The sequence below is a fragment of the Biomphalaria glabrata genome, chromosome 10 (assembly GCF_947242115.1).
Source record: "Biomphalaria glabrata chromosome 10, xgBioGlab47.1, whole genome shotgun sequence".
Classification (NCBI taxonomy): Eukaryota; Metazoa; Mollusca; class Gastropoda; family Planorbidae; genus Biomphalaria; species Biomphalaria glabrata.
The window spans coordinates 27925859-27997947 of record NC_074720.1 but is presented as its reverse complement, the minus strand read 5'-3'; the positions used below and the strand labels follow the sequence as shown (position 1 = coordinate 27997947).

The 72089-nt window shown below is 35.3% G+C and overlaps 1 protein-coding gene across 1 annotated transcript; it reads left to right on the top strand.

Annotated features, from left to right (window-relative positions):
• The first annotated feature begins 18496 nt into the window (after positions 1–18496).
• Positions 18497–68382, top strand: LOC106067125 (dynamin-binding protein-like). Its single transcript, XM_013226260.2, has 18 exons — positions 18497–18697; positions 22238–22520; positions 22839–25085; positions 25916–25992; positions 42001–42145; positions 42899–43143; positions 43596–43725; positions 44251–44492; positions 45401–45506; positions 46454–46584; positions 46797–46901; positions 53241–53366; positions 53697–53837; positions 55322–55495; positions 55760–55957; positions 62195–62396; positions 63070–63290; positions 65290–68382. Exons 2-18 carry the CDS (start codon positions 22238–22240, stop codon positions 65473–65475), a joined length of 4959 nt encoding a protein of 1652 aa, XP_013081714.2. The 5' UTR covers positions 18497–18697; the 3' UTR covers positions 65476–68382.
• The last annotated feature ends 3707 nt before the right edge of the window (positions 68383–72089 follow it).

The following is a 72089-nucleotide window of genomic DNA, read 5'->3' as shown; positions in this document are numbered from 1 at the left end:
CCAAATTAGATAGTCGACACGAGTGTTAACAAAATAAACACTTTTAAATACTGAAAAAAAAGAAGGATTCGTCCAATGTCCTTCGTTATAAGCCGTCTGTATCTTCAAAAGACGTGGTGTTTCTAATGTCGAATAGAGCGTTCTTGTTTTTTAAAGATCTGTCACGTCACTTGTCACTAAGTAAAACTTTACCCCTTTTCACGAAACAAATAACTAATTCCTAATCATGTCATAACAATCCTGTAGCCCTTCCTCCTCAATTATTGTGTGTTAATTGTCCTTTGTAAGGCAGCAACTCAGTTTGTCACTCCAAAAGGAATGCGTCAAAACTGATAAATCTTCCCGCAAGCCTCGAACGCCGTGTACTACTTTTCATCATCCCTCATAGGTATCTGGTGGTAAGCGCTTTTGAGGTTGAACGTACTGTACATTTGAATATTTCATCCAGGTATACAAGACACATATCCCAATTAGTCCCTGTAAAACAAGATCCACCAGTCTTTCAAAAAGTGGTGGGAGCGTTGCAGAGACCAAAAGACATCACAGAGACCGTTACCAACAGCGAAAGCCTTTTTCTTGTTATCCTCGGGATATATTCCAACCTGCCAGTAGCCACTCTTCATTCGAGAGTAGAAAAGATCTTTTATCCAGCAAGCGTGTCCAAGGTATCGTTAATTCCTGGGAGTGAATAGCTGTCCTTATGCGTAAGTTCGTTACATGATCTGTAGTGTACACTTAATAGCATAAATCCATCCTTTTCTTCACAAGGACGATTGGCGAACATCAAGGACTATTTGAGGGTTATATGACCCCTTGCTGTCTCATTCGTTCTATCATGTCTACAGCCTCCTGTTGCTTTGCGAGCGGAAGACGACTTGGTGGTTGCCGAATCGGTCTAGTTACTCCGGTATCGATTCTTTGTTGCACCATGTCTGTTCTTCCGCAGTCTTGAATCATCAGATTGTAAGATGTCCGCAAACTGCATGATCAACTCTTCTGTCTAAACATACTGCTCGCCTGTGCTGCTGTGGGATACGCCAGATGAGCAAGACGTTCAATGTCTTTTTCTATGTCGTTTTCTACAACATGGACTCTCTGGTTCATCTTTACCTCCATTGTGGTTATCTTCTGGTTCACCGATACTAATTCAGTTCTGATCCCTGCATCAAGTGTGCCAATCTTGTCCTAATCACTGTATAAAGTGTGCCAGTCTTGTCAATCTTGACGTGCATTGTATTCATTTTCCATTGAATTCGTTCCTCATTACGCCTATATTTTCCTGCATCTTTCCTGGGAGATCAGTGATATCAGGCCCTATTTCGAATCGATAAATGTCCGGGTCGTCTTCTTTACCGATCAGGGCTTGCTGGAGACGAGCTGTAAGCTGTAAGCTCTTGTGGTAGGAAGGTATGTGCCAAAAAACTCTAAACTCAAACTTTGGTACCGAAGCTCTTGCTTTAGCTCTTTAATTAAAAGTTGGTCTAATTGAGTCTAAATAGGTGAATCCATTACCAACCTACCTAAAACCTACCTCCTGACCGCTGAGTCGCTTATAATCCCACTTTGACACCAATGTAAAATCTGTCAGGTAACTCAACGCGAGGAGGAATAGGAACCTTGTCTCATATTCTTTTCTTCTGCCCTAGACTAGCTGACCTCTGTGTTCACAGGTTTGGGTAATCGCGAATTTCGCAAGATCATATTTGAACCTCTTAAGGTTGATGTTTCCTCAAACTAGACAACAAACGTCGGTATGAACACACACACACACAAAAAGCTGGCTAATAAGACTACTTCCCATTTCGTTGATTCAAAGATGGTGTTGAATGTAGTTAACGATTGTCAGGCTTTCATTCAGAACTTTCTAGACAGCATTAGGCATCTAACGTGTTACTAAATCCTTTCTGTCTAGGCAAAAGTGTGTGGATATGACATTTGGGGAAATACTTACAGAGAGTCCTTTCCTCATTCCAATTATACTTTTTGCTCCATCGGCCTTTATTCCAGCACAGCTTTTCCGATGTGCCTAAAATCAAAATCAAATCAAATCTATTTTTTCTCTAGCATACATTTATTCATAACATTAAAGATATATCTTCTTATTGTGTGAAGTAATGAAAGCTAACAAAATAAAAATTTCTCATGATTTTTTTTATTTTTTTTCGTAACTAACAAACGCCATCTAATAAACACATCTTTCTGGTAGTGGTACATCAAAAACTATAACTGTCCTACAATTAAGTATTCAATTAGCGGGTTTATCTTGTGCGCTTCCGAAGTGCATCTCCCAACTGTTTAAAAAAAAAGAAAAAGAAGCCTCTTTTGATTTTTAAACTGTGGAGGAGGCTTGTGTATACAGGCTCTGTTATCTTGTAGTCATAGAAATAGTGAGGCGGACCAATGTGCGGTTGTTATCAAATACACCGTTCATTATAATATACCCGCTGGAGTTCATCAATTATAAAATCATAGTCGCAGATATAGGAGCATTAGCAAATGGTTTGAGAATGACTGAGTACTGACAACACACTATCCATAAAAACTTCTGTGTGTGTATGTGTCCCAGAAATGTTGGACTTTACTAGTAAATATAGACATTGACCTTCAAAACTCCGAAGATCATGCATTTCGTGTGAGATGTAAGCCCATGTGGGATGTATGCGGATTTTCATGTGTCTAGAGCGGGAAAATAGGACATGCAAATGAACGCAAGAACTATGAACAATTTCTGAACAAAGTTTTTACATCTGTTGTTGGAATACGATGAATTTCGTTTTTGCAATGTAATCTTTTGGAAAATGAATATTAAAAAAAAAAAAAAATATTTTGATTTTTAAAAAGGTTAAATTTATTCTTAAAATGTAAAAGTAACATCGGTTTTGAGCTTGATATTTGATATGGGTCAAAATTGAAATCTGATTTAAAACTTACTACTACAGGCACATTTCCATTTATTAACTGAACATAATAAATCAGCTTTTAAAACAATCATTATAGATAGTGATATACAACGTATACCTCATACAAATTCTTCCCGTATGTATCGATGTGTTAAACAAATAAAATAATTTTAAATTTGCGTTTGTTTACATTAATATCGCTCCAAGGTCTTGGATATTTTTCATTCTAACAATAAACCTATTTTGTTCTTACCCATACCCAACGTGATGGCCCGGTCAGTTCTCCTACGTCTGACTAGCTGCCCTATGGTGTGCCGTCTAGCTGGATACTTCATAAATCTAACTGAAGAAACAAAACTTCTAAACTACTCGAATACACATTTTCTGCAATGTTTCTTTTCTCTTGGATTCTCAGGCTCCAAACTCAGGTGTACTAGTAGTAGTAGAACAAGTATTTGTTTTTAAATAGACATTGTAAACCTTGTTCGCTAATGTTGTGTGCCACTTTTGTCATGTATATGTATCACTTTCATGTCAATTTCTTTGATTTGTGTCAATTGTAGTAATAAAACCATTGTTTTTCACTCTAATTTTTACCAGTTCTATGCACATAATAAACCTACAATAGAATTTAATTTAATAACTATTTATTTGAAATAAACTGTAAAATAAGCATTGGTCAGTATTATTTTTTTTGTCTCTCTTATATTGTGTTATATTGCATGCGATTAAAAAAAACATTATATTAAACAATTGTATTTGAGATATAGATGTATAAGCCTACACTAGACCTAACACTGTTCATCTTAATGTAATTAATAAAGTTTCCTTAAGTTGTATTGAGTTTTCTTCTTATTGTCAATGAAGCTGCTATACTGTGTTGTAATATAGAGATTGAACTAACCATATTCCTGTCAATACAAACAACCTTTGGACGAATTCTAGACACTTGCTGGTTCATACTCGGAACCTATTCTCAGAAGCTATTTCAGTTTTAAATGTTTTTCTAATATATTAGCATTTTTTAGCATTTTTAAAAATTTAAAATATTAATTGTAAGTTATCTATTTTTTAAACCCTGCACTGTTCTAAGACTTTGAACATTACTATTAAAGCTTTAAAAAAAGAAAGTTAATTTTTTTACCGGTATAAAAAGGTTTTGACTCCTTAAGAAAGCCCATGTTTGCAAAACTATACCTTGAAAAGTATATTAATTATTTTTTTTATTATAAACAAAACTGGACGCTAAATGAAATTCAATGCTGCAAACTAAATGTCTACAAACGGAAGAGCTTAAAAACTTTGACCCTGCAGTGTTCAAAAGTGAAAAAGTAATCTAACCAGCGCAGCCAAGGGGGTTTTGAGTTTTGCAGTTAAATCCCCCTCTTCTATAAAACAAAAGAAAAAAAAATGCCAACGACAAGATGAATTACGCATAATAAGAGTTGCGATGACATGGAGACCTTTACGAGGAAAGCGCAAACCGGGACATCCTAGTACAACTTGGCGCCACACTTTCTTGGAGGTCCTCAGAGCAGTTGGGAAGGGGCTTCAGACATTGCCAGTGACAGATTTTTGTGGAAGCAACTTGCCGCTTATTGCGCCGAATGGCGCGGTAGGATCTAAGTAAGAAAGAAGAGCAGATTAGTTGTAGTTGTTTTTTTAACTTTTTAAAAGCAGGATAATGCACTGTAGATACCTCAGAATATGCATTTGTTGGCTTTCAATACTGGAAATGGTGCTTGACGCGGGGCTCCGACGCGAACCTCGATGGTATAGGTCATGGAACTCCCCAGACCCCCTTGTTGGCAAGGGCGGGTAGTGTACAAGTAATCTAACCAGCGCAGCCAAGGGGGTTTTGAGTTTAAAACCCCATATCAGCTGGTTTTGCAGTTAAATCCCCCTCTTCTTTAAAACAAAAGAAAAGAAATAATGCAAACAACAATCCCCAAATTCCAAGAGCATAGCAAAGGAAGATTTTGAATTTAAACCCCCTTCCGAAATTAACGATCAACCCCCTCTTCAATACAAGACTATCCATTCATCAGTCACCAGATTCTATGAGCGCAGCCAACATAAAAACCCCTCTGGCGGGGTTTGAAGCTAAAAAAAATACCCCTTCAGTATATAAAAAAAAAGCAAATAACACACTCAAAATTCTATGACCTTAGCCATAGGGTTTTTTTTAGATTAAACCCCCATTCAGTGGGGTTTGAAGCCAAAAAATACCTCTTCAATATAATTACACACTCAAAATGCTATGAGCGTAGCCAAGCCAAGAGGGATTTGGAGTTTAAACCCCCCTCCTTCAAATGGTTTTGTTTTAAAGTTTTAACCCCCCTCCCGATGGTTTTGACTTTTAAATCCCCCTTTAGAGTGTTATGAGGTTGAAAACCTCTCTCTTTAATATTATTCTAACGCAAACTACAGTCACCAAATTCTATGTGCGTAGCTAAAGGGGTTTTTGAATTTGTTAAAAAAAACCTCCTTAGATTTTTTTATTTTAAAAACCCCAACAGATGATTTTGACGATAAAACTTCCCTTTTCGATATAAAATCTAAAGCAAACTACAGTCACCTAATTCCAATAGTGTAGCCAAGAGAGATTACAAATTTCTACCAGTGGCTTGGCTCCATTAATAAAGTGCAGTGAATAGTCATCTGCCGAAATTGAAAAAGACTAAATGTGGCTCAACAAAGATGGCTAAGACGGATTTTAGGAGTCAGTCATAGAGATCTGGTCTCAATCAAGGAAATCCTATGCCGAACTGGGTGTCGACCCCTTAGTTAGGTTGTGACAGAGTGTCGCATGAGGTTTGCGGGACATGTTCTCCGACAAGATGAATTACGCATAATAAGAGTTGCGATGACATGGAGACCTTTACGAGGAAAGCGCAAACCGTGACATCCTAGTACAACTTGGCGCCACACTTTCTTGGAGGTCCTCAGAGCAGGTGGGAAGGGGCTTCAGACATTGCCAGTGACATATTTTTGTGGAAGCAACTTGCCGCTTATTGCGCCGAATGGCGCGGGAGGATTTAAGTAAGAAAGAAGAGCAGATTAGTTGTAGTTGTTTTTTTAACTTTTTAATAGCAGGATAATGCACTGTAGATACCTCAGAATATGCATTTGTTGGCTTTCAATACTGGAAATGGTGCTTGGCGCGGGGCTCCGCCCCGAACCCCGATGGTATAGGTCATGGCACTCCCCAAACCCCCTTGTTGGCAAGGGCGGGTAGTGTACATTTTTTCCACTAACTCCAGGAAGAACCTATTCTAGGGTACAATAAACGTCTTCCGAAAGAATGAAGGATCAGAATGTAATAAAGATTAATTATGTGTGTACACACACACACACACGTGTTTATTGTATATATATATATATATATATATATATATATATATATATATATATATATATATATATATATATATATATATATATATATATATATATATATATATATATTATAAAGTAGAATGTGAGGTGTATGTATGTATGTATGTGTCACGTACACTATGACCATACATGGTAACAGTTTCGGGTTGTTTGCCAACATAGCTTGACATAGCTGGGAAAAAAAAACAAGCATGTAATTAAATGAACTCCATTGGTTCCGAAAGTTAATTGTTGTACATTAGACTGAAATGATTGGTTGGTCTGGGAGGGGTAAGTTGTTGATCACGTGATTACGAGCTGAAACCCGGATGAAGCGTGTAGCTCCCGGCCAGTCTTGTCTCGGAAGTTGTAGTATTAACATCTAACTTGTATGTAACGTGAAATTGAGAATATATATTTTATTTGTATCAAGACTCAGATATACTATTGAGTAGATTCAATTCAAGTACATTTTAACCATTGTAACTATTTGTGAATAGTGTTTTTAAGTTATTAATTAAAGTAATTGTTTTTGGACGAAGAGAAGTTTCTTCATTGAATTTAGATCGTACTTACATCATATTTGTCAAGTTGTAACTCCTAGACCTAGATGATCCTCTTATCAATTGTCAACATTCTGTATGATCATATTATCAACATAGATCTGTCTACTTCTATACGATCATCTTATCGAAAGATCATTTCAAGATCCTCGGCAATCACGATCATTGATGGTGCAATATAGTTCAAGTCTGATCGTGACAGTAGCTCCATCTTAGAGTATGACATCTACACCATTGATGATCGTGACAGTATGTTACTTATAGACATCAAAACCGCTTGACCAATCTTGATAAAACTAGGCAGGAATGTTCCTTGGGTACTAACTTAGACCGTAGTGTATGTATTGTAGCCCTAAAACAAACTTAAGACCCTAAAAAAATAAAGTTGTCCGACTCAATTACAGCTATAGTATTTTATGGCTCTAGGCCATGTTTATAATGTTGACATGAGAAAAGATAGAAAGGATTTAGACCTAGATCTAATTTTAAGAAATACACTTTGTGCAAATAGTTTTTTACTTTGACACGAAAATACAAAAGAAGATCTATTGATTTCATTATATAATAAAATTAACCTTCAATTTGTGTTTCAAAAGCATTTTTTACATAAATTAGTTCCTTATATCTGTGACTACAGATTTCCTGACGAACATTCTTTCATTAGACAATACCGTAATGAATCGCGTACTAAATATTAATTCGTTTAAATGTTTATTTTAAAATCCCATCCCTAGATCTAAAACTCTAATTCAACTCTAAGATGATAAAACTTCTTTTCGCACAGATAGTTTTATACTTTAACACATAAACATATTAATTAAAGTCCAATCACTTTTTATTTTGATCAAATAAACATTCAAATTTGGTTTTCTAAAGCTACATTCGCTTACGAAAGCTGCGAAGCCGAGTTGAGATAGGCCTAGATCTATATTCATTCATGAATCGCGTACTAAAAATTATTTCGTTTAATTGATCACTTTATAATCCCATTCATTTAACAAAGCTATCGCTCTTTTCGTTTTTAATAGATAAGAATGTATCGACTGCGGGTAAACCCATTTTCGCAAAACTAATTTTATTTTCGTAGCGAAAGAGAAATAACGTGAAAGGATCATCAGCTACGTTTAACATACATCTAAATCCAAATCCACTAGATTATTCAAAAGCATTTTTTACATAAATTAGTTCCTGATATCTGTGACAACTGATTTCCTGGCGAACATTCTTTCATTAGACATTACCAAATGTTTACACATTAACACATCTCTCTACTGAGTCTATTCCTAGGCCTAGGTCTAAAACTCTTATTGAACTCTAAGACTGATAAAACTTCTTTTCGCAAAGATAGTTTTATGCTTTAACACATAAACATACTAATTATTCATTCATATTTTAATCAAATTAACATTCAAATTTGTTTTTCTAAAGCATTTTAATACATTCGTTCGCTGTTCGCTAAAGCTGCCTAGCCGTGTTGAGATAGGCCTATATTCATTAATGAAAAAAGTTCACGCATGCGCAGCACAGAATGAACTCTATAAAAGCCAATTTTTAACTCTATATTAGTATAGATTTAGATCTATGTCTACCTCAAGATCTACTTTATACTTCATACACATGAACATACAAAATTTAGTCTATTCATCTCAAATTTTAATCAAATATATGTAGGTCTACAAGCAAATGTTTTAATTTAAAAAAAAAAATGGATTTAAGCCTATTAGCTATTTTGATTTGATAGCTTCATTCACACTATTTTTACATTGACACATTCGCTTTACTTATTACATTATTATTTCGTTTAATTGTTTACAAAACACTCTCAGTGACTATATCGACAGTAATGCGCAAATAAAGACCCGCGGGTCGCGGGTAACATATGTCTAGTATATATATATTTATATATATTGCTATAACTTAGCAATTAACCTCAACGAAAGTGATATAAAACAGAACGTTTAATAATCAATTATAAACTACATCTAGAGCCAAACTTAGAATCACATCTCAGGCCTTCTTGTTTACATCGCTAATCATCGGCCATCTTCCTTCCTCTGTTCTCTATCATGTCCTCTGGTACACAATGTCGCGCCAAATGACAGTGCGCAATGTAGAATCATAACAATATATATATATATATATATATATATATATATATATATATATAAACCGGGGGGGGGGGAGAAAAATTCCCCCTAACCCCCCCCCCCCCCCGAAAAAAATCCTGGCTACGCCCATGGTACATAGAAATAAGAACAGAGCATGTGACATACTCCTTTGTACCTCAATCTAATATATAAAGTAGAATGTTAGGCGTATGTATGTATGTCCCCGTATAGAAATCAAAACCGTTTCACCGATCTTAATAAAAATTGGCAGAAATGTGCCTTAGGTACCAACTTAGACCGTAGTGTATGTATTGTACCCCTAAAACAAACTTAAGACCCTCAAAAAAAAAAGTTGACCAGCTCTATGAAAGCATTATAACTTCATCGAACTTGGCGTGACCCCTCTATGCCGAACTAGGCCCTGTTTACATGAGAAAAGATCGAAAGGATCTACATCTAATTTTAAGAACTACATTTTGCGCAGATAGTTTTATACTTTGACACATGAAAACACAAAATTTAGTCCATTTATTTCATTATTTAATAAAACTAACCTTCAAATGTGTGTTTCAAAAGCATTTTTTACATAAATTCGTTCCTTATATCTGCGAATGTAGAATTCCTGATGAGCATTCTTTCATTTCACAATACCGTAATGTTACACATGTTTCTATTCCTAGGTCTAAAACTATAATTCAACTGTAAGATGTTATAACTTCTCTTCGCAAAGATAGCTTTATACTTTAACACATGAACATACTAATTATAGTCCATTCATTTCATATTTTGATCAAATTAACATTCAAATTTGTTTTTCTAAAGCATTTTTCATGCATTCGTTCGCTAAAGCTGCGAAGCGTGACCTCCGTCGAAGGTGCCTTGCGAATCCGTGTTAAGATATATTCTAATAGTTTCATTCATTCGCGTACATCTAATTAAAAAGGTCTCGCGTGCGCACGTGCAAAATGAACTCTATCCAAGCCAATATTTAACTCTAGATTACTCTAGATCAGTGATGCCCAAAATACGGCCCGCGGGCCAGATCCGGCCCGCGACGTGGTTCCATCTAGCCCGCTAAAACGTCAGCCCAAAGAATAGAAAATCTCCCTGCCTTTCCTTTCAAACTAAAATGTTGACAAATTTATCTTACCTATGGCCCTTTGATGGATTGGCACCATGACCTTTGACATTAGTACGTTTATGAAATGGAAGAGTTGAAGAAACTACAAGTGGAATTTAGAATCTACCTGCAATAGTGAACATGTCTTTTAGAACATGATAATAAATCAACATATTTTATTTGTAAAGAAAAGTGATTTTTTTTTCTATTTTAAATTACATATAAACGGCCTTATAAAGCAAATAGGCCTATTACGCATTCTTGGTTCGAGCCGCGAATAAAATTGTTTTAGGTCTATTTCATTTCGTTTTTCTACCTCTTCGGTCATGTGGCCCGCGACACGAATGTTGGAAATTAAATTGGCCCGCAGGTTGAATTAGGTTGTGCATCACTGCTCTAGATCTATGGCTAACTCAAGATCTACTTTATTCTTTAAAACATGAACATACAAAATTAAGTCTATTCATTTCAAATTTTAATCAAATATATGTAGGCCTACAAGCAAATGTTTTTATTTGAAAAAATGAATTTAAGTCGATTAGCTATTTTGATAGTATCATTCATACTATTTTTACATTTACGCATTCGCTTTACTTATAACATTGTTATTTCATTTAATTGTTTACAAACCACTCTCAGTAACTCATTGACAGTGGTACGGAAACAAAAAACCCGCGGGCCGCGGGTAATATATGTCTAGTTCGTTTTAAAATGTTAATATTTGAAAAAAAAAAGACTGTATTAATTAATTGTTATTTCCATCTTCAAGGATGACTAATTACTAAAGCTCCATAGCTTGACACCTGAGCCGAATATCAAACACAGCCGCACATATTTCAAGCTGTCTGATTGAAGGAACTAATACATTTAATACGTTTATATAAATATGAACAAAATAATGATAACCTAAACAAAATTTGGTTGAGTTTGATGTCTAGTTCCAATGTCAATCATCCATTCCCCAGTGCACTGGCGAATCCAGAACTTTGGAGTGGGGGGGGGGGGGGGCGGGCGATTTTTTTCCAAACCCTAACGCCCAGTAAACCCTAACCCTATGCATAAACGTGCGTACAGCACACACACACACACACATATATATATATATATATATATATATATATATTCGATATATGATAATAAATTAAGACTGTTTCTCATTCTTCGGCGAAAAAAAAAAAGAAAAAAAACAACAGTCATGTTGAGGCCTTTCTCTTGCAAGCTTGGGGGTCTTGGAGAGCGCTATAAGCTTCCTCAGTGGCAAAAGCGTTTTCTTGCATTTTTCACTGTAGAAACGCATTCTCCTAACATCTACAGCTCATTATTTATCAGTGGGGTTCGGGGCGAAGCCCCGACGCCAAAAGCGTTTTCTTGCATTTTTCACTGCAGAAACGCATTTTCCTGACATCTACAGCTCAATATTTATCAGTAGTGTCACCAAAAGCGTTTTCTTGCATTTTTCACGGTTGAAACGTATTCTCCTGACATCTACAGCTCATTATTTATTAGTGGGGTTCGGGGCGAAGCCTCGACGCTAAAAGCGTTTTCTGGCATTCTTCACTGCAGTAACGCATTCTCCTGACCTACAGCTCATTATTCATTCTATTATAAAGGACCTTTTGAAAAATGTGAAAAAATATTCTAATATGAATTTATAGTCCTTTAATACATTGCAAATACAACAGATTTGTTCTTTGAAAAGATCAGATACCACACATATTTAGATTAAGGCTTTGAGGATCGCTGCCGAAAAAAAAAATTCGATTAATAATATTCAATAAAATTCAAACATAAATTGTGAGTTATAGTCCTAAATTTATTTAACTAGAAAAATATGAGATAGAGTAAAGGTTGGAAAAATGCGACTAGGAAAAGATTATCTGGCTTTTGAACTCATCTCAATCGTGACTGTTATATTGAAAAACTTCGTTTGAATTATAACTTTTCCAAAGCAAAGTCTTTCTTAAAATTTTTTTAATTTTGTAATTTCTTACTATAATACAAAAAGAACAAGATTACAAAGAGAGTTTGTGTTACACAAACTCAGAGGCGGCCCCCGTCGAAGTCGGATCCCTGTCGGATCTGCATATTCGCAAATAATATTCAAGAGGTGATTTAATTTTGATGTAAAATGTTTTACACGTTTCGGATGTTCCTTCAGAGTTGAAGATAATTACTTCCTTGTCCAAACCTCCCGCAGGACGACGGGGGATGGGAGCGGGCAGAGTTTGAACCCTGGGCCATCCATAAATCTGAACGACAGTCCAGCGCGCAAACCGCACGACCAGGCAGCCATCCGATGGTCAAAAGTAATAATGTTTCAAAGATTCATTTGCCGTAAATTTAAATTTAAATTTAATAAAAAAATAGTAGATTAGTTTTAGTATATTAAAACATTACAATATTGATCAAAACGTTTGGAAATGAAAATCTACACTTTTTTTTTACACTTTAAGTTTAGAAATTGAAATTCTACATCTTAATCTAGTCTATTTTAGTCTAAACTAGATCTAGAAATTATAGATCTAGACTCTAAAATAATTTTAATTAGAATATAAATCCAGATCTAGATATACTGTAATAAAAATCTAGATCTAGTTTTAAAAAATCTAGATTAGATCTAAATCAAGATATCATTCCTTTTTTAAACTCGAGTCACATAACGAGGCTTAATAAACATTACTATACCGAGTTCTTTTTTCATTTGAAGAATTAATTCCATATAACGTCAGAGGGAAAAAAAAACACTACGTCACACGGCCTAGCTAGACTAAAAATCGCCTTCATCTATAAGAGCCATTTATCGAGTGTTCATAGACTTTGGTGCACCGAGTGCGTTCTTTAAGCATTTCATTTAAAGAATTCATTCCATATGACGTCAAAGGAAAAAAAAACACTACGTCACACGGCCTAGTTAGAATAAAAATCGCCTTCATCATTACGAGCCTTTTATCGAGTGTTCATAGACATTGGTGCACCGAGTGCGTTCTTTTAGCATTTCATTTAAAGAATTCATTCCATATGACGTCAAAGGAAAAAAAAACACTACGTCACAAGGCCTAGCTAGACTAAAAATCACCTTTATCAACACGAGCCATTTCTCGAGTGTTCATAGACATTGGTGCACCGAGTGCGTTCTTTTAGCATTTCATTTAAAGAATTCATTCCATGTGACGTCAAAGGAAAAAAAACACTACGTCACACGGCTTAGTTAGACTAAAATATGTTTTCATTAATACAAGCAATTTTTTCGAGGGTTAATAGACATTGGTGCACCGAGTGCGTTCTTTTAACATTACATTTAAAGAGTCCATTCAAAGAAAAAAAATTCCATTACCTCACAATAGGCTAGTACCGGTACCATAAAAAAAATGTCTTTATTTACACGAGATATTTAACGAGGGTTCATAGACATTGGTGCACTGAGTTCTAATAGATATTATTTAAAAAGGATCAAAGCCACATTGTTTTTGCGTTTTGTCTGTCAGTCGGTCTGTCCGTTATCTTGATATAAAAAAAAACAACTAAAAGTTATTAAAAATTGATTAACCTTTATTTTACGTTTCAAAACATCGCAATAATTTTTAGGTATGAACACAATTGAAAAGTTTATATAATAGATTGTTCCGGATGTTTGTATAAATAGTAAAAGAAAAAGAGAATTTCAGATAAATGTAATACCGTTAATTAAATTTTTTGGATGGTCTCGTATAAAAATTAGATGTACTACAGCCACGTGGAGAGATTTTCATACCTTACTTTGGTGTTTGGATTCTGTTTTCCTTAAAAATCGGAACATAATATTAACGATAATTAGATTTTTTAATGTTTTAGGTAGAAAGTTAAATGTACTGTAAGAGAGTAGTGAGTTAAAATATTTTTCATAAAAATCCGTAAAAACATTATTTCGTAAATGAGAAGATTATTTGTTTATTAATTAGAAGAGGGAGTTCAAACAATTATTTGGCGTTAGTAGATTTTTAAATAAATTCGGAAATTTCTGGCGACGATTTGTAAGAAACAAAATCCGGAACTTTCTTTATCGATTACAAAACTTCTATGTTATGTTTTACAAGAAAATTAAATGTCTAAAAAGTAATTTTCAGTAATCAATTCTAGTAAATTACTTTTTTTAAAAGCCTTATGCGATTTCAAACAATCATTAGGCATAATTCATGTTTTATAAAACAATATCCGGAACATTTTTACACTTAATGAAATATAAGTCAGTATAGAGATTATGATTTAGCATTAATATGCTATTAACATAAAAAACGGAACAACATATTATTGATAATGTGTTTTTGCAACGTTTAAGCATGGAAATTGAATGTAATATAAGTTAGAAGAGCAAACAAACATTTGTTAGTTTTGCACAAAAAAATCCGGAAAAATCAATTTTAGATACTTAAAACTATTGAGATGTTATGGGAGGAACATTAAAGGGTAAATCAGATTTTCAATGGCTTTTAGAGTTCTAGTTTTTTAAATCTAATCGTGACGGACAAACCGACCAACAGACAAAACGCACAAAAATAAGCTTCTTTTATTCGGATGGGGGCACTAAACAAAAAATAAATAAAATCTGATTTTTAAAAAAAGTTTAAGGAATTGGTTTAGCACCTGATCATGTTGCGACGTTACGCTACTGCACGAAAATCGCTGCATAAAAAGTCCATTTAAAAAAATGTGCGTGATATTTACATACAAAGTGCATTATTAGCCTTTATAAACAAACAGAAATGTTTTCTTTTAATTTTAGCAGCTAGTTGACCAGAAAAAACGTCTTTAACTATTATTTGTATTTGTTGTAAACATTTCCTGTACATTTTAAAAATATATTTGACTTAGTGATACTGAAAATACACAAAAATTGTCCATCTTTGTTAGCATATTGTAACATTGCCTCCCTTACATTTACGTAATTGTTTTAGAATTGGTGTATTTTTATGAAAAAATCGCTTGCATAATTAATTTTATAAATTAAACGGTTTGCTTTTAGAAAACCAAAAGTAGCCGTTGCACCTAAACTTTTCAAGCCGGATTTAATGATGAAATAATATTTTTCATATCTCTTCTAGTTTTCGAGATCTGAGTGTGACAGACGGACAGACGGACATTTTGCACAAACCTAATAGCGGCTTTTTCCCCTTACGGGGGCCGCTAAAAAGTATTGGTTTGTCCGATGGGGGGTAGGTGATTGCATGTATCGCACTTCCACCTGTTTATATTATATAGATATTCGACTAATTTTGTTCACATACTATGATTTCTCCATAAAAGTAGGACCGCCCCCCCCCCCCCCCACGCATTTAAAGAGTTTAGATGGGAAGGGCAGTAGAGGTATTCGCTCCTCCCCTTCCAATCGGCCAACAGGTGAACGACATAATATAAAGACCGGTTAAAATACAAATAACAAGTTTTAATCGTAAAGATATTTAATTGATTCTGTTTGCAAGCTGTGATTTCAACAAATAAATAGGACCGCCCCCCCACTCGAAAGTTTATGGGGAGGGGGGTGGCGGATTGATGCCATCGCCCCCTCCCGACCCTTCCAAATCGGCCAACATACTAGAAGGGGGGGGGGCGAAATAATCTAAAAATAGGTTGAAATATAAATAATTAGTATATATTATTAACATAAGTAATAGATTCGTATACAAATTGTGTGAATTCTATACAAAAATTCGTCCGCTTCCTTCCTTCGGGGGTGGGGGTCCGGCCCCTACCGCCCCCCCCCCCCCTGGATCCGCCAGTGCCCCAGTGGAATCTATTTCAGCCATGTTCTCTAGAGAATGACAGTATTCTTTACAAATATTTGAGTGCACTCACACAAAACGTCCACAGAACGAAAAAACTCGCACTAGACATGACGTGAGAGAGACGGAGAAACTCGAGAAGGATCATAATGATTGCAGACGTCTCTTGTGCGAACAGCATAAAAGGTTCTACTAAAACAAGGTTACAAAGACAGTTTGTGTGATAACACAAACTCAAAATCGGTCCCCGAAGTGATCCACCCAGGCAGGTAAAATGCAGGTATCAATATTTTCAGAAAGAACATCAGAATTAAATTCTATCAAAGACAAATGACAGAGAAGAATGGAGAAAGAAGGTTGACAGATCTTGTGTGGTGCCCCAGCGGTCCAGCAGACCAAAGGATAGGTGAAAGTAGATTTGAAGTTAATGCAAACCTGGCCTAACTAATGTCTTATAATTAATATGTAATTCATCTAATTGATCTCTAAAGGGTCACTCTCTTATTCAAATCCTCGAAAAAAAAATATTCCACGAGTTAAGCCTTCAATGGCTATTGTGTATAATTATTATTTACGCGATAATTTGAAAACCTACTTATTTATTGTTTTTTTTAAATTATATCCAACTTATATGCATACTAAATACATTTTTTCTCTTTAAAAAAAAGTTAACAGTATTTTTTTGGTAAATGTAGTAGTTACCAGGACAGAACTTACATAACATAGCAATACAAAAAGTAAAAAAAAAAATATTTTTTAACAAAAAATCTAATACCATTTGCATAAATGTGTTAAAAATAAGGTACATATTTGCTTCCCCTACTAAAGAGCCTTCCGTGTTTGTTTCTATTAATAGTGAATAGTTGTAAAAGTGGTGTTTTTTTAAAAAAAAAACTGCTTGCATAAGTGATTTAAAAAATAAGATTTTTCGATTTTAGAAAAGAAAAAAGTAGCCGTTGCATCAGAACTTTGAATCGACTAAAATATTATGATTTCGGATTTTCACTATCTTTTCTAGTTTATGAGATCTAAACGGGACGGACAGACATTTCACACAAAACTAATAGCGTCTTTTCCCCTTTCGGAGGCCGCTAAAAAAAGACATTTCTTATTTGTAATAATGTCTAAAGTCCATGTCAGAGAACATAATGACACGCAGGGTAAAAAGAACAAAAAGGGGGTTTCAGAGAGAGAGAGAGAGAGAGAGAGAGAGATGATGACGAAGGAAAGAGAGGGGGACGTTTAATTTCATTGCAACATACACACTAATTCACGGGCTAAAACGTAGGTTAGTGGGATCGCTCAAATGTTGCCGTTTATTAAAATTTAAAAAAAAAAAAAAAAAAAAAAAGAAGGGGGTATTCCGGCCATATAAAACAAGAAATAGCCTTGGGAAAAAATCAACGAAGTAGCCGGTGTCTAATGCTAGTATAATCTATACTCTCAAAATTACCATTACTAAAGAGATACAAAACACCGATAGCAGACACAATAACTCTTTTGTCCCCTTGGCAATTATATCATTCAATAAAATTCAACTATCTGATGTAAACTTTTCACATGTAAATTATGAGTGAGTCTGGTATGAATGCTTATTTTGTTTTTCTATAGTTATCGTGTTTTGTTTGGTGTAATGCACAAATTGTAAGACCAATTTCGATATGGATAAAAAAGACGCAAGTTACAAAACTATAGAAGAGGATCCTAGCAATGAAATTGAGATGCTATAGAGTATAGAAGGATCCTAGATATCACTTACAGAAACCGCATCACAACTGAAGAGATGTGGAACAGAATCAAAACGGCAATTTGGCCCCACGATGGCCTGCTGACCAATGTAAAAAACAAACAAACAAACGCAAACTAAAACTTTATTGCCATATTACAAGGTCCTCGGGACTCGCGAAAACCTTCCTTCAGGGAAAGAAGCAGACAAAGAAAACGATGGTAACACACCAATGAGTGGACAGGTATGTCACTGGAAGAGATTCTACTTTAGACAAAAGACATAACAACGGAGGAAGACAGTCGACAGATCATGTGTGGTGCCCCAAGGGATAGATGAAGGTAAATAATCCACTGCTCAAAGTAGGCTTATGTGTGAGTGAGGCTTATGATGCGGACTGTTTCATTGGAAATAAATTTTAAAAAAGACCAAAAAAAAAACCCCAATAAAAGCGCTTTTAAAAAGCAAAAACAAAAGTTATATTCCCGCCCATCAACCAATTGGCTGCAGTCGGGGGCTGTTAGCCTTAGGTAGGGCGTATACTACTAAGTCTAAGTGAGTGAAGTGGGTAAATAGGCTTTAATTATTATTACATTTTTCGCTTCATCTTTTGGAAAGGCTGGAAAAATATTGTCTCATGTTTGAAGAACTGGTTTTGGGACTTTCTTTGAAATGTCCAACAAGAAAACATCGATCGACCGTGAGAAAACGGGGGGCCGGGGGGGGGGGGCACACCAACAGGCTGATCAGGTGGGTAAAGGTAGAGAAAGAGAGATATCTATATATAGATCTAGGTGAGAAAGTATGGACACAGTTTTATAAATTAAACATAATTGCGTAACAATCAAATCGGAGGAGCCCGTTGCAGGTAACGGTTCCCAAGATGTTTACAGGTTTATTATGAGGTTTAAAAAAAAACTATATAATTTCTACAGGTCAGTGAATATAAAAAAAATATGGCGTCGCAGGAAATGGGGTAGCATAACACAACAAAAGAGAAAACAATACATTTAGAATTTTAGATCTACTAGACTTAAGTTCTTGATCTTAGTAAACTGTCATGATTAGATCTAAATCTAGATATATAGATCTATGGTTTGCGCTTTTAAATGAGCTGGTTAATCGGAAAATCATTTGTAATTCAAGGTAATTTAAAAACCGAAATGAAATATTCTAGTAAATAGTCTCTAGTCACATCTCATCTTAGATTAGACGTCTTAGTTACAGTACTAGACTACAGTAACTAGAGTCTAATAGATCTAGTTACTACTAGATCACTAGATGATCTAGTAATAGTTAAAGTTGGTAATTTTATACTATAGTGTCTATAGTCATTAAAGTTAAAGAGAAATATTAAAATAAATAATAAAAATCTGGTTGATTATTTATTATTAGCGTTTCGGGTCAGTCGTAAACTAATAAATTTAGTAATTAGTCTACGACTACCTAATGTAATACCCTAACTAATACCCTGCCCTAGCCCCAGATTCTAGATTGACTAGATCTAGATCTAGTTAAAATCTAGAATAGAGTAAAACAGCGACCCAGCGTCAACACAACAGACAGTGACGTTTTGTACTCTAAGGCTATCCAGAAAAACCACTTATTATCAATATAACTCCTTTATTTTAATGTTTTTACCGGAACTGCTTTATTGCTACTTTATGTCAGTTTTGAAGTAACATCTGGATTAATCTGGAACAAAGACCTGGAGAAACACCATCACCATAATTGCCATAAAAAAAAAACATCAGGTATTTATCAATACCTGCCTCAGGAAGATTCTTATCAGCTGGCCAGACAAGATCTTAAAGGGAACTGTGGCAAAGAACAAACCAGCAACCATGGGCGTAGCCAGGGTGGGGTTCTTGGGGTTCAAACCCCCCCCCCCCAAAATGAAATCCCCCCCCCCCACCCCTGGGGGGGGGAACGGAATTAAGTGTCTAATTTTTGCTTTCATTTTGTTTATTTTAGGTGAGATTTTAATACTAAATCATCACCTACCACAGCACAGTCGAGGCAGTTTTGAGTTAAAAACCCTCTACCAGGGGGTTTTGAGTTTAAATCCCCCTACCAGGGGGTTTTGAGATTTAAAAAAACCCTATCAGGGGGTTTTGAGATACAAATCCCTCTACCAGGAGGCTTTGAGTTTAAAACCCCCTGCAGGGGGTTTTGAATTTTAAACCCCCTACCAGAGGTTTTTGCAGTTAAATCCCCCTCTTCTATAAAAAAAAAACAAAAAAACGCAAACAACAATCCTCAAATTCCAACAGCACAGTTGAGGAAGATTTTGATTTTAAAACCCCCTCCAAAATTTACGATAAACCCCATCTTCAATATAAAAAAAGCAAATTACATACTCAAAATTCTATGAGCGTAGCCAAATGGATTTTGAGTTTAACACCCCCCCCCCTCCAGCTAAAAAGTACCTCTTCAATATAAAAAAAAGCAAATTACACACTATAAAATCTATGAGCGTAGCCAAATGGGTTTTGAGTTTAAATCCCCCTCCTCCAGATGGCTTTTTCTTTAAAGTTTAAAACCCCTCCAGATGGTTTTGAGTTTAAAATTCCCTACAGAGCGTTTAGAGTTGAAAACCTCTCTCTTCAATATTATTTTAAAGCAAACTACAGTCACCAAATTCAAAGATCGTACCTAAATGGGGTTTTGAATTAAAAACAAAACAAAAAAAACTCGAGATTTCTTAGTTTAAAACCCCTCAACAGATGATTTGACGAAAAAACTTTCCTTTTCGATATAAAATCTAAAGCGAAATACAGGCATGTAATTCCAAGAGCGTAGTCAAGAAAGTTTACAAATTTCTACCAGTGGCTTGGGCTCCATTTATAAAGTTTAAAGTTTTCTGCCGAAATTGAAAATCATTAAATGTGTCTCAACAAAGATGGCTAAGACAGATTTTAGGAGTCAGTCATAGAGATCGGGTCTAAATCAAAGAAATCATATGCCAAACTGGGAGTCGAATCCTTAGTAAGGTTGTGACAGAGCGTCGCATGAGGTTTTGCGGGACATGTTCTCACACAAAATGAATTACGCAAAATAAGAGTTGCGGAAACCCTCCCCGAAAAAAAATCCTGGCTACGCCCATGCCAGCAACCCATTTGTTATGGAGTATATATGTGTGTTTCTATGGTAATGGTGGTAAGAGACAGGGTGTCCCTAACAATGGCAGGGCACTTTGTGAAACAGATTGCGCGGGTCCCAGTCTGGGTAGGGATAATGATAATAAGTGAAAATTTAAATTTTTAGTAGAAAATTAAAAAAAATGTGTCCTTACATTTTATTCATTCTTTAGAAAATCACAGTCTTCTAATTAACTTTACCAGGCTTGCGTGTACTGAAGTCACACAGTATATCATCGAAATTCTGTTTCCTACATAGTTACATGTTCAACAGCAAGAATCGGAAAATTGTTTAATGTATCTTCCTGAATAGTTGACCTCAAGTAATTCTTGAGTAGCTTGAAGCTTGAGAAGCTTCTTTCACTAGATACCACAGTCATGGATATTGTTAAAAATATTCTGAGTACAACAAAGTAGTTTGGGAATGCAGTGTATCTTTCATTAGTGGACATATTTATAAGCTAAAATTTCTACCGGGGTTTTGACAGTATTTGCTACTTCTCGCCCACATATATTTGCTGACTGGACCGTTGATGATGTCAATGCTTGCTCGAGGCTCGCTGTAAACTTTTGTATGTCATCACCCTAAAGGCTCTTGAACTGACAAGATAGCCAAATTGATTGTTTGATTTTAGCTGTTCGAATCTTGGCTAAAGGGATTGTTCACAATTTAAGAACTGTTAATAGAATAAGCACAAAACTACTATCGCTCTGTTCTTACGAACCCTAATGACAACGCAGTCAGAACTCTCTATAAAGCTTCTTGTCACACTCTGCAGACAAAGGTCAGGGAACTAAAAAGTAATTGGTGACTTCAGCTGTCCGTAAACATGCTGTAGTTTAGTTGAACATGCGGTAGCTTAGTTGTTTTTTGCAATTATCTGTTTCTTTTGTGTTGATAAGGTTACAGTCTGCTGAAATGTATTTTTCTTAGTCTAGTGTGAGATCTTCTTTAAACAAAATCTCTTTGTTTACATAATTAGCTAAAAAAAAAAAAAAAATTAATACAAAACTTATCTGTTTCTGTCCAAATGTCATGCTGATTTCGATCAAACTATTTTGTTGAAATGAATAATTCTTAATAAATTATTCATAATTTGCTTTTAAATTTTCTTTCTAAAACTGTTTTTCAAAATAATTTTGTGATCTTTGCAAAGATAGCCCTCAGAGTTATAATGATTTTCAATTTTCTTAAACTAAATGATCTTCTCATCTTAGTGAAAATGACAGTTAAAAATTCAGCAAATAATTTTTAAATTACTTTTTCTGAATGTTTTTGAAAGATGAATCAACATATTAAATTAAAAAACCAAGCTTTTTCAATTTTGTTTTAATGTATGTAGCTCACAAAAAAAGGAATTAGGTCTCGATACTGGAATTTGTGCTTTGCAAATATATTGCACATTATAAAGCCTATCATAAGGGTTATATATTTTGAGTTGTATCTATCTTCCTAGATATATAACAAAGGAACCTAACAATTCTTTATTTTTTCAGCATATATTTCAAAAGTTATAATATTAATGATTATTTGTTATACTTGCAGATGACCATATCTGTAGGTGACTATGTTAAGGTCATCTATGAATTTGAAGGGGAAGCATCCACAGACTTATCACTCAAACTAGGAGATGTAGTTTTTGTGACAGATGTTGTGGATAAAAACTGGTTCACTGGCTACCTGGTGGGGGATAAGAATCAAAATGGAAATTTCCCAGCAGCTTTTGTTGAACTTTTAGTTTTACCTTCAATACTGACTGGGCAGAAACTATTCTTGGCAATTGAAGATTTCCCTTCAGGGCAGGTTGATGATCTAGATTTTGTTAAAGGTGGGCACGTCAGTACTATTAACTTGTTTTCTTAAGCTTACAAATTTATGATCAATAAAAGATAAAATTAATGTAATTTTAATCTTTGATTTTTTTTTTTAAAGAAATGTTATAGATATAGCTTATTTTCATGTTGCAACTTGCGACAATAAAATATAAACTAAATATTATCGAGGGATTTAAAAATGTTTTTGAAAGTTGAAACAATTTTGGATGTAATTTTTCAGCTTTCTCATTTTTTTTGTGAGCAAATATTTAGATTTTATTTTTAACTTATCAACTATATTTAATATAAAAAAATGAATTTAATTTTTGCAGGTGACATTATTTTAGGTTTGAAACCTATTAATGAAACTTGGTGGAAAGGAAAGAATGGCCCTTTAAAAGGAATATTTCCACTGACATTTGTCACAGAACTTTTAGTGGAGTGTGGGCTAAGGTCCAGGTCAGTAAGTGCCCGCTCCAACAGTCTTATCTCTTCTGGGGGAGAAAGTTTTGATGGTGGCAGCGTGAGTACAGCTATCAATGACCTCCTCAGCCTGAAGAAAACAGTCTTTGCTCGAGCACTGGTGGACATCAAACCACAACTTGATGGTGAGCTGGCTTTCCAGCGAGGAGATGTCATTGAGTTGACTGACGCGATTGACAATGACTGGTTTTACGGCAGGTGCCACAATAAGGAAGGTTTAGTCTCCTCTGTTTGCATTGAGTTTTTAGATTCTGTGGGTGATGATAATTCCAACAATGAAGATAACCAATCATCTGATCCTAACCTTTATAATTCCCATGTAGATGACTACCACAAGAGAACTGATTATGTTGAATCCAGAACTTTTAGCAATGATTCCTACAACAGTGAAAACACAAGATCCCATGATGCAGAGATTACAGCTTATGGGAGAGTTCTGTACCCCTTTAGTGCGCAGCTCCCAAATGAGCTGTCAATTTGTGAGTCTCAGCTGGTCACCTTGATACAACATGTGGATGATGACTGGACAGAGGGAGAAATTGATGGAAAAAGGGGAATATTCCCTACCAACTTTATTGAGATCATTGTGGATTGTCCTTATGCTTGTAATAAAACATCTACAGACAGAAGTAATGATGTAAGCCCTTTTATTCAAGACACAAACTGTAGTAATGATACACAAAAAGAGAATGCAACATTGCAGAAACTAACAACTGGTCATGATAGAAGAACAGACCAGCCATTGGTCAATGATGTATCAGAAAGCCATGAAATTGGTCTTGTTGTGCACACCTTTATTGCAGAGGTCAGTCAGGATGTCACTGTGTCTGAAGGAGACACAGTGGAAGTACTACGACATGTTGATCAGAATTGGCTGGAGATAAAAACTGACACTGGTCTGAGGGGGATGGTACCTAGAAACCATGTGGATATCATTGGACCTTGGCCACTTTCAGTTTCTAGAAAAGAAACCTTCCCAGTTGTTCCAGTCATATCCAATAGTGCATGCAGCTCAATTCACCCTATTGAAAATGGTGTAGGTCTAGACATGTCAAATCATGAAGTTAAAACAAAATCAGAATCTAAAGCAGATTTGCCATCCAAAGTAACATTTAATGATAATCCATTGCCAGTGCAGATGAAATCATTACCTCCAGCTATTTCAATTACACCTAGAGTGAAGCCCATCCTAAAGCCAAAACCTTCCCTAATTAACAAACCATCTCTTCCCCCTAAGCCTTTGTTGAGTGTAAAAGCTCTGAAGCCTGAGTCAAATCATAGTAGTAGTTCAGTGCCAGTAAGTCCAACATCTCCATTGATTGATGTTGGTGTACAAAAAGCAGAGATCAAAAGAGCAACAACTCCAGACAATATTAAAAGCACACAGATTCAGTCAGGCCTGACAAATATATCTGAGTCAGTTTCAGAGCAGAGTTCAGCTCCTGACAGACCATCTCCACCGTCAATAAGAAACATAGAACCTTTAAAAAAAATGAAAGATATTGGATATACTTCTAATTCCCAAAGTTTTTTTGCAAGAAGTAGCCCAATAACTGCTCCAGATAACAGGAGGCGGTCAGCATCAATAGCTGAACAGGAAATATTTAACAAATCCAAGTCATCACCATCTGAGGAAAAAACTTCCTTTGTGAATAAAGGATTTCAGATAGAAATAGATGAGGGTAATTTAGTGGATGTAAAGTTGGACAAGCCCCCAGCCCCTAGAAGACCTCCTCCAAGAGCTGCTCCTCCTAGACCTCAAAGTGCAACAACAAGCTCAGATGGTTTTGACTATCCTATAAAATTTAAGGCACCACCTCCTCGTCCTACAGGGCCTAGGATAGCACCAGCTCCAGGCAAAACTCTACTTATACCTACCAAGGTGGAAATACTACCAAAAATAATACCAAAACGACCTGCTCCAAAAGCACCTTCACTTCCTGGTAGCTCTGCTAATTCAAATCAGGACATTAAACTAGAGAGTAAACCTCACATTCAGCCACCGCGCAGAGCTCCACCCCGGCCAGCTTCCTTTCCTTCCCCCCCTGCCTCACTCTGCCCTGGAGACCTGATGTCATTTAGTCCTGGGGATGTGGGTGAGTGGAATTATTTTATTACTTTGATTCTCTGGAATTTTAAAAAATGCATTATAGATTTTTGTACAATTTAACCATAATAAATAAAAAGACCATTTCTTTTGATGCTATATTTAATAAACAAATAGACCATTTTTTTAGAAAGCTTTTATATCAACTCACTGTCTAGTACAATTTTTGTACATGTTATTTCTCCAACTTCCCATTCTCAGAACAAGTTAAAACTTTACACAATTATACACTGTGCTTAAAAAAACATGAATCAATAAGAAATGAACCAATTAATTATTAACTAGTGGTATTTACTTATTTTTGATACCAAAAAGGGAAATTAAACTTACAGTATTGATAGATGGTTTAAAAAAAAGTTCTTCCCTTCAGATAACCATGTTTCTTAAAAACTTATTTTTGTTAATTTATTTTTAATGCTTTATTTGATCATGGGTTTGTGTTGGTTGAGTGGTTAAGTGTTTGGCTTCTGAGCCTTGGTTCCTGGGTTGAAATCTCAGTGAAGACTAGGATTATGAATTTTGAGATTTTTAGGGCACTCCTGAGTCAACACAGATGGGTACCTAACTTTAGTTGGTGAAAGTAAAGGCGGTTGGACATTGTGCTGACCCTGCTTGTTAACCATTAGCTAAAGAAACAGAAACATTATCTGCCCTCTAGATCACAGGGCCTGAAAAGGAAACTTTACTTTTGTTTTTCTATATTTGGATAATGCATCTTCTGAATGAACTAATTGACTTTTAAATAAGAATTTCATATGTTCTCATTCCATTTTCCTTATTTTTCTTTTCTAATTTCTATGTGCTGTTTGGATCCAACAGATTCTATAGGATCATTTAGTCCTGAACTAGTAATGGATATCAAGTCTAAGCTGGAGGAAAATCAGAAAGACATAAAGGTATCTCAATTCTCTTTCAACACACTCTGTAACCTCCTTAGGAACACTGGTCACAGAACTCATTACTGATAGTTCGGTGTCAGAAGCTTGTTCTTATCCTTGTCATTGCTCTACTTTGATAGTGTAAGAAGGTTTTTTATCATACAAAGGGAAACAGCAGAAAAAAAACCATTGTATCATTTATTTATGTCAGTCCTTTTTTCCTCCAAAGTTAGTTTAGAAATATCTTTTGTAGTACATCGCCATATTTCTCATTCATTAATGTGACAATAAAATTATGTGGACACAAAGTAATTGTCCAGTAGCTAGTTACCTTTTTGTGTTGCTACGTTCCCAATTGACTCAGTTTCAATTCCATTTTTCTGGTTTGAGTTTAAGCATTGTCCACATTCAGTTCCTATTTATTTGCTCATTATTTTTCAAGTTTCATTTATTGACCATTTGGTTCTTTTATCAAACCAAGCATGCATACAACAAAAAAAACCAAGCATATAGAAAACAATAACAAAACAAGCATATACAAAAAACATAAATAAAATAACAACAAACCAAGCATATTATAAAAAAACAACAAGCATACATATAAAATAATAACTAAACAACCATATATAAAATAACCAAGTATATATATAACAATAAACCAAACATATTTAAACAACTTTTTAGAAAAAGACATTTACACTTCAAACTGAATTACAGAATCAAACATTTTTACTGTGTTACCTACAACATACATCTATTTTTCTTTGTTGGGTAAGAGTGTGGGTTCTCCATTAACATGTTCTTATGTATAGTGTCTTTATTTTAACATAGCTAATTTTGGTTATATAATCACATGGCTTCAACCAACCATTTCCAAAAGAAAAAAAAAAGTTTTCTTTTTATAAGTATTGACAAAGTAACTACAAAAGTAAGGAAAAAAGAAATGTTTTTTTTTTCTTCTTCTTCTTCTTCTTCTTAAACTGTCAGGTAGAGTTGAGCAATCAGCTCTTGGAACTCTAGGCCAGCAAAAGTGAACAAGAGCTCCCTCTCACCGGCCTGAATGAGAACAATGTACACTGTTCTGTCTGATGGGTGGGTCAGACTCGCTGCAAGAGACCGCATACACTAAGACCCCGCCATTTTCCTTTTCTATACCAGGATAACTGTTAAAATTGTGTGCAACAAGGGACATCAACTCTGACTGTTCTATAATTTAAAGCAGTTGTCTCCCCTCTAAACTAAACACTATAACTAAACACATTAATTTAAAAAACGTTAACTGTACTCGCTGTTCAGTTTTGAGTTACCTCCAGCGTTGTTGCTGCTTTATTTTCTCCCAATATTCTATTTCTAGAGCTGGCAGCCTTTACAAAGTGGTAGATATGTTATTTTCTACAAATATTCTATTTTTAGAGCTGGCAGCCTTTACAAAGTGGTAGATATGTTATTTTCTACAAGATGGACTATTCTGACTTAAACGAAAGTCTGTAGTAGTGGTACTTCTAGAAGAACTCGACCCAAATGTTAGTATACTTTGGACTAATAGACTACACTTAGAAGTTTAAACCCAGTTTTGATGTGACTTGATTTAAGTCAAGTCTGATTGTGTGTGAGTGATGGTTTGGAGGATAGATTAAAACGAGGACAAAAACTGACATAGGGTAGAACTTGTTTGGAGACAGCGAACGGTTGGATGACAGTGAAATGATAGGGTAGAACTTGTTTGGAGACAGCGAACGGTTGGATGACAGTGAAATGATAGGGTAGAACTTGTTTGGAGACAGCGAACGGTTGGATGACAGTGAAATGATAGGGTAGAACTTGTTTGGAGACAGCGAACGGTTGGATGACAGTGAAATGATAGGGTAGAACTTGTTTGGAGACAGCGAACGGTTGGATGACAGTGAAATGATAGGGTAGAACTTGTTTGGAGACAGCGAACGGTTGGATGACAGTGAAATGATAGGGTAGAACTTGTTTGGAGACAGCGAACGGTTGGATGACAGTGAAATGATAGGGTAGAACTTGTTTGGAGACAGCGAACGGTTGGATGACAGTTGCAGCAAGGACTTAGTCGTTTATGTTTGTTCTAGTCGACCAACACAAAAAAAGTTCAAATTGAAATAGTTCATGCCTGTGAGTTTGCGTGAAACGTCTACCACGCTAACAATACTGACCTGCTAACTGCAACAGGGAGCTAGTTGCTAGTTATTGCTGGTGGTTTGTTTGGGACGATACGCGTGTTGAATAGTGTTTGTCATCGTCACATAACTAGGACTATACCTAGTCACTGCATGTCCACACACTTCTACACAGGTACACATACATTGGTTACACTTGTGATCCTAGGACTGACACTGACAGGCTTAGTATATTTTATGTTTAAAACCTTATTCTTATTTGAAAACTATTCTATGACTGACATCTAACTGTTAAGTTTCTCAACAACCAATCAGTTGGTACTTATCACATTCACGTGAAACTGTCTTTGGACTTTGATTCTCATATTCTCCTCATATATTATTGTTAAAGTGAATCACCTCCATAGATATGTCTCCGCTCCGCACTAACGTCCAAGGTGTATGCAAAGTATGGGCACCCTTTGTCAAATCCTTTGTAAAATGCGTGTACTGTTTTAAGTGTTTCTCTTGTCATATTAATGGAAATCTAGAACTGTTTCTTCAATCGTAAAATAGATTTGCTTTTTGAGTTCTTTCAATTAATCGATTTCATTTCCTTTTTTAACTTTGACCGCTTTACCAAACTTTATTTATTGAAAGAGTCTTTAAATAGTGTTGATAAAAAATACAATCTACATAACTAGGCCTAGGTCTGTTAGTTCTTCACACAATGGAATCGTCACAAGATCTAGTAAATTGCAAATCCAAAATGGATAGAATAGTCTCCCCTAGCAGTAGCAGAGGACAAGAAATGCATTGAACTCCGTTGTGCTTTGATAGGTGGAGATAAGAAACTGGAGACAATATACTTCACATTTTAGATAGAACTCTGCTCTAGGATTACGTGACAAACATTTCAATGATTCCGAGGAGTGAACGCATGGCATTCAGTGGGGAAGAACATTCGCACAACTTGTTTGGTGTAGGCCTCTCTTCTATAGGAAGACCTTTGGTAAGTTTGTTTCTGTTTGATGTTCTTACATTAGTCAGAGCGATAAGTACCATTTTTTACAAGTATTCACTTTGAATAGCAAACAAAACAGCAGGGACTATATTAATACGCGAGGTAAATATCTTTTATATTTGTATACATGTTTATGCAAACGGTTTTGTTCTTTTGTAAAATGTTATAGGGCCTACACAATGTTTGTATTAATAAATTCAATGCTTTTTTATTGTACAAGCCACTAATATTTTAAAGAAAATGTTTAATTTAAAGAGGAAGAAAACATTTAGTATGTATACAAGTCAAATATATTTGTAAACAACATTTAATACGCATTTTTCCTTATGACTTAACGTAATATGTTCCATCATACACAAATGTATGACAATTTACAAACCCATCAATTAGATAATCATTCAATAACAACTGTTAGGCCAGGCTCACATTGAACCATATCTTCATGACATTCCTTTAATTGAATACACCTGAATATTAACAATGTAATATTAACAACAGTTGTATATCTCCATATCCTGCGGTATCCTAGCGTAAGTCGGCTTTAAGAAAAATACAATAATTTCGTCAACACTTTTTGTCTCTGGACGGAGCTAGGGTTGTGTTTGTTGATAGTTTGTAGTTCATAGTTTTTTTTTGTTATTCACGCTGAAAAGGTGAGACATCACAGGCCATGAAATAACATACTCAAAGTATAGTTTATGTAATTACATCTCCCTTCCCTCTTTATTATGTTTTTTTTTTCGTTACCTTATTCGGAAATATTTACAAGAACAATATAAACAAACTATATTTTTAAAAAAAAGTTTATATCAGGGAAGAACTTCACACTTACAACTATATTTTTCAATAATGTAGATGCACTCGAGGGTTATGAAGGTTCTGTAAGCATTGGAGGAAGAAAAATGACTAACTTGCGCTTTGCGGACGACATAGTTGGTCTGGCAGGGACAGAAGAATGAGCTGACTTGACGATGCACATAGACAAGACTTTCGTAGTATATAGTATGCAAATCAATGCCGAAATAAAACAACACATGTGAAGGGTGAAGAAGTTATTTCTTTCTCTATATATATGAAACAAAATGTTTTGTTTTACCACTAGTTCATTGACTAATTGCTTCATATTCTAATGGATTCATGTTTTGTTAGGGACAATAACTAATTGTTTCAGCTTCAGAAATAACGTGTTCCAAATTTTTATCAGACGGACAGACAGACAAACTGACTTGATATAAGCTTTGTAAAAGAAAAAAAAAGGTAACAACGCATATGACAACGTAACTGTTGTGGCCCTCAGTTGTACACGCATGCACTTGTGTACAGTGTGTGTCTAGATAAGCGTGCAAACAAAACACCTAGATCTTTGTTCATTAGATACTAGAACAGGTCAGCAGTTTTTAGTCGTAGAGTGACCTACATTAAACAGATGTTTTATAGTAATAGCACATCTTGTTGATATCACAGCAGCTCAAAACAATGTCACTTTTGGCCGCTTCGAGGGTTTACTTTTATGCAATGAAGTCAGTCGGTTGACATTGTTTTGTAGGGAAGAGATTTGTTATCATTGTATGTTGGCAGGAGTTCAAATGATTAGAAACTTGAGCACGCGTAGGCCTATGGCTTGTGAATTAACCGGAACACTTTAGTCTTACTCCACAGTGCAGAGGAACTCAAAAGTTTGCTCGATATACTAGAGAATGATTGAGTTGAATTCTACCCACGTGGCCTGTCCATTTGAGCTGTTACCTTTCCCGTTTGAATCTGTCTCTGCCTTAACATAGCCTTGCTCACTCGTGATAGAGCGTTCTGGTAGTCACTAGGACATACACATAGCCTACCTTTTATAGCTAAGTCTTTCCTTCCGTCCATCCATCCCTCCACTCCTTTTTGCCCATTCGCCCACCTGTCTCTCCGCCAGTCCATCCGTCAAACCGTCTATTTGTTTGCGTCGATTTGTGTACGTAGTTTTTTCTACTAATCGTGTCCGATAACACATCAGCCTCTGTACTGTGCTTCTCTAGCATTGTATTTGCTCTAGATTACAATAGCTTCGAATTCTTTGCTATGTGTCACGTTAGAACCATTACACACTAATGGCTTTAGGAAAGAATTGACTTAACTCGAAGTCTGGCGTTTTGCTTATTCTTTAGCATCAGTTGAGAGTGTTTAGGTCATTTTGGATTCCTGAATGTAACTGGCACATTATTAGGGTGAAGCTGGAATACGCCTTTTCGGTTAAGTGGTTCGGAAATTTTCTTTCTTCTTTCTGTTCTCAGTACAATTTTGGGTTCGCCTATTCATTTACACTTTACACCAACTGAACTAGATCGTTCAGCTCGTCAAGTCAATAGTTGAAGTTAAATTCCAACTGGAAAGTTTATTACTTAAAAAAAAAAGACCCAACTAAAGTACTTTGATATGTAGAGTCTTCTAGTTCCAAAAGGTAGTTCACTAGCGTCTGCTGTCGTGGGCAGTGCTCTGAGCAATACGTACTCACGAATACCGGGTATAGTCTAAAACTTAGTTTATCGATGACCTGGAGTGCCTGAAAATTGCAATTAGTTGTTATTTTTTAATGAAATGTCTGTAGCGTGTTTTAAATGGCCTCTAATCAATGCAAAAACATTTTTGACGGCCAAAAAGTCTACGTAGTTCCTTATATTAACAATTATTCCTAGAACAAGTCACTATTGACATATTTTAAGCCAAAAAAAGAAATAAAACGAAAGCATTGTTATCTAATTTCCCCCTGATGTCCGTGGTTCAACCAAAACCTGCCATACCCTTATGTTGTCCGTGGTTCAACCAAAACCTGCCATACCATTATGTTGTCCGTGGTTCAACCAAAACCTGCCATACCCTTATGTTGTCCGTGGTTCAACCAAAACCTGCCATACCCTTATGTTGTCCGTGGTTCAACCAAAACCTGCCATACCCTTATGTCCGTGGTTCAACCAAAACCTGCCATACCCTTATGTCCGTGGTTTAACCAAAACCTGCCATACCCTTATGTCCGTGGTTACCCTCCATCCTACAGGAGCACCTGCGAGTTTATGCGAAAACATAAATTACTCTCGTTATCTTGTTTTCATAAATGTATGCACCATCAAGATAAGTAGCAAGTGAAAATTGTGGTATTTAAACGATGCGCTAGAAAAACATTGTGTGTGTGTGTGTTTCTCTTCGTGCTTTGCTGCATTCAAAAGTTGCCAAATGTTGTTTAGTTTGAATTGCAAACCCCCGCCTCCAGCTTTCCCCCCCCCCCCCCCCCCCCCAACATTCTTGAATGGAACTGCCCGCATTGTAACGCTCTCCATTCACCTCTGGGCTAGACAGAAAGGATCTTTCCCAATGTAGTCCCACACAAACGTCGCGCATTTGTTTTGCTTGTTTTGCGAGTTCTCGGCGAAATAGGCTTCTTTTTTGTGTGATTATAATGATAACAATTTGTATTATTATTAGTATTATACAATTAATAATTGAACTTAAACGGCCTTGAAGAACATAGGTAAGGGGGGGGGTGTCTCACAATCGTCCCAGGCATTCCTATACAATCCGGCCCACAAATTCTATATTCTATGATGGGCATCCAATTCTAGGTCTACCTGTCCTCAAAATGTTAAGTTTGATAATGTATTGATATGCAAGCATATAGTGAACTCTAAATCTTTATAGAAATAAGCACAATTATAATTAAACAAAAATATTGGGTAAAAATTTTAGGAGAGTAGGCAAAATTTTAGGAGAATTCTGGTAATTTTAGGAGTCTTTTCATCTGTTAGATTTTTAGGATATTTGAAGAGAGAGCGCTAAGAACCGTGAGAAATATAAGCCTTATGTTTCTAAAAAGATGAAGCCTACTAGTGCCACTATCTACGGATGAAAAGTTATTAAATTATGTTATTACAGACAATTTTAGATGAAAATAGTATTACACTGTAGAATCTGTGAAATAATTTTTTAAACACGACACTTAGAGTGCCTTTTTTAAAAGAAAAAAATAACAATTTGATATGTGCCATAGTGGCATCCATGCGGCCTTTTGGTGATCCTACCGGCCCATTTGGGTACCCTCCAGCCAGTCCGCCCCTGAACTTCGGAATGTGAACTAAGAGTCTGATGAACTATTTCCCAATGTTAACTTGACGTTTTACTTGAAGTACTTGTAGCCCATTTCATTGGAGCAGATTAGCTAGTCATTGTCTTACCCACATGCATCCACTAAGGCCCTTTACCCAATATTTTTGTGTGTGTGTGTAGTCATTGTCTTACCCACATGCATCCACTAAGGCCCTTTACCCAATATTTGTGTGTGTGTGTAGTCATGCATCGGCTACAATGATGCAGTACATTTGATAAGACACATGGCAAACTGTGAGACGCATGGCAGGTGTGGCCCTTTGCTAGACCACAAGACAAGGGATAGGCCTGCTGCTATTTGGTCATTAAAAACAAAATGCACACAAAACATAAAACTGGATTAATGAAGGGAGCGTTATTATTATTATTATTTTTAAACAAATACATTAAATATATATGTCAATACAACTACACTTATTTCCAATGTCAGCTTGTTTTCTCGAAGTAATGCGAATCACGAAATAGGTGAACTGATCATTGTGGACGCTGCAAAGAATATCGAACATGATAAATTCTTAATTATCCCATGACATTTTAAGCAAAAATGCGAGTTAAAAAATTTCCTTAAATGAGAGTGTAATGAGAGAATGAATCACGTTAATTAGTTAATAAATATCCAAGTCTTACTGTAACATTTAAAATCTCTATACTGACGTACTTGCATTTGATATTTCATAAAGTGTTGCCGGATATTGTTTTATAAAAAATTACGTCAAATGACTTGTATTACACTTCATTTTTCTCAGACAATACTTCACTATAGTTTGATTAACTATATCAAATTGTTCCGGATTTTCAACTTAAAACAAATGCATGTAAAATTTTTATTAAAAAAAATCTACAATAGTTTGTATAGGATTTTAAAAGGAGAAAGACATTTACTACAAGCGATTGTTAAAAATCACTCTTTTGACTTATTTTACATTAATTTGTTTGGCTGAAACATTACAAAATCTTTTTTTTTTCGGAAAAAGAATATTCCGGATTTTGTTTTGAGAAAGAAATCGACCTATATTACTTTCACTTTTTGCCAATTCACAAAGAAAGATTTTCCAATTTTTTAAATGAAAATTAGACTAACTCTATATGACATTGCTCTTCCAATATATAAAACAATTAATTTTCTTGCTAAAACGTCGCAAAAACTTATCGAATATCGATTGTTCCGAATATTTTCTGAACATTTTTTAACTATAAATAATTGTTATGCTATGAGAACGCGGTGCACCAATGTCTAGTAACCCTTGTCAACTCTCTTGTGTTAATAAAGACATTTCGTTAGTCAAACTAGTCCGTGTGACGTAATGAAAAGTTTTTTCCTTTGATGCCATTAGGAATGAATTCTTTTAATTAAAACATATACGACTTAGGTGCGCCAGTGTCTACTAACTCTCGTCAACTCTCTCGTGTTGATAAAGAAATTTTGTTAGTCAAACTATGCCGAGTGAAGTAGTGTAGTAGTTTTTTTCCTTTGACGTCATTCTGAAAAAAATTCTTTAAATGAAATGCTATAATAACTTGTGCACCTATGTCTAGTAACCCTCGTCAACTCTCTCGTATTGATACATTTTGTTACGTAGAGGATTTTTTTCCTTTGGCGTCATCGCTGTGCTATAAAAAATCAACTGACTTATGTTTAAAAAGACATTTTTAGTCTAACTTAACTGACTTATATTTAAAAAGACATTTTTAGTCTAACTTGGCGTGTGACATAGTTCAAACTTTTTTTCTTTGACTTCATTTGGAATGATTTTATTAAATAAATGCTACAAGAACTCATTCTTCAATGTCGATTAAACCTCGTCAACTTTCATTTTTAATTATAACTAAACCGTGTGACGTAGGGAAAAGTTGTTTCTTCTTAGACGTCATTCGGAATATTTCTTATGTGTCGTCAGTCGGGGTCGCCTATGAGTTTGTGTAATAACAAAAACTCTATTTTTAATCATGTTTTTACTTTAGTGTTTGACTTTCGAAACTCCTGACCACCTTCCACCTCCCATATTTGAACAAAGAAGTAAATGTGAGCTATTATTAGGAATAGAAAAAAATGTGTTCATGGTTAATCTTGAGACTAGAACATGTCACCGATCAACAGACCAACAACCCTCCTCTTCAAAACCCATACGTCCACTTTCCGTGAGTTCAGTAACACTATCTTTTGTTTGCAAAAAATAAATCTCTCCAACTCAAACATTCCTTAAAGTTACACCATGAGCCATAAACAACAGACTGACCACCTCTCAGACCTCAGTTAAGGCCCATTAATAACCCTTTCATTGAAGGGAAGGATTTAGCCCACAGGCCCGGAGTGAGAGATGGCTCTTCACTGATCCCTCTGCCCCACCCCTCCCATCAGCTAGATGACCATTTAGTCACATCCATTGTGGTGAGACACTTATTCCTATACTGTACCGCCACCAACAGTGAGAGGGCAATCAGCACATCATATGGCCCTCGCGAAGCACCACGTGACGGTTGAGCCTTTCTTTCATCCTCCTCTATACCTGTTGGGTAGAACGGGTGCCCACTGGAGAAAATGTTTCCATCTCAGCCTGTTTGTCACTTCTAGCAAACGTTTCCTCGAGGGTAACACGATGAGGACTGGAATGTATCCCCCGACCATCCAGTCCAGAATATACCACCACTCAGCCCAGATACTGTACTGACCAACACTCAACCCAGACAATATATTGATCACCATTCAGTCCAGACAATATACTGACCAACTCTCAGTTCCGACAACATACAAATAGTAGATTATAGTGCAACCACTATTTGATTGGCACGCCTAAGGATTAAGTAATGGACCTCATTCACCAATCGTAAACAAACAACATTTAGTCACGTGATCTTATTGAGAAAACAACGAAACAAACTGTCACGTGACAACCATCATGAATTAAACATGAGATCGTAAATTATATAGAAGAGATAGAGCACCACGTGGATAAATGTTGTTTGTTTACGCTTGGTGAATGAGGTCCATTCTACTTTGGCAATGCCATAGATTAACCGTTCTGTCCTATGGACAAAGTTACAAACAAGCATTGTAGCTTTCCTTGAAATGAAAACTGCACATAATGTATTATGTATAGTTTGAAATGTCTGTGGGTAGCGCCCAGCCGCCCTCAGACATTTTCAGTTCAATGTTGAACAAAAATACAAGAAGAGGCTCCATAGTCTACCGGTTGTATGTTGGGGATAAGGGCGTAAACAGCGCCCTCCCTTATCCTCTCACCTGTTGTCTAGCTGTACATGTTGTGTGAGTGTCACGCCCGCGTGTTATGTGCGTGTTTCTCCTGTGGTGCTCTTCTGTAAACTCGAGTTTAGCGCACCAGCTGTTTCAGTTTGCATAATTAATGCCCAGTCATCTGCCTCGCGCTAATGTCCCGGGTTGTAAAGGCGAAAAGCGCACCCTGTCCATCGTCTGGCGGTTCTGTGACATGGCGAAGATAAGTCACACAGTTGGGATGTAACTGCGAACAACACGCGTGTATAACACACACACACACACACATTTATCACTTAGTATTTCAATAGTTGCGGAGAAATATTGAAACGTTCTTGCTGTCAGTAATCTCTGTGAACTGTGTATTTTATAAGTCAAGCTTTCAACAATGTCTCTTAACTGTGTACAAGTCTACCTCAAGCTTTCAACAATGTCTCTGACTTGTCGAGAACTCTGAGAATTAGTCCTTACAATTGTTTCCGGTGATGACTATTCATGACTAGATCTACCTACGTGGTTTATTAGTCATGAGAGATAGGAATATTTGGTCCACAACATTGATGTTTCAATAATAAGACGCTTCATTCAGGACACTCTTGTCTCGACGTCACTTTTATGACCGGTACTTTCTAATTCTCGAAACCCAATCACCAACTTGAATAATCTACTCGAGTATTTCATCAACTTCTACATTCTGTTTAGTTCTTTTCTGGACTTTGGATGCCAGCAGTTCTCATGATCAACTAATGAAATGTACACATGTTCGTCTTCTTAGTGAAGTGTCACGTGGTTGAGAGTTGGTTTCTGGCAGGACTCTAGTTCTGTGTTTTCCTTTGATTGAGCAAACATTCATGGTTGTAAGGACATCCTGCAGCATTACTTCACACGTGGTATGAGGATTCTGTACAAGTTGTTCCATAGAAGATATATGTCCCCGGAAGACATCATCCCCCCATTGCAGCACAGATTTCCTTCAGGATGTTCCACTAGCAGGATGATGTACTGATTCTGGTGAATACAGCCAAGTCATGGATACCTTTAGAAGAGCTTGTTTTATATTTTGCTACCCATGCTGTGGTTTCAGTAAGGCTTTAACTTGTTGCGCTTTAGAATTATTTTTTTTGTTGGTGAAAGGTTATATCTTTTGATTTGTGTTTGCACTATAACATTTGTTGGTGGAGAGTTCTGGTCTGAATAAGACCAAGTATGTGAGAAGCTCAAAACGCGAGTTCGATTACCATATCGATCATATTGATATCAGAAATAAGAGATCGATTTTTTGGGGGGAAGTGGCGGGGGTCTTTATCATTCAGTCTATAATGAATTATAAATAAGTTTTGAAAGAAATATTTTCTCTTGATTTGAGTCGTAATGTTTTAGAGGACGTGGGAAACATTCATGCTTTGGGTACAGTCAGTGGTATTATTACTATTACAATTAGTATTATTACTATAATTATTATTTGGTTTTTTCCTTTTACAATTTTTTTTTTTTTTTTTTTTTTTTTTTTTTTTTTTTTTCCATGGAAATAAACATAACCCCTTTATGGAATGATCACTGTAAGACAATGTTGGTAGAATTGTATTCTGGACGTACGTAGAATTGGCTGGAACTCTACAAGAGTACGAAGCTTACAATTGAGATTGACAAGTACAAATACCGAATATTGAAATAATAAATATAATTATTATAATAACATTAGAAAACTCCTCTCATTGCACACACACACACACACCGCTACTGGCAGTTAAGGATGAGAATCTCCACCAACGTGAGTTGTACCCATCACTTTACCCTGCCAAGTCGCAGGCATTGCATGTATTGTCTCAGATGTACGCTATTTGCACGCTTCCTTGCTTAGTCGCTCTCTATATGGGTGCATCCTTTAGAATGGGGTCGTTTTTTTTTTTTTTACTTGATGACTAATTCATATTTATATTTACTATGATTTATACCAAGCATTGATCAACACATTCTAAGGGCGACTTTGATCCATGTTATATGTCTGGGGGGTTTTTTTTTGGAAGAGGAAGGGGTTTTCTTCGGTATATATATATATATATATATATATATATATATTACATGGACATTTCCCTCCTAAATATTGTAAGTAAAGTTACTTGCCCGAGTGATACTCCCCAATATGTATCTATACATGGCACGCAGTGAACATGTCCCCTGAATGTCCCTTCAATACTCTTGTCTGTTTCCTATGAGGCTAGAGAGTTTGTTTGTTTCCATGACTAAATGCCAGCTAATCAACACAACGTAGCGAAAACTAATTATGGAAAGTACAATACAAATTGTAAAGGACAAAGAAATGCAAAATTATCAACAGAAATGGGGGTCAAAGGTTAACGTCTTTCCATCTGGTTCAAACATTGACACAAAATGTCAATCATGAATATATAATGGACCTGTCCTATGGTAACTTAGTGCAGGCTTTCGGGCATGATACACAAACAACATTTAACAGATAACGTCCAACGCTTTGTGAGAACTATCCTTTTATTGAACCGTGACTTGTGGCTTCAGTGCAACCAGTTCTTCTTGTGCTTTCTTGTGTAATCTCGACTTGGAATAGGATCCTGGAGCATGACGACATTGATAGATTTAGATACGTTGAAAATGTTCTAAGCACGTTTTCTATGTCGTCACGTGTGTGTGTGTGTCGTCACATGTGTGTGTGTGTGTGAACACGTCATAACAACATGGGACATAGCAGTCTACGGTACACTCTTTAGGTACAGTCACTTAACATTGTCACGGGTGGGTGGGTCATCTGCTAGGTGCAGGACATGACGTAATGACATATCAGCTGGTGATCCTAAACAATTGGGAATCATAGGAGGTCTAAAAATACAGACTAGGTACACACAGACTTATACTACAGCCCTGTTAGATTAAACTGTATTGGGACTGTCATTGACCTATTCAGTTAATGTTTAGATGGGAGCACGTGACTCAGCTCTACCAATGGCTGGCTCCCCCCATCTCACCTTCAAGAGTAGATCTACTTTCAGAAAAAAACAACAACGAAGGAAACAAACCAGTACTTTTGTTAGTTGGGAGCTCAATGTAATAATAGGAAACAAAATATGAAGTGCTAGTAGGTCTATGTTTCATGCCACCCCTTACAAGTGTAGAGTCCCATTTAAAATAGAGCTTCAATGCCCAAGTAACACTTCACAAAATTGATATGTCAAGAGAAAGTAACAAGTTTGTGTTGAAACTTAAATTAGATCTTCAGGAAAACATAAGCAAGTGTGTGTGTGTGTGTGTTTTAGTGTAGATTATCTTGAGTCCTAATGGAAGATGGAAACTATTTCACCAGGTTTAGTGAGATCTATTTCTTTGAATCATTTTATGTTTTATTAGGTTTTCATTTTAATTAGATGTAGTTGTGAACATTTAAAAAAAATTATTTTATGTTGTCAAAGTTATTCTCCATAGATATGTTTAGTTTATACACATTGCTCCTAAAACTTGGCCTATGTACATGTCTGCTTGGCAGCTCACAATGTGAAGGTTGTTCCCCTTTTCTGAGGACTCTTAAATCAATTTGAATGTATAGTTCCAAGTATTCTGTCCCTAGCTCATCAAAACTAAATAAACGGACACATAGAAACAGTGGGGACAAAAGTTTCCACATAACTTAAGAATGGAATCGGAAATGCCCAGAATTTACATACACAAATTTTAAAATGGTTTATCTTCCTCATTCCAGTCATGCTTGAAGTTTTGTGTTCCTGATTGTTTGAACACTTCTGACACCAATTTCTTGTCCATGTTTCAACTGTCAACATTTTTTTGTCTATGTATGCTATTTAGTAGAACTTGGGGCTGAGGTTGCATTGACTTTCTTCTAATAATCTGCCTGTGTTTAGCAAGATCAAGATGTCATATTCTATTGCTAACTCTTTGATTTAGTTTCTGACATTAGTGCCTGGTAGTCAGAAGTGTAATCTGAACTTGTGTGTGTGTGACCTTTACCTAAGCTGATAAAAAAGGTTTACTTTTGTATTGAAATGCATTATTATATAATAGTTTGTGCGTGATAATATTGTGAAACAATTTCAAATACACTTTATAAAAACAACTTAACTGCAAGTGAAGCAAGAAGTTTTGGCTTAGCCATTTTGGCATAGTGGTAGTTTCAGCGCTGTTTAGTCGTGGGGCATTTTGGCGTTAAATATTTTTAGACACATTATTTGTTCATTTTATTGTGTCTTTCAAAGAATGTTACATATCTATGTATTGTATGTGTGTATGTGTCCAGATGTATTTCGTGAAGGTGAAGAACCCTAACTATTTTTGTCCATGAGATGTGTGTGTGATGTCAGTTTGTTGTCTAACCCATTGTTACCTCACTAACATCATGATGTTCTCCAACATATACAAGAAACAATGAGAGAAACACAAAATTAATACAATTTCAAATCTAATAGATGGATGTCATCCTGTGCCATTTCAACACACCTTGCCTTTAGTTTGTGTGTGTGTGGGAGGGGGTTGAAGTCTGTTATTATGTCATCTCAAGTAGGGGTCTGACTTTTTATAGTTTGCTTTATGTATTCATGAAAACTCTTTATTAAAACTTCGGAAAAGGGGGGGGGGAGAGAAATTGAGATGTTTATATACATATAAGTGAAACAAATTATTAGTAAAAATTAAGTTTTTTAATTATCGTCAGAACTTTTGTGCCAAATCAATTACAATGTTGCATATCAACTGCCAGAGTAGAATTGTCTCTATGGATAAAATAAAATAGCTTCAATATTTGTCTAGAAACTCAAGGAGAGTACAATGAAACAGACAAAACAAAAACGGAAGAAAAAAAGAGTCAGAGAAGGAAAGAGAATGGAGAGGATATTAGAGGGAGAGAGGAGGACAGAGTCATAGAGGTAGAGGGAAGGAAAGAGAGGAGAGAGAATGAGAGAGAGAAGTTTGAAGTAGAGAGTTAGAGGTGAAAGAGCACTAAGAAAGGGAGAAGGAATGAGAGAACGTAATAAATTTTGTGAAAAGGAGAAAAAAAAAAGGAAAACGAAAAAAAAATGGCAGAGAGAATAATTGAGAAACCAGTTGAACTTGTCAATCTTTGTGTTTAGGTTTGATTGAGATGTATCTTCTCTACAGTAGAGTAATACTGACTGTTTTCTTGGGTCTCTAATGAAATGGTTGTACTACTTCAACTTCTTAGAAAAGAAAATATCATTGTTGTACACATGTTCTATCTGATCAAATATCTTATGTACCTTAATTCTACTTTATATCATTGTATAATGTCTACTACTTCTGATTTCAATTCTATTAGACCTAATTAAAAAGCCAAAAGATTAATTTAGTTTTACAGAATAAACTTTCTGTTTAGTTCATGAAGCTTGAACATGTGTCCAACTCAGTCCCCACTGTACATGCTGCTATTACATTTCTGTTTAGTTCATGAAGCTTGAACATGTGTCCAACTCAGTCCCCACTGTACATGCTGCTATAACATTTCTGTTTACTAGAAATATGAAGAGACACGCAAAGACATACTTCAAAAGCTCCAGCTTCCCAATGTTGTGCCAGCAGGTGAACAGGCCAGTCAGGACGACTTGGACTTTGTGGAGAGCACTTTGTCTGGCTTGAAAGAAGAGGAAAAACATTTGAAAGGTGATTTGACATAGTCCATCATTAACACATTTTGGGAATTGACAGGAAAGTCAAAACAAAGCATCAGGTTGTTGTTTCACTTGGTAGTGTAAGTGTCAATTAAAAGAAGAACGAGATACTGCTCATTGTAGGTTCAAACCTTTTAGCTGTCATTGTCTTGTTTAAAAATTCATGAAAATTCTACAATATTACTGCTTATTTTTGCATGCCATCTCAGCACATAATATATATCTGAGCTAATGCTCTTTCCAAATAAATATACATCTTAGCTAATGCTAATCAACTCTTTGGATTTACTGCTAGCAAAAAAAAATAATTATAACAAATTATTCTTTTCTATTAAAAAAAACCCAAACATTTTTAACAAAACATGACATTTAGATTTAAAATATTTAGAGTGAAAAGTTCAAAGCTTGGAAAAAAAAAGATAAAGCATTTGATTTAAATGTAAATTTTGCGTTTTAATTGTAGGCCTATTAATTTCACTTTTGAATGTTACGACTATTTTTTGCATGCTTTATGTAATGCCTGGGATTCACATGTTCAGCCTTGGCATTTGGTTATTGGTGATATTGTAATGAACATTCTATTGAAATACTTTTATATAGAAATTCATTAACATGTTAGGCATTACAAATACTTATAGATGTTTGTATTTATTTGGTAAGAAAAGAGCTTATCAGAATCACATTTCTAAGTTAGACCCATTCTTGAAGTCTGTTTTGTAACTTGAAACTAACCCTTTGTTTCCAGAGAATTTATTTCTCCTGGTGCCCCATGAAGCCAGACTTGAGAAGGCCAGGCTCCTGGCAGCTCAGCATGCAGCTCAGCAAGCAGAGGAAGAAGAAAGAAAGAGAGAAGAAGAGAGGAAGAGGGCCATAGAGCTTAAAGAGAGGAGGAGAGAGCAGAGAGGGAAAGTTATTGAGGAGATCATTGAGACAGAAAAAGATTATTTGTTGAGTCTTCAGTTGTGTCTGGAAACTTTTATGGATGGCCAGGTGATTCACCACTTTCTAGACCACTTTTTAAGTAGCTTGGTAGACCTAAATAAAGATGCAGTAACATTTTTCTGTTTTGAATGACCTATTGGCAACCATTCTCTTAAGTTGTCTATTTGATAATATAGTATCAATATTAACCTGATGCCAAATATAGTTACCTAGATCTAGGGTTTTACTAAATATAATGAATATTTCAAAAAAGTAAAAAAAAACAAAAACCAAGAGTGAGGTTCAAATCTTGAAATAACAAAAGATAAAGACAAGCAATCAAAACTTGTTATTTAAATATAATATGGACACATAAGGATCCAAACAAATAGAATAAGTTCATGAAACACTAACATTTTTTAGTTTTTATCTTTATAACATTTCTGAGAATTAATTTTCTCTGATGTCATAGATATATCTTTTTTAAACTAGTGTCAACAATTTGTCTTCTCTCCCACTAGAAAGCTCCTGCTGGTGTTGATGTGGAATTTCTCCTCGGCAACATGGAAGAAATAGCTGATGTGAGTCAGAAAGTTTTGGCGACACTGGAGACAAGTGTCTCAGGAAAAAATTTTGAGGAGCAAATTGTAGGTTAGTGAAAGTCTTATTTAGGCAGCCACCTTTTTGATTGAAACTTAATACTAGCAAGATGATATTCAGCAAGAAATTGCTGGTCATGATTTTACCTACAGAGAATCACAATATTCTCATATACTGCTCTCAATAGGACAAAACATTTTAAATCTGATTAACTATTTTGCTAAAAGCTAGAAGGTTATGCAAGAATATCCTGCATATAAGTGTCATTTCTCTGTAGGAGATGCCATCAATCTCTGTGGGGAGTATTTCTCTAATAGTCTCATTTTTTTTGTTTCAATTTCTATATAAAAATTTGGAGAATGATACATAACATTCAATTAAATTTTAATTTGAGAAATGTGTTTTTATGCCCTACATTAGTGTAACCATGAAAAGTAAATGTGTTAATAGTTTTAATATTCCCATAAGCCCTACAGAATACTTTTAAAGAAAATTATATGTTCCTGTATAAAAAAAAAAGTGGTATCTGAGAACCACTGCTGACAAAGTGCAAACTATTTTTTTTACTCCATTCAGGTAAATGTTTTACACATTTTTCTGAGGATATGAAAAATACCTATGCTCCTTACTGCCGTAACCATGACGATGTGATCCAAGCAATGGAGAGGTACACTGAGAGTCCAGAGATCAGCGACTATTTGAACAAGAAGTTGGAGAAAATGAGGGAACACATGAATGTTTTTGACATTGCTGGGGTCCTCATCAAACCTGTGCAGAGGATTCTGAAGTACCCACTTCTCTTAAATGAGCTCCACAAGGTAATGGTGATTGTTGCTATTTAGACTTGTTCTGTATAAAAGCATTCAGTTTTATAGTTAATCAAAGGAGAGTCTCCACCAATATTTTTTGATGTGATGTTACCTGGGAATAGGATACATTTTATTTTGGAATTAGGTAGTACATGTTGTATGGCAATTGTATCCAAGATGAAAAATGCTGCTTCTTATTTTAGTGACTTACATTCCCTATTCAAAAAAAAAATTTGTGAGCTAGCTGACATCTAGCTTCTAGTGACAGCATAACTAGTTGATTCCTTTGACACCATGGTAAAAGTAGGGTTATTTGTTTGAATTAGGCATCAGTATGTAAAAGAAAAAAAAATTACCATTCTGAAATGGCACTCTGACTTGTATCAAAATCATAATAATGTAATAATGGACAAACGTAATGCTGAGTGATTTAAATGATTCCCTCAAAAGTGACAATCATGTAATAAAAGAATTATTTCTTTGGTTGCCTAAAAGACATAGTTTTAAATATTTAGAATCAGGGAGCACATAAAAAGAAATCTGACCTAAAAAGCAATTATTTTTGTTAGCTTGGATAGATATGTATTTTCTTTTTGCTTGTGTAAAAATTGTTTTAATTTTTGTATTTGCTTCCCTAAAAATAGTTTTGTTTCCATGACTATTTGAGCAACTAATAATAGAAAGTTCTTTATTCATCCATACAATTGTTATCTACATGAGTCTAATTAGGTCAACACTAGCTAATTATCATCTGAAGCATTGGCAACATTTTTAAACACACCCCAGGTGCATGTATACAAAAAGGGGTCACTATGGCAGATTACTGGGAGGGATACATAGACAGATAATTGTTTCTTTCTTGTTATAACTTGTCTTTGTTCTAATCCATGGCTGAAGATGAATTGGTCTTGTTACAGAACACTGAAGATGGGCATGATGATAAGGAAGAAATAGAGAAAGCCATTAGAGAGATGACTGATGTGGCCAAAGCTATTAATGAATACAAGAGGAGAAAAGATTTAGGTCAGTGCTAGTTGACATTATTTATTTAGCCAGTGTTCTAATCAAGTAACTAAGAAAATGCATAAGCTTGTTCATTGAAGTCAACTGAAATCTTGTGTTTAATTTGTAGTTATAATAAAATACTTACAGTTTGTGTAGAAGTGAGTAAGACTCAATGATATTTCCGTTAGTTAGTGAGTTTATTTATCAAATCAAATAAGGAACTTGAAACACAATTTATTGATTTCAACCAAATCTCACAAATAAGCTATCCTGTAGCTCTTTTAGTCTGTAGTTTTGAAACTTCTCAAAATAGTGCTGCTGTGCTGCAGTAAAACATACAAATTACTCTTTTGCTTAAAACTTCAACTCTATTCTCCTGACATATAAATAGTGTGCACATTAGGGAACCACTTATTTAAAAGATTAATAGCTTGCAGTGACAACCAGGACACCTGTTACGCAAACATTAGATTGATCCTGGAGTCCAAATAATTTTTTCCCTTCACAACACTCTTTAACATGCACTAAGTTTAGTAGAGGGATATTGACACTACACGAGCCTCACACAATTCAAAAGGTAAATAAGACTTCCTAAATGTTTTTTTTTCCTTAGTCCAATATAAACAGTGACAACTTATTCATTGCTATTCCAATATAAACAATGAATTCTTTGTTGATTACTTTTTATTAATAGACAAACACTTCTTTGTTAATTAGTTTGATTTGCCCTACATAAAATGAGGTCTTCTTGTCTTTAATTTCATGAACTATACACAGCACAAGTTGAGTAAAACATTTATGAACAATCTAAATGGTGTACTGGTAATTAAAAATACACCTACTCTGTAACATCTAGAAGCTGGAGAAAGAAATCCAGCCAGTATGATATCTAGAATCCTTTCTTTTTGATGTTGCTTTGTCTGATGAAATAGAAAGAGAGAAACAAATGTGTCTTGTTGTTTCAGTGTACAAGTATAAGAAATCTTCAGACCAAACATTTAGTGATAAAATCTCAAAGTTAAACTTACATTCCATCAAGAAAAAATCTTCACGAATCAAGGGGCGATTGAGCACAAACTTTGGAATTGCATTGTCGGTAAGAACAGATTCTCGTGACTCAACTGATCGTTGATTCAGCTAAATGTTGCATTTTTTACTAGTTTTTAATAGTGACATTTAGGTGCTATGGTTATTTTGGTGCTGCTGTTTTGGCAATGAATGTTTTGATTACTATTAAAAGTTGATATTTATTTGTCAGTTTTATTGTCTTTTTAAAGTAAATGAAATTAACTTTCTTTCATTGAACAGATGAGGGATGAAATCTTTGAACTGGAAGAAGCCAAATTTAGAAATCTTGAAAAAGCTGTCAAAATATTTCTCCGTAGTGTGATGCAGTTTTTAGAAAATAGTGCAGTAAGGATTTTAGATACAACAAAGTACTTAGGAACTAGTTCATCTTCATTATTACATGAATACTTTAATGCTTTTACTTAACATAATCGTCCCGAGACATGACGTTAAACTGCGCTCCTCTTTCCTTAGCACTTTTGTAGCTCAAAAGTGCCCTACTTCTTTCTATTATTGTGTCTACCTCCTCTTTTCCTCAGTCTGCCTTCATTGATCATCACTCTGTCTCCTTATCTCTAAATATCTCACTACGTCCTAGACCAGTCTGTTTGCCGTGGACTGCGACGGGTAAGGGGGGATAAAGAGATCCTGGTGTTTGAGTGGTGGCTATCTGAGGATAAACCACCACAACACAATACTTTGGCTCCAAGCTCCCCTAGACCTGAGGCCCAGATGGCCCACTCTGGGTCAATCGGCTGGTCATGCCGAGCTACGAGGGCGGTGGCTGTAGGGTCAATCAGGGAGCTGCTGTATCGGACACATGTCCGATGCAGCAGCTGACTGAGTATAGCACCTGTGTAGCCCTGGCGGGCTCATTCTGGACTTCCGAATGGCCCGTCCCCTTGTTGGACTCGATGGCGGGTGGGAAGCACAGGTGCCGAATTAACAAGAAAATATATGGACAAAAAAAAACCCCAATAAACTTCTTGCCCCAGATTTAGGTCTGGGCAAGAGACGCCATATTGAGGCAAAAAAGGAGGAGGCCACAAAAAGCTGTACTACCTGGCCTTCATTTTTGGTGGTCAGGTGCACAGAGGAGGGGAAAAGTCTGACAAAGCTGAGCCCTTTCCTTATCTATAAGGGACTCAAGTCAGTAGTGGGAGAGCCCAAGAGTGTGTCTAAGCTACACAAATCAATGGAACTTCTTGTAGAAGTAGATGGCAAGACACACTCTGATGGGCTTTTAAGATGCAGAAGACTCTGTGATCTCCAAGTGGAAGTCATGCCACACAAGAGTCTGAACACCAGCAGAGGTGTAATCAGCTCTAGGGACCTACTGGAATGTTCCGAGAAGGAAATAGTGGAGGGCATTGAAGGAGTCACCCATGCCCGGTACATTACCAGGCGCAGGGATGGTGAGGAGGTCAAAACCGCCACTATTATCCTCACATTCGGAACTAGGACACCGCCAGAGTATGTGAAGGCAGGATACCTACGAGTTCCAGTGAGGCCCTACATACCTAACCCCATGAGGTGCTTCAAATGCCAGGGTTATGGACACGGCGCGGCAGTCTGCAAGAGGAACACTGTGTGTGCCAGATGTGCTGGAGAGGGTCATGAGGACAAGGGCTGCACAGCCCAGTTCAAATGCCCAAACTGTCAAGCTGGCCACTCAGCCTACTCCAAGGACTGCCCTGTGTGGAAACAGGAGGTTGCCGTGCAGGAGTACAAGGCAAGAAATGGATGTACCTTCAGCCAGGCGAAATCGGCTGTACTGGCCCTACCCAAGGGCCAATTCGGCTTGACAAAGACCTACGCCCAGGCTGTTGCTAAGATAGGAAGATCCATAGCCACACAGACGGACACATTGACCCCACCACCCCCTCCTCCTCCTCCAACTCAGAAGAAAACACCGCCAAAGAACACACCTCTGAAGAAACAAGAAAGCCCTGTTGTCATGCTAAAGAACAGGTTCTCTGTGCTCACTGATGAGAGCATGGAGACTGAGCAGCATGTCAAAACCAATACTCCGGGAGAACCCGGAGACATCATGTCTGACATAGGTTCTCCTCAGAGAACCCAGCCAGACACCCCAACCTCTACCGAATTAGAGGTTGACCAACTCCATAAGGGGAGAAATCAAAGCGGAGAGGATGCCCGAGGTGAGAGAGGAGGAAATAACCTCCGCTCTAACCAGAGGGATCTCCCCTCTCCAGAGAGAAAGACTTCCCCCAAAAGGGGGTTGTCCTCCTCTCCATCCAAACCCAAGAATAAAAATACCAAGGTCACTGGAATAAAGGGAAACCCCTCCGGGGGTTCCAGAATTGTACAGTGGAACTGTAGAGGCCTCAAGGCCAATTACGAGAAAATGCAGCTACTGATGGACTCTGAGACTTCTGTAGCTGTCTGCTTACAGGAAACATTTCTGAAAGATTGCATCAGCTTCCGAAGCTACCGTGCTTACAGCAAGAATGTTGAGGATGCAGAGAGAGCATCAGGTGGAGTCTGTATCCTTGTGAAGGATAGCATCCCCCATGAGAGGGTAGAACTACAGACCACACTACAGGCCGTAGCAGCTAGGATAACCCTTCACAAGGTTATCACTTGCTGCAGCCTGTATCTACCACCAGGCGCTCCATTAAACCCAACAGACATGGAGGACCTATTGAAACAACTCCCCCGGCCTTATTTAATCCTTGGGGATTTCAATGCCCATAACACCATGTGGGGATCCAACAATACCAACACAAGAGGTCGTATGCTGGAGGATATCTTCCTCCAACATGATTTATGCATACTTAATGATACATCACCGACCTACTTGCACCTAGGAACTGGATCACTCACATGCATTGACCTCACCGTATGCGTCTCCGGACTTCTGGACGATTTTAAATGGTCAGTTAGCAATGATCTACGGGGAAGTGATCACTTCCCAATCATCATTACTAACAATCTCCCTTCATTGGGACGACCTCAGCGGTGGAAACTGAATAAGGCCGATTGGGAACAATTCCAAAAAAGATGCTCCGAGGATATCACAGAAAATATCCTCCATGAACAGAACCCAGCTGATACCTTTGCTAGCAATCTACTAAGTATAGCCAGGAAAGTTGTACCCCTAACCTCTGCAAATCCAAAATGGCCTAGCAAACCATGGTTTGATACAGCTTGCAAAAGTGCTATTGGCGATAGGAAAAAACGACTGGCTGCATTTATAAAGAATCCTTCCCAGGAAAACCTAAAGCTATTCAGGATAGCTAGAGCAAAGGCTAGACAAACCATACGGTCAGCCAAAAGGAATTCCTAGAGAAGTTTTGTCGGCAGTCTGGATGCCAAAACTTCTGCTAGAGCGGTAGGAAGGCAGTAAGGCGAATCAAATGCAATAGGGCATTTGAAAAACCAAGGACAAACTGTCACGTCCCCCTGAGAAATAGCTGACTGCCTTGCATCCTCAATAGCAGAAAAATCATCCACTGCACACTACACGCCAGAGTTCCAAAAAGTCAAAACCAGGGAGGAAAGACACCCCATTGATTTCAGGTCAGAGAACAATGAAGACTTCAACAAACCGTTCTCGCTTGAGGAACTGAGGGAATCGCTGGACAAGTCACATGACACAGCGCCTGGAGAAGAAGACATTACCAGTTCCTCAAGCACCTTCCTGAACCCTCATTGGCAGTCCTGCTAGGGGTCTATAACTGTGTGTGGCAAACAGGCGCTTTCCCAAACAGCTGGAGGAAAGCCACAGTTATACCGATACCTAAACCGGGAAGAGACGGCTCTGACTCAGCTAACTATCGACCAATAGCACTAACAAGCTGCATCTGCAAAACCATGGAAAGAATGATTAACAGTAGGCTGGTCTGGTACCTGGAAAGGAATAAAGTGATCTCCAACTACCAGTGCAGATTCCGGCAGGGGCGGACAACAACTGACCACCTGGTAAGGCTGGAAGCTTATATTAGAAATGCATTACTCAGAAGAGAACATCTAGTAGCTGTATTCTTCGATATAGAAAAGGCCTATGACACAACCTGGAAACATGGCATTCTACGTGACCTGGCGCTTATGAGGCTTAAGGGACACCTCCCCCGTTTTGTGGAGGAATTCCTGAAAGATCAAAAATTTCAGGTTCGAGTGGGCAACTCCGCTTCTGACACTCATGACCAGGAAATGGGTGTACCCCAGGGCAGCATTCTGTCAGTCACCCTGTTCAACATTAAAATAAATAGCATCATAAATGCGCTGTCCCCTGGCATAGAGTGCTCTTTGTATGTTGATGACTTTGTCATTTTTACTTATGGGAAAAACATGAACACCTTAGAAAGAAAATTACAGTTATGTTTAAACAAAATTCAGGGTTGGGCAAACTATAATGGTTTCAAATTTTCAGACTCCAAAACAGTTAGTATGCATTTTTGTAATCTAAGGGGACTCCACCCAGACCCTGAACTATTTATACACAAAAAGAATATCCCTGTCGTGAAAACTACAAAATTTTTAGGCCTCACCTTAGATTCCAAATTTAATTTTCTCCCCCACATTAAGGAACTTAAGAAGAAATGCCAAAAGTCATTAAACATACTAAGAGTACTCAGCCATACGGACTGGGGAGCTGACAGAGATACCTTGCTGCTGCTTTATCGGAGTCTAATTCGATCCAAGCTAGACTACGGATCCATAATATATGGATCAGCAAGGAAGTCGTACCTAAAAATACTGGAACCAATACAAAATGCTGCCCTGCATCTCTTTCTCGGCGCGTTTCGTACATCACCTATCCCAAGTCTCCATGTGGAGGCTGGAGAACTCCCCATGGATATAAGAATGAAAAAGCTTGCAATGCAGTATATAGTCAAGCTAAAATCCAACCCCACGAACCCTGCTTTCGACTCCATATTTAACCCCACAGAGGTAGAATTATACAATCGAAGGCCTAACGTCATACAGCCGTTGGGCCTTCGAATGAGAGAACCCATCCAAAATTTAACCCCACCCATTGACCAAATCTCTAAAATAAAAACCCCTCAGAATCCTCCTTGGCTAATGAATAAACCCAAATTAAATTTATCCCTCCTTAATTTCAAAAAAGAAAATACAGACCCAAGCATACTACAAGTCCACTTTAGGGAACTGCAGGAGAGCTACGGAGATTGTGGCACCATCTACACAGACGGATCCAAAATGGAGGGAAAGGTCGCGTGTGCCTGCTCCTTTCGGAACAAAACAATCTCCTGTAGACTCCCCGATGGCTGCTCCATCTTTACGGCCGAATTGCACGCAATATTGCTTGCATTTATGGCCGTAAAAGCATCAGAAAGGAGGAAATTTATAATCTGCTCCGACTCCAAATCTGCATTGCAAGCTTTGGGGCGGATGAAGACTGACATCCCATTGGTACATAAGAGCCTGAAGCTGTTGGACCAAATAACAGCCGACCGTAGGGATGTCACCTTCATCTGGGTCCCCTCCCATGTTGGCATTGAGGGAAACGAAGCCGCAGACAGAGAAGCTAAGAGAGCCCTAAATCATGCGGTGTCAGGAACCCAAATTCCCTACTTGGACCTGAAACAAAGTATTGCCTCTGCCACCTATCGAGCGTGGCAGAACCAATGGGAGGCTGAGACTCACAGTAAACTCAGGCAGATTGTGGCGGATGTCAGGTGGCGGCCCACATCTAAGGGTCTGACAAGGCCTGGTAGCACGACCATGTCCAGACTTAGGATTGGCCACACCTACATCACGCACTCTTTTGTACTGAAGAGAGAGGAGCCCCCACTTTGTGAGTACTGTGACTCTCGCCTCACCGTGGAACATATCCTCGTTGATTGCCCCAGATACCAGGATGTCAGGGCGAAATATTTTAGAGCCACTAATTTAAAAACACTATTTGATAATGTCGACCCTGGGAAGGTACTGGGCTTTATCCGGGAAGTGGGGCTATCTACGAAGATCTGATTTATGAATTTGTGAACATGCACTATTTACATTAGATTTTTACCAAATATTTAAATTTTTACTACCTTTACTATTTTAACTGTGAATAGACCTTGATTTTAATGATATGACTGTATAGAATCTGGCCCTTGTTGTTTAGAGAGAGAGTGGTCCTTAAGGGACTGCAGGCACGACATGGCCTAAATTGTGCTGATGTGCCTCAAATCAAAAATCAAATCAAAAAATCATTTAACATAATTATTGTAATTAAAATTATCTCCAATTTGTATTTAATATATCCATCTTTATAACAATAGATAACTATTTATATATATATAGTATAACTATAACTACAACTATATATTATAATATATATTAAATTCGTCCTTATAGTTATACGATGATGACCACTTTTGTTATCCAGAGGACTCAGGGCTTTGCAGTGCATTTTTTGTTCCTTCTCATGTGGTTTGTGAAACCAATGTGGGCCCAAAATGATCGGCTGCCAAGACTGTTCTCATGTTCTCAGCATTTTTTTGTGCCAGTTTGTACAGCGTAAGGCGATGATTCTCTATCATTTGATTCCATTTTCCAGGTGGCTTGGTCCATGTTGAAGGTTCTCAGGGGGGCTTTGTCTCCTAGGTGGCAGGGTACATGTTGAAAGTTCTCAGGGAGATTTAAAAGTATCCCTACTTTTATAGATTAACTTTGAAGATTACATGTCAAAGAACATTTTTTCCCCAGGAAGCCATGCGGTGCCAAGAGACAGTGGTGGATGACATCACACAGTTCTATTCTGGGAAAGATTCTGTGGAAGCCAGGAAGCTTCAAGTTGTTGTGACCAAACTTTTAGATCTTTATGACCAAATGGTTTGTTACCAACTTCAGAATCTCATTTTTTTACCTTAAGATCTTTTTGACAAAATGGTTTCTTATCAATTTCAGTATCTCAGTTGTTGTTGTTTTTTTTAAATTCTTATAAACAAACTTAATTTGTATATAATTTTCATGGTATTTATAAAATAATGAAACTATTGGAAAGTTGTTTTTGTTTGTTTCTACTGCAATGAACACAGACAAAACAACTCTATTTACTTGAAGTAGGAGAGGATAGAAAATAGTGTGAAAAGATGATAGTTCTGAATGACTCTAAAAGTAGTTCTGAAAGATGGTCATTATAATGTCTATTTATCAATACAGAAAAAAAACATAGACCAGACAGTAGTAGTCCCACTGAACACTTTAGTTGGTCTGTTCAATGGTCCATCACATGTGATAGAGAAAAGGTTTGATAAACTCCTAGATTACAACTCTCAGCTTGGGAAAGCAGAAAATGACAAGGTAATCCTCTCTATTATGAATTCACATTCTTTTGTTGTTTCTCCATTAGTTACTTTCCTGTTGCTGTGTATTTGATGACAATAACTAGATTTGTTCAAGCACTTCTGAGTTGAATGTCTCATGCTGTTATCTATTCAATATACATAAAGACATTGGCACATTATTTTACTGATTAAAATTTTATTGAAATTTCAGAAAAATCTCTTAATTAATTATTGAACATATTGAAAATCAAAATGACCTTAGCAAAAACACTGATAAGGAATGTAACTCTATTTAAATATTTAGTCAAAGACAATTCTCCCACCCATTAAACTCTGTGGATACTCTGATGATATCTATCCTAATTAAAGAAGTCATGTTTAAAAAGTAATGAATCATAGACCACCATCAGTTTTATAAATTAGAACAAACAAACAAAAAAGAAAGCATAATGCTAATAATAAATACATAATAGTTGTAGTACATGGAGACATCATAGGAAAAGAAAAATTGACAAAGTAAGGATTGAAAAGCTTTCTGTTAGGTCACTTATATCATAAATGTATATTAATGAAAATTGATACAAAATTATGAATAATGAAATATGAATGTTTAGTTTACTCTATAATTAGAAGGTAAAGTAGGAATTTGTTTTAGTACTAAGCTTAAATGAACTCAATCTGTCTATCTGACTGGGTAGAGAATCTTTGAGGCATTCATTTGTCTCCCACTTCCCATGCTCAGATCAAGTTGAAGCTTTGCACAATTATTCATTGTCAATGACAACATATATGGAATCACTAAAACAAAATAACCATTTGGTTAATCATCTTGTTACAATTAACTTAATTTTGTTTTACATTGAAAATGTACTAAGCTAAGGGGGGATAACTCATGTATAGAATTAGGTCATTTACTAACAATTTTAAACTAACAATAAAACTCTAATATTTTTATTAGTACATGAATAGATCAGTGGCAAACATGTCTGCCTTCTATTGCTGAGGCTTAAGTTCAAATTTACTCAGCAACTTTTTTAAAAAATTGGGTTTGAAAAGGCAGCTCAGAAACTTTTCTCCCAGATACCCATGCCATATCCCCAATAGCACACTGATCTTTCTATAAGCATGACATTTGCATTAAACAAAAATAGTTATTACACAAATTTAAATCGTTTTTATTCTAGATCTATTAAAATTTAATTATTGATTCAAAATAATGTATGTTATTTCAGTCAATTTGTTTTTTTTTTAAGTATTTTGTTATATTTTACTTGTTAAATTATAATTTTTCTTTTCTTTTGTAAATATAAAAAAGTTATTTAATTATTCATTTTATTTTTGCTATGTTGTTGTTTGTGCATTCAAACAGTGTAAACATTTTTTTTTTTTTTTAATCAATTGGTTTTCATACCAGTGTCATAAATGACATTTTCAAACAACCAAAAATTGGTGTTAAAGATGAATGTAAATCTTTTTTTTTGTTTCAAATTTTAAAATCAGGAACTTCAAGCAGCCAAAAATGACTACGAGGCAATGAATGCCCAGCTGTTGGATGAGCTGCCAAAGTTCTATAATCATGCATTTCATTTGCTTAAACATTGTATATCTGCCTTTGTGTTGGCCAGGAGAGACTTCATGGACCAGTCATTGAAAGAAAATTGTGTTCTTCTTGAGGTACTGGACAAACAAGTTTGAATGTTAAACTGAAGAGTGGAGAGTCTATTCAATAACTCTACTCTGGATTGCTTTTATATATCTTGTACCTGCATAATATCTAACACTACTTAATTATTCTACATGCTAGCATATTATAATTGAATAGATTGAAGTACATATTTTAGTCTTTGTAGAAGTAATCCAGTTTTAAAAGAGTAGAATGTATGTTTTCTATTCAAAGCCTTGATGTTAATTTTTACATTTGTCTCTTTTATATTGTAGCTACCATCCATGCAGAGTAAAGGTAGCACTATTGAAACCTTCAACATTCGCCACACCACAGCCTTTGACCAGATGTCGTTACTTAGTTTTATTCCCAGAGGATATAATCCACGAGTAGATGCTATTAAGGCAGACAAGGCCAAACTCAGAGGGAAACTGCCTATAGATAATGGAACTCTACATGTGCCTCATAATGTGGTGAGAGCTCTAATCAAAATACAAATTTTTTAGAGTAGAAACGATCAGGAATATATAACTACATTAGTAGAAATGATTAGGAATACATAACTACATTAGTAGAAATGATTAGGAATACATAACTACATTAGTAGAAATGATTAGGAATACATAACTACATCAGTAAAAATGATTAGGAATACATAACTACATTAGTAGAAATGATTAGGAATACATAACTACATTAGTAGAAATGATTAGGAATACATAACTACATCAGTAGAAATGATTAGGAATACATAACTACATCAATAGAAATGATTAGGAATACATAACTACATCAGTAGAAATGATTAGGAATACATAACTACATCAATAGAAATGATTAGGAATACATAACTACATCAGTAGAAATGATTAGGAATACATAACTACATGAGTAGAAATGATTAGGAATACATAACTACATGAGTAGAAATGATTAGGAATACATAACTACATTAGTAGAAATGATTAGGAATACATAACTACATCAGTAGAAATGATTAGGAATATATAACTACAAGAGTAGAAATGATTAGGAATACATAACTACATCAGTAGAAATGATTAGGAATATATAACTACATCAGTAGAAATGATTAGGAATACATAACTACATCAGTAGAAATGATTAGGAATACATAACTAAATCAGTAGAAATGATTAGGAATACATAACTACATCAGTAGAAATGATTAGGAATATATAACTACATCAGTAGAAATTATTAGGAATACATAACTACATCAGTAGAAATGATTAGGAATATATAACTACAAGAGTAAAAATGATTAGGAATACATAACTACATCAGTAGAAATGATTAGGAATACATAACTACATCAGTAGAAATGATTAGGAATATATAACTACATCAGTAGAAATGATTAGGAATACATAACTACATCAGTAGAAATGATTAGGAATATATAACTACATCAGTAGAAATGATTAGGAATACATAACTACATCAGTAGAAATGATTAGGAATATATAACTACATCAGTAGAAATGATTAGGAATACATAACTACATCAGTAGAAATGATTAGTTAGGAATACATAACTACATCAGTAGAAATGATTAGGAATACATAACTACATCAGTAGAAATGATTAGGAATACATAACTACATGAGTAGAAATGATTAGGAATACATAACTACATCAGTAGAAATGATTAGGAATACATAACTACATCAGTAGAAATGATTAGGAATACATAACTACATCAGTAGAAATGATTAGGAATATATAACTACATCAGTAGAAATGATTAGGAATACATAACTACATCAGTAGAAATGATTAGGAATATATAACTACATCAGTAGAAATGATTAGGAATACATAACTACATCAGTAGAAATGATTAGGAATATATAACTACATCAGTAGAAATGATTAGGAATACATAACTACATCAGTAGAAATGATTAGGAATACATAACTACATCAGTAGAAATGATTAGGAATATATAACTACATCAGTAGAAATGATTAGGAATACATAACTACATCAGTAGAAATGATTAGGAATATATAACTACATCAGTAGAAATGATTAGGAATACATAACTACATCAGTAGAAATGATTAGGAATATATAACTACATCAGTAGAAATGATTAGGAATACATAACTACATCAGTAGAAATGATTAGTTAGGAATACATAACTACATCAGTAGAAATGATTAGGAATACATAACTACATCAGTAGAAATGATTAGGAATACATAACTACATGAGTAGAAATGATTAGGAATATATAACTACATCAGTAGAAATGATTAGGAATACATAACTACATCAGTAGAAATGATTAGTTAGGAATACATAACTACATCAGTAGAAATGATTAGGAATACATAACTACATCAGTAGAAATGATTAGGAATACATAACTACATGAGTAGAAATGATTAGGAATACATAACTACATCAGTAGAAATGATTAGGAATACATAACTACATCAGTAGAAATGATTAGGAATACATAACTACATCAGTAGAAATGATTAGGAATACATAACTACATCAGTAGAAATGATTAGGAATATATAACTACAAGAGTAGAAATGATTAGGAATATATAACTACAAGAGTAGAAATGATTAGGAATATATAACTACAAGAGTAGAAATGATTAGGAATATATAACTACAAGAGTAGAAATGATTAGGAATACATAACTACATCAGTAGAAATGATTAGTTAGGAATACATAACTACATCAGTAGAAATGATTAGGAATACATAACTACATTAGTAGAAATGATTAGGAATACATAACTACATGAGTAGAAATGATTAGGAATACATAACTACATCAGTAGAAATGATTAGGAATACATAACTACATCAGTAGAAATGATTAGGAATACATAACTACATCAGTAGAAATGATTAGGAATACATAACTACAAGAGTAGAAATGATTAGGAATACATAACTACATCAGTAGAAATGATTAGGAATACATAACTACATCAGTAGAAATGATTAGGAATATATAACTACATCAGTAGAAATGATTAGGAATACATAACTACATCAGTAGAAATGATTAGGAATACATAACTACATCAGTAGAAATGATTAGGAATACATAACTACATCAGTAGAAATGATTAGGAATATATAACTACAAGAGTAGAAATGATTAGGAATACATAACTACATCAGTAGAAATGATTAGGAATACATAACTACATCAGTAGAAATGATTAGGAATACATAACTACATCAGTAGAAATGATTAGGAATACATAACTACATTAGTAGAAATGATTAGGAATATATAACTACATCAGTAGAAATGATTAGGAATACATAACTACATCAGTAGAAATGATTAGGAATATATAACTACATCAGTAGAAATGATTAGGAATACATAACTACATCAGTAGAAATGATTAGGAATACATAACTACATCAGTAGAAATGATTAGGAATACATAACTACATCAGTAGAAATGATTAGGAATACATAACTACATCAGTAGAAATGATTAGGAATACATAACTACATTAGTAGAAATGATTAGGAATACATAACTACATCAGTAGAAATGATTAGGAATACATAACTACATCAGTAGAAATGATTAGGAATACATAACTACATCAGTAGAAATGATTAGGAATACATAACTACATCAGTAGAAATGTTTAGGAATACATAACTACATCAGTAGAAATGATTAGGAATACATAACTACATCAGTAGAAATTATTAGGAATACATAACTACATGAGTAGAAATGATTAGGAATACATAACTACATTAGTAGAAATGATTAGGAATACATAACTACATCAGTAGAAATGATTAGGAATACATAACTACATCAGTAGAAATGATTAGGAATACATAACTACATCAGTAGAAATGATTAGGAATACATAACTACATCAGTAGAAATGATTAGGAATACATAACTACATCAGTAGAAATGTTTAGGAATACATAACTACATCAGTAGAAATGATTAGGAATACATAACTACATCAGTAGAAATGATTAGGAATACATAACTACATGAGTAGAAATGATTAGGAATACATAACTACATCAGTAGAAATGATTAGGAATACATAACTACATCAGTAGAAATGATTAGGAATACATAACTACATCAGTAGAAATGATTAGGAATACATAACTACATCAGTAGAAATGTTTAGGAATATATAACTACATTAGTAGAAATGATTAGGAATACATAACTACATCAGTAGAAATGATTAGGAATACATAACTACATTAGTAGAAATGATTAGGAATACATAACTACATCAGTAGAAATGATTAGGAATACATAACTACATCAGTAGAAATGTTGAGGAATACATAACTACATCAGTAGAAATGATTAGGAATACATAACTACATCAGTAGAAATGATTAGGAATACATAACTACATGAGTAGAAATGATTAGGAATACATAACTACATGAGTAGAAATGATTAGGAATACATAACTACATCAGTAGAAATGATTAGGAATATATAACTACATCAGTAGAAATGATTAGGAATACATAACTACATCAGTAGAAATGATTAGGAATATATAACTACATCAGTAGAAATGATTAGGAATACATAACTACATCAGTAGAAATGATTAGGAATACATAACTAAATCAGTAGAAATGATTAGGAATACATAACTACATCAGTAGAAATGATTAGGAATATATAACTACATCAGTAGAAATGATTAGGAATACATAACTACATCAGTAGAAATGATTAGGAATATATAACTACAAGAGTAGAAATGATTAGGAATACATAACTACATCAGTAGAAATGATTAGGAATACATAACTACATCAGTAGAAATGATTAGGAATATATAACTACATCAGTAGAAATGATTAGGAATACATAACTACATCAGTAGAAATGATTAGGAATATATAACTACATCAGTAGAAATGATTAGGAATACATAACTACATCAGTAGAAATGATTAGGAATATATAACTACATCAGTAGAAATGATTAGGAATACATAACTACATCAGTAGAAATGATTAGTTAGGAATACATAACTACATCAGTAGAAATGATTAGGAATACATAACTACATCAGTAGAAATGATTAGGAATACATAACTACATGAGTAGAAATGATTAGGAATATATAACTACATCAGTAGAAATGATTAGGAATACATAACTACATCAGTAGAAATGATTAGTTAGGAATACATAACTACATCAGTAGAAATGATTAGGAATACATAACTACATCAGTAGAAATGATTAGGAATACATAACTACATGAGTAGAAATGATTAGGAATACATAACTACATCAGTAGAAATGATTAGGAATACATAACTACATCAGTAGAAATGATTAGGAATACATAACTACATCAGTAGAAATGATTAGGAATACATAACTACATCAGTAGAAATGATTAGGAATATATAACTACAAGAGTAGAAATGATTAGGAATATATAACTACAAGAGTAGAAATGATTAGGAATATATAACTACAAGAGTAGAAATGATTAGGAATACATAACTACATCAGTAGAAATGATTAGTTAGGAATACATAACTACATCAGTAGAAATGATTAGGAATACATAACTACATCAGTAGAAATGATTAGGAATACATAACTACATGAGTAGAAATGATTAGGAATACATAACTACATCAGTAGAAATGATTAGGAATACATAACTACATCAGTAGAAATGATTAGGAATACATAACTACATCAGTAGAAATGATTAGGAATACATAACTACATCAGTAGAAATGATTAGGAATATATAACTACAAGAGTAGAAATGATTAGGAATATATAACTACAAGAGTAGAAATGATTAGGAATATATAACTACAAGAGTAGAAATGATTAGGAATATATAACTACATGAGTAGAAATGATTAGGAATACATAACTACATCAGTAGAAATGATTAGGAATACATAACTACATCAGTAGAAATGATTAGGAATACATAACTACATCAGTAGAAATGATTAGGAATATATAACTACATCAGTAGAAATGATTAGGAATACATAACTACATCAGTAGAAATGATTAGGAATACATAACTACATCAGTAGAAATGATTAGGAATATATAACTACATCAGTAGAAATTTTTAACATCTAATTTCGCTTTGAACATTCATTAAATTTGACTTGAATGGGAAGATTTCAATGACCAAAGGTTAACTAGGGTATTGTCTAGTGTGTCAGTGTACTTACACAAACAAATATCAAGTAATTTGATAATTATCTGTACCTTACAAACAGATGGCTGCCTGGACATGTTATTTACATTGTCGACTGTCATTGTGTTAGTCCTGAGGTCAAATCTTGCCAGCTGGCATCCTGCAAAAGGATTGGGATTGGACGTAATAATCTTTATTTCCTAAGAAACATCTGAAATTTTGCAAAACAGATTCACTGTCAGCTTTTATATCCTGGTCAAAAACATCCACCTTGGTTTTAGAGCCTTGGAAAATCTTTTTTTTTTGCTAGGCATTTCCCAAATAAAAAGGAAATATCAAGAGCATGAAGTTGATTAATTGTAGAACTTTCATCTCATAGGAACACCAGAAATACATGCATTGGTATTTCACCTGCAATATGACTTTGAGGCTTTTAATTTTCAATATGACCTTTAGGCTTTTTACTTGATCCAGTTACATTTTGTTTCTCTAGATCATTCAATCAGGGAGCCAAACAGAGGAACAAAAGCAGCATCTGGTACAGAAGTATCTCTCTGACAAATTGTTTACTGTCATACACACTTATAATGCCAGTGACATCATGGACATCTCCTTGACTGAAGGCTCACTGGTGGGTGTGGTCAAGGAGCTAGACCCCATGGGAAATAAAGAACGTTGGTTTGTTGATGATGGAGGTAGGAAAAACCTAAAGTTTGATTTTTATACATGTTTCTATCAAAACTAAGTTCTTTAATGCTTACCCGAAAATGGTTACACATTTTAACAAATTAAATTAGTCTCAGTAGCTAAATTCTTACTTCTATAAATATGTTACAGTGACATCATAACAAAGACATTCGCTGAAGGAAAAAAAGGTGCAACTAAACAAAATAATCACTGACTTAATTAAAGAAAGAAGCTTAATGACCAAACACTCATAGGTGTTTTAATTATAGTAACAACAAAAAAAAGTTATTTCATACATTTTTAAAATTATAGGTCTACACATTTTTATTAAAAGATTGTAATAACTGTTAGGTAAAATATATTATAAGGAAAACTTTAGCTGATAGAGGGCACATCTTTAACATGTCACCGTGTAAGAAATTGAAATAAGTTACAAATTAAAAACTTGAACAGTGTAAGTATTAGAGTTGCAGCAAGAGTGTACACAATTGTCTGCTTGGCAAACTGTGGACTGCTTTTTGGTACTTCTGGAGATTTTCTGCTTGTAATCTTTCTGGTTGCCTCAGTTGGGACTGCCTCAGTTGGGACTGCCTTATTTCAATCCTCTCTGGGAATTCACTATTAACTGATATACAGACTAAGTAGAAACCTAGTTGATGCTCTTTCTTCTTGTATCTGCAGTCAATAAAGGCTTCATCCCTTGCAATGTGTTGACTCCATACAAGCCTAGTCCATGCCACAGTGGCAGCAGTGCCTCTATAGAAGAGGACATTTTGTCTATACAGTCTTATGACAGCAGTGAGAACATTGTCCTCTGTGGGAATGATGGCAGAGTTACATATTCTACAGGTGCTTCCAATATTGAGGCTACCTTGAAGCAGCAACCTCAGGTAGAATATCAGGTAAGTAAACAAGTGTTAAAATATGGACTTAACAGGAAGTGTTCTTTATCTTTGTTGTCTCGCTCTGTCCTTTTTGTTTTTGCCTTGTCAACTTTTCTAGAAGAGTTCATTAATTCCATGAAAGAAATTTGTTTTCTTAAATACCATGCAGATCCATATTTTTTAGAAAGTAATTTGGACAATCAGTTGAAATGTATACAATTTCTAAAGTTGGCAGACTTTCATTGTTATGTTCAATTCACCTTGACTTAATTCACTTAAATCTAAGAAGCATTTGAGGGAATAACCACCATTGACAGAATATGACAGTACATAGAATCGACTTACTTATGACAGTACATACAGTACATATAATCCACTTACTTATGACAGTACATACAGTACACAGAATCCACTTACTTATGACAGTACATACAGTACATAGAATCGACTTACTTATGACAGTACATACAGTACAAAGAATCCACTTACTTATGACAGTACATACAGTACATAGAATCCACTTACTTATGACAGTACATACAGTACATAGAATCCACTTACTTATGACAGTACATACAGTACACAGAATCCACTTACTTATGACAGTACATACAGTACACAGAATCCACTTACTTATGACAGTACATACAGTACATAGAATCCACTTACTTATGACAGTACATACAGTACATAGAATCCACTTACTTATGACAGTACATACAGTACACAGAATCCACTTACTTATGACAGTACATACAGTACATAGAATCCACTTACTTATGACAGTACATACAGTACATAGAATCCACTTACTTATGACAGTACATACAGTACATAGAATCCACTTACTTATGACAGTACATACAGTACACAGAATCCACTTATGACAGTACATACAGTACATAGAATCGACTTACTTATGACAGTACATACAGTACATAGAATCCACTTACTTATGACAGTACATACAGTACATAGAATCGACTTACTTATGACAGTACATACAGTACATAGAATCCACTTACTTATGACAGTACATACAGTACACAGAATCCACTTACTTATGACAGTACATACAGTACACAGAATCCACTTACTTATGACAGTACATACAGTACATAGAATCCACTTACTTATGACAGTACATACAGTACACAGAATCCACTTACTTATGACAGTACATACAGTACATATAATCCACTTACTTATGACAGTACATACAGTACATAGAATCCACTTACTTATGACAGTACATACAGTACACAGAATCCACTTACTTATGACAGTACATACAGTACACAGAATCCACTTACTTATGACAGTACATACAGTACACAGAATCGACTTACTTATGACAGTACATACAGTACATAGAATCCACTTACTTATGACAGTACATACAGTACACAGAATCCACTTACTTATGACAGTACATACAGTACATAGAATCCACTTACTTATGACAGTACATACAGTACATAGAATCCACTTACTTATGACAGTACATACAGTACATAAAATCCACGTATAAAGTTTTAGGCTGATGGGAAATAAACACACACACAAAAATAATTAAACCTTTGTCTCTACAATAAAAATGATATATATCTAAATAGTAGGACTTTGTTAGTATTTATTGTTATGTCTTCTCTTCAGTATTACAGGACTTAGTTAGTATTCATTGCTATGTCTTCTCTTCAGTATTTATAGGACTTAGTTAGTATTCATTGTTATGTCTTCTCTTCAGTACTGTAGGACTTAGTTAGTATTTATTGTTATGTCTTCTCTTCAGTACTGTAGGACTTAGTTAGTATTCATTGTTATGTCTTCTCTTCAATACTGTAGGACTTAGTTAGTATTCATTGTAATGTCCTCTCTTCAGTACTGTAGGACTTAGTTAGTATTCATTGTTATGTCTTCTCTTCAGTACTGTAGGACTTAGTTAGTATTCATTGTAATGTCCTCTCTTCAGTGCTGTAGGACTTAGTTAGTATTCATTGTTATGTCTTCTCTTCAGTATTATGCCCTGTATGACTTTCAAGCCCGACATCCCAACGAGGCATCCCTCAGGGCTGGACATCCTGTGACTGTCTTGGCTTTCAAGGATGTTGATGGCAATGCTGAGTGGTGGCTTGTGGAGACGGAGGACCAGCAGCGGGGATATGCTCCTGCTAATTATATGGCTGCCATGCCTCTCAGCTAGCAAGCACCGAGTAGTCTCTGGTTCATAGACAGTTGTGTGATAGATGTAGACTATTTAATTTTTTTGTTTTTTACATTTAATTTTTTTTTTAAACTCTAAAAGAATTGTGTGCTAGATTTTTTCTAGGCATTTATAAATGGAAACTTCTTATTATAAAGAAATAGAACAGAAAGTATTTTATGAGTTTTTGCCAAAACTGTGACAAAAAGCAAGTTGAAAAATAACCAAAGAAAGTTTTTGTTTTTGTTTGTAATTCTCATTTCACTCTGCACTCAACATGAAGCTTGTTCAATTCTTTTATTTCCTGTCGCTCTCTCACAGACCTGCACAGACTGAATTCTTGAAGCCCACTGTACTATATGTAATATAAATCTTAAGACATTGTTATTGACTTACAAACATATGTGCAAATAATTTGTATGTTGAATGCTCACATTCTCTCCCTTTACTTGTGTTCTAAGAAGTACTGTGGTTATGGTGATATATGTATCTACTAATCAATGTATTATGTGAATGAAGTGTCTTAATGTATTACATGAATGAAGTATACAGTTTAACTATTTATCCAAGGAATCCAAGTTAACCTTAGCTATATACTTTTAGTTTGATGGTAGTCCTCTAAGCCTTTGACTGAGTTGAACTCTATATATCATTGGTTAATGTCAAACATGCTTGCCTTCTTTTGTTAGGCTGCTATGCAACATTGAATTAATTATTTTGTAATATTTGATGTCGCAAATGTCACATTTTATTGTAAAAACAGCTGTCTGAAGTAGGACATGTCCTGCTGAATTTTGAGTCTCCTAAGAATCAATGGATAACATGTTGAGTCTGTGATGAAATTTCTAGTGTCTGTGATTGGTTAAATTAACTATAAGAGGAGTTGTTTTTTTCTCTGTGATTCTTTTGTACAAATGTTTATTTTGTTTTGTTTCACTGTAACTTAATGGAAAGCACATGAAACTGCATGAGAGACAAAAAAATGTTTCCCTTCAGTAAGTTTCAGATCCAGTGCTTCAGGGACAACCATTGAGTACAATAAACTCCACATTCATTGGAGAAACCCAGTTGATGGACAGTCAAATATTTACTAGTTCTAAAAGTGAACAAAAAAATAACTTGTTCATATGGATTATAACTAAGCACACAGTTGAATTAAGTGGAACAACAAAACCTTTAACCAGCACACAGTTTGACATTCTGGGTTTTTCACATGGAGTATTTCAATGGTTTTTTTTTTGTTTCATATTTATTCCAAAATTTGTTCCTCGTTTTCTACATATTGTTCATTCCAGCTGTTCATCTTTTCTTTTTTATAGATTCTGTGTCCTGTTGCTAACAGGAATCCAGTTTTGTCTTAGTCTCTGTGTTTACTCTCTTTATTCCATATTTTTAATGGTATTTATTTTGTATATATAGAAAATCTTTCAATTTCCAGTCAAATCAAACAGAGCTAAAAACAAAATGATTTAGTTTTTTTTCAATTTGTCTAAATACTCAACTACACTATAAAAATGTCATAAAATTTACAGTTTTATTATTTCTTGTGAAGTTAAAACTAAAGTCAATGTTGCATACTTCTAGAATTCTTTTATTGTCCCCACATTTGACAGAATTTTATTGGAGTCAACTTATTTTTTTATTACTATTTATTTTGTTTATTTATGTTTATAAACATATTTTAATTTGTAATGAAGTGTTCTAACATATGTTTTCTGTGTAGTTAGCATTAACAAATCTAGTTAGTATTTGCTTGTTTGCTATAGAGCTAGCATAGTGTATGTATCATTAACACAGTGCCCTTAAAGTGCCTATGTGCCATGTTTAAACCATTTTACATTTTTTAGTCCTATTATTTCTCCATTTAAGAAAAAAAAATTATTCAAAAGTTGTAAAGCAAAAAGAGAACATAAAAAAAAAGTGCATTAAGAAAAATGAAACTTTGAAGGTATGTTCATATGCGACAGCAGTAATGAAGATCAAGGTTCTTTTTATTCCTGTCTGATTTGATGAAATGTGTCCTTTGAGTCAAACAACACCAAATTAAACTTCCTAAAACTGAGTACACTGTCTATTCTTTGATTCAGTTCTTTTGTTTTCTTTCAAGAAAGTGTTTTACTGCCTCATCCCTCACACATCTCACTTCTTGACCGTCCATTTATTTATAGAGTTGACATGGTATCCTAAAAGTAAAACCTTTGGTCGAGGTAACTCTGTACTATTAAAACACTAATTACCTCCCCCTCCTCAATGGCCAAACATTTCTTTTGTTGAATTAATTTTAGTCACTATTTACCTTTTGTTTGTGTGCAAACACTTTCTTGCTAGATCTTTACTGACCTTTTTTTTTTTTAAAATCTGAATTCTTAAAAGTTATAAATATAAACATTTTATTTTTTGTTGGTAGTTGACTTTCTATTCTATGTTGATTGCAGATATAAATTGATGCCCTAAAGATAATGTGTTTCATTTTTTTTTAAAATTAATTAGAAGAGAAAAGTGTCAAAGATTATATTGTTTAGAGTTACTGATGAGATGGCCTTAGGAGTTAAAAGACTTTTGAATGAGCTAGTACAAGAAATGAAAGGAAATCATTGTTTACTAAGTCCATTGTTCTTAATAAATAGGAAGTGGGACATTTGACCCTTCTGATGTTATGACATGATTAAATTCATTTCTCTCTTGACTTTCTTATCTGCCTTGGCCCTTACTTGATGCTACAAGTTAAAACTTACATTGAATGTTTGTGTAGCTGTATCATCTCATGTCTGAATCTACAACCCACCCTTTACACTCACTTGCCTGCATAATATTCTTAAGGATCTAAATTTGCTGGGTTACATATATCTATTTTAATCTGTCATTATTTATGCATAATACACTAAAAAATAAATAATTTTTAAACAATTTGGTGGTGTTTTTTTTTTTAATTCATTTTCCAAACCAATTTTTTTAGCAGAACACCCCCCCGCCCCCCATCCTCATTTAAAATCTTTTTCTCCCTATTTAAAAAAACCCCACAAAACATGACAATCAGTCTGGCAGAAGTTAAAACCTTTTATTAACTGTTGATTTTGACATTCACGGGATATATCCTAAGACAAGACCAAACATGTTCACCAAAGTCCCATACAAACATGTTCACCAAAGTCCCATACAAACATGTTCACCAAAGTCCCATACAGACATGTTCACCAAAGTCCCATACAAACATGTTCACCAAAGTCCCATACAAACATGTTCACCAAAGTCCCATACAAACATGTTCACCAAAGTCCCATACAGACATGTTCACCAAAGTCCCATACAGACATGTTCACCAAAGTCCCATACAAACATGTTCACCAAAGTCCCATACAAACATGTTCACCAAAGTCCCATACAAACATGTTCACCAAAGTCCCATACAAACATGTTCACCAAAGTCCCATACAAACATGTTCACCAAAGTCCCACAGAGCAAGGCCTTCCTTGTCTAGCATGGTGTCCAACTATCTTAGAAGAACATCTGTGGGCACCATTTGAGAAGAAACTGCGGAAGTTGGTCATGAGAGATCTCTGTGGAGAGAGCTTTATGGGTGCTAGGATTTAAGTCACAGATTGTCAGCACGATAAAGGAGATGGGGGAAATCGGATTTTCACTTTTTGACGGGGAGACGCAATTCTAAACTAGATTGTCTTTTCCTGCAGGGGACGCTAAAAAAAAAGTGACTTTCCTGTGTAATAATGCGTGTCTATAAAACAAGATTATATCCTCTAGTTGTAGTTGTCTATAATTGATTGCTGTTGTTTTGTTAACAAATATATTGTCATTTGTCTCTATGTATATCTTAATGGACTTCTATTTCCTGACGAATGCTAATTTCATCGAACGATTGACGTCAGAGCCATTTATGACCCGGATGTGGTTGACTGTGTCGAATACAGGGATGATACCGGATGCTCGTCGGAATATTTTTCTTGGCCAGGTGGCTAAGTGGGGTAGTTGAAGCGTATGAAGTACACCCTCCCCCTCTCCATGCTTATTTGGTTATTATCATCGTACTAGTCATTGAATGAAGAGTGACCACTATGTTCTCAATGTGGGACGTTTTAAAATACTGAAAACTTTGCCTCGTTTTTATTCTTTTAATTAAGTGTCTGTTGACTAATTAGCATCGAAACATTTGTTTAGCCAAGAAATTTTTTGGATCAAATCATTGAAAGGGGAGGGGGGGGGGAAGAAGAAACGGTGAAAATGATATTGGCTAAAAACAAATTAAATAATAATTAAAAAAAAATAACTTCATATCAACTAGCAAGTGGGAAGTGACCCAAAGATCTACGGATAGAAGCCTTGGTAAGGAAGGCGGGAAAGTTATTGGAGAAATGACGCAATATTGTTTGCTCTTTCGTTGGTTTGTAGCGCCAGCTAGTACAAGTAGAACGACGTATGAAATGTTGAATCTAGTACTTGTGAACTAAACTTGAACAGACGCCTGGAGTCAATCAAACCCACAAATGAAAAACCATCAAGTTTTTTTTTTTAAAAGCATAACCCTTCTTTGAATCCTATCGTACAGCTATTCTCACGCTCCAAACATATTTTTCTACCAGTTAATTATTGAAATACTGATACAAATTTATTCAAGTTTTGGTCTTCCTGCATAACAATTTGAAAGAAGAAAATGATTCACAGCTTCATCTGCTTTTTTTAAAATCTGCTTTTTACACATTTTTAAAAATAAATTTTGTCCGTCATAGATCGAAATTTTTGAAGAGATACGAAACATTTTTTTAACAGTGGGCCAAAAAGTAAAAGGCGTTTTTTTTTTATGGAGCATGTTTTTGTTCTATCATTCATTAGTTCCTAAAAGTGGGTGGGGCCTAGACTATTCACTATTACGAAACAGTCTTCAGTTTCGTAAAGGAAGTTTTGCCGTTTTTAAAAAAAGTATTTTGTATAATTATTTTACTTCTTTACTTTTATTAAAGGATTGAAATGTTTTAGAAATTTGTACCAATAAAAACAAGAAGAAAATGAAAGAATTTTGCTTGTTAAAGACAATACTTCGTTGATACGACTGTTTGCCTCTCTCCACTAATTAATGAATGTGAGATTTAAAAAAAAACAACAACTAACCCCCCCCCCCCCCCCTGCCGGCGAAAAAATCCTGGTTAAGCGAATAAATAAATCTATTAGGCTTTATACTATTCTAATGATAGGTCTTTAGATCTAGACTTAGAAGACGGTTCGCCAAATGTTCCTGAACATGAATTTATTAAATTCTTGAATGCAGAAATACCTTAAGACATATAGTCTGTTGAAAGTCTGCTCAAGATAAATATTTCTAGGTCTCTAGCCAAATTAAAAAAAATTATACTTTGAAAAATTATAACTGTCAAACTCGAGTTTTTCCAGTGCGGCCATTGAACTAGTAATTCTTTTACCAAAGATATACACCAACCGCCTAATTTCTAGGAAAATCCTTAGAGCCGTTTTCGATATCCGTGTCCACCCAATTTTTTGTTTTTAGTTTTGAGACCAGCTTTTAGTTTCTAGGAAGGTGCGAGTTGAATAGAGGTATTGTAAAAATAGTTGATCATAAGATCATTTCAATAAGTTTTCAACATTTATATTTGTGTTTGTATTTCTAGCACTTGTGATAGTTTGAAGTCGGCCAACCCAAGAAGCGAATTATACATTAATCAAATTTCTCAACATTCAACTTAGACACAAGCAGGGAATACTTACATTTTCAGTGTATTGTTTTAAATTACAAAATATGTAACGGGCTGGAAATAGATTTTCATTTAGTCAGACTTGACCAGCTGGCTGAACAGTAGGCCTACCCACAACTTGTTTATTGTATTGTGTATTTTTTTACCTTTCATTTATATTTTGTAAATAACAATCTTATTACCAAGCGTATATTAACTCACACTGCCTGTGTATTTGTGCAGTCTGTCTGTCAGGTCTAATCATTTATACTTTCATTGTCCCACGTCCCACTTTCGGTTCAAGTTGAAACTTCGCACATTTATTTAGTGCCGCTGACAACACGAATCAATAAAAAACAAGGTTACAAAGACAGTTTGTGTGGAAGCACAAACTTAAAATCGGCCTCCCGAATTTGTCCACCCAGGCAGGCTTCAATATTTTCAGAAAGAACATCCAAATGAAATTATATCAAAGACAAATGAGAGATAAGAATGGAGAAAAAAGGTTGACGGATCTTGTGTAGTGCCCCAACGGTCCAGCAGATCAAAGGATAGGTGCAAGTTAATGCAAAGTTAGATGTGAACCTGGCCTAGCTAGTTCCCCTTTCAGACCCTGTGGTCTATAGGGCAGATGATGTAAAAATCATCTGTTTTTGTGGCCTACGGTTAACGAGAGGTGTCATGTAGCCAGCACAACGACCAACCGTCTTTGCTTTTCCCCAACTAATGTCAGGTACCCATTAGGGCTGGGTAGACTCAGGGGCGCCCAAGGATTCCGAGGTTGAAAATCCCAGTCTTCATCAGGATTCGAATTCGGGACCCTCGGTTCGGAAGCAAGGCGCTTTACCGTGCCTATCCTGGACTTCACTTGATGTAATTGTTTTGAAAATGCTTTATTTCTTATTCGGATTCAC

Bases quoted from the DNA above. Each gene is read 5' to 3' on its own strand.
- LOC106067125 (XM_013226260.2), top strand. From the start codon at position 22,238: ATGACCATATCTGTAGGTGACTATGTTAAGGTCATCTATGAATTTGAA. The intron at 43,144-43,595 runs GTGATTCACCAC...CTCTCCCACTAG, and splicing joins AAACTTTTATGGATGGCCAG to AAAGCTCCTGCTGGTGTTGA. The intron at 55,496-55,759 runs GTACTGGACAAA...TTTATATTGTAG, and splicing joins AAAATTGTGTTCTTCTTGAG to CTACCATCCATGCAGAGTAA.